This window comes from Dendrobates tinctorius, unplaced genomic scaffold (genome assembly GCF_039654945.1).
Source record: "Dendrobates tinctorius isolate UK_male_01 unplaced genomic scaffold, ASM3965494v1 ptg000223l, whole genome shotgun sequence".
In the NCBI taxonomy this organism is placed as follows: domain Eukaryota; kingdom Metazoa; phylum Chordata; class Amphibia; order Anura; family Dendrobatidae; genus Dendrobates; species Dendrobates tinctorius.
In genome coordinates this window covers 8,911,868-8,983,956 of record NW_027361890.1, presented here as the reverse complement: position 1 = coordinate 8,983,956, position 72,089 = coordinate 8,911,868, and the positions used below count along the sequence as shown (strand labels likewise).

The window sequence follows — 72,089 nt, the reverse complement described above, 5'->3', positions numbered from 1 at the left end:
AGCAGGCCCCAGGGTTCGGGTACCACGATAGCCGGGACTAAGAGGGGCAGCTCTTTAGGGAAGCAGAGAAGGCACAGGACAGACAGGACACCGAGCACCAGGATGGAGCGGGATAGGAAGGAACTGGAGCAGGGCTACAGAAGGACCACGTGACAGCAGGACGGAGCAGGAACACGGGGACAAGACAGAAGCAGGACTGCAGGTTGAAGGCACGGGTAGCAGGACGGAGCCAGGACACAGGAGACGGATCCGGAGAGGGGCTGCAGGAACACAAGCCAGAAAGTGTGTAAGGGCAGGAGACTATGGAGAGAGGGCCTAACGTGACATGATACACGAGGATCAGGCGCCTCCATAACAGGAGGGTGGCCTGATATACCCGGGTAACGCCTCCCATTGGTCCTGCGGTGTTTCCGGGTCAGGGCACCGCTGGAGCTCAAGGCGGGAGAGGATGTGGCCGCAGCCTACGGCGCATGTGCACAGCCGTTGGCCGCAGACCCGTCAGGACAGGAGCAGGAAGTCGCGGCCGTCTGCCGGAGAGATGCCGCATTGCTGGAGCAGGGAGGTGAGTATGTGGAGGGAGAACGGCGGCCGTGGCAGTAGCCCCTCTCTTAAGCCACCCCCCTTGAGGTTGGCAAAAAATCTCTTGAGAATGCAGGGAGCATTGACATTCTCCTGGGGTTCCCAGGATCCCTCCTCAGGCCCAAAGCCCTTCCAGTCAATAAGGTAAAAGGTCTTCCCTCTGACCCTCTTCATGGCAAGAATATCTCTTACCTCGAAGATATTGTCGGTACCAACCGGATGAGAAACGGAGTCGGGTGCGGAGTGGAAATGGTTTAGTACCACTGGTTTCAGGAGAGAGACATGGAAGGTGTTCGGGACTCGGAGCGAGGCAGGCAACCTCAATTTGTAGGCGACATCATTGACTCGTCCAAGGATTTCGAAAGGACCAATGTACCGCGGGCCCAACTAGTATGATGGCATCTTCAGCCGGATATACTTAGCCGAGAGCCAAACCTTCTCTCCTGTATGGTACGGTGGAGGATCCTTGGCGTAATTCTTCATCAGATCACCGGCTCTCTTGAGTGCCGTGTTAGTCTCAGTCCAGATCTTAGAAAACTGTGGACAAGGAGTTGGCTGCAGGTACCTCCAAAGCGGGGATAACAGGAAGAGGAACACCAGGATGTCTGCCAAACACCACAAAAAATGGATACTTGCTTGAGGACTCACAAGTATGGTTGTTGTAGGCGAACTCAGCCCAGGGAAGTAGGTCAACCCAGTCGTTTTGGTGGGCGTTGGAAAAATGAGGCAGGTATCCAGTCAATACCTGGCTAGTTCGCTCCACCTGCCCGTTAGACTGTGGATGGTAAGCGGAGGAGAAATCTAGTGATGCATCCATGAGCTTGCAGAGTGCCCGCCAAAACCGGGAAGTGAACTGAACTCCTCTGTCAGACACTATACGTCGAGGTAGTCCATGGGGTCTGAAGATCTGATGGATGAAGAACTTTGCTAGCTCAGGAGCTGGGGGGAGTCTGATAAGAGGGATAAATTGTGCCATCTTGGACAAGCGGTCTACCACCACCAGGATCACTGTAGCGATGTGTTCCCAGGGTACCGCAGGAACAGGCAATGGAAACAACAAGCCAGAAGGAGGCTGTCATGGTACTTTGTTTTTTGCACAGGAAGGACAAGAGGCAACAAAGTCAACTCTTGACTCAGACGGTCTCAGGCCCAGTATGGATTAGACGTGATTGGACAAAGGTGAGAAAGGGTACCGTATCACTGGATAACAGGTATGTATAGCATAGTTTACACATTAAAACCGTAGGTCTATATAACAGGAGGCAGGCTCAGACGGTCTCAGACCCGGTATGGATTAGACGTGATTGGACAAAGGTGAAAAAGGATACCGTATCACTGGATAACAGGTATGTAGAGCATAGTTTACACATTAAAAACCTATGTCTATAGATCAGGAGGCAGGCTCAGACAGTCTCAGGCCCAGTATGGATTTGAACAGCTTGTACAAAGTTGAGAAAGGGTACATTATCACTGGATAGCAGGTATATATAGCATAGCTTAAATATTTAAAATCTCCATGTTCTCAGTATGGATTAGACAACAATCTAAAAAGTAGAAAAAAGGAAATGTATTTGAAGCGTACACCAGTATATACTTTTGGTGGTATTTTTAAATCTTCATATATATTTCTGTCTCAGTAAGACAGTCCAGACTCTCCGCAATAGGAAATGAGATGCATACAATTACTGACATAAATTCTAGTGATTGCAGAAATTTAGGAATTCCTATTCACGGGATAAACTTCCGTCACAATTCTCAGAGGCGATGCAGACCCTCAATTAATTAGTGTGTGGAGACAGCTAAAACCTTTCTTTGTGAAGAAAGTGTTGCTGTATCGCAGTACCGTTGATCCCATCACCATTATTCATATCCATATAATTTTGATCACAGGGAGAGATGTAAACATGGTGCTCACTGCCTATCATGCTCTGTCACGTAACTTTGGAGTGCAAAAGACAGAAGCCACAGGCCGTAGGCGATTCATTTGGATTGGCATGAGAGGGCTCATTTAAAAATGTGCGCTGGAATGTCACACGTCTGTGGGTAGGAAAACTGTGAAAGCTGATGAGAAACCACCACTGCATCTTATTGTGAGTCGACGTCCATAAGAAATGGAAGCTATTGATCATCTGAAGCTAGATCCCGGCCAGCGGGACAGGGCATAGCTACGTCTTAACCATCATCTTCTATCAGTTCACCAAATTTGTAGTGGCAGTCCCTAGCGAAGGATTTGACAGCCCACACTACACAGCGGAGGAGCAGGGAGAGGTAAACATTGCAAATGCTGGGGCCCTGCACAAGCAAGGGGTGCCCACTCGTGGGCATCGGTACTGGCACTAGGCCCCTCATAGTACGGCGGTGTGTCTGACGGCGGGTGTGCACCCCCACCGTCAGAGACACTTGATGGCACTATGAAGGACCCTGTGCCAGTGCCAGTGCCCGCGCCCAAGAGTCGGCCCACCCACCTGTCCAGGGCAACGGTACTCGCACGGTTGCGTGCGCTAGGTGGTGACCCCGGCCATGGGGGGAGGAGGCAGCCCAGTTAGGGGGGTTTACAAAATGGCATATGTTGATGTGGGACATTCACCTGCTGCTAAAGGTGAAATTGGTCAAGTCCCAGGGAGAGGCGGACCAAAGAAAGCCATTTTCTGTCAACCTATGTGTCATCAGGGTAAGGTGTGACAAGGTTAGATCATCCACATTTTGGGTTGACAGACGGGTCCTTTTTTCTGTCAGGATTGATCCAGCAGCACTGAAGACTCTTTCCGATAGCACACTTGCAGCTGGGCAAGCGAGCTCCTGTAAGGCATATTGTGCCAATTCAGGCCAGGTGTCCAGTTTAGCTGCCCAATAGTCAAATGGGAATGACCTGTGAGGGAGAACATCGATATGGGAGGAAAAGTAGTTTGTAACCATAGTTGACAAGTGCTGTCTCCTGTCACTTTCAATTGATGCAGTATTACCAGTCGTGTGAGCGGGACTTGAAAAATCAGTCCACAACATGGTCATGAAACCCCTGTCTCCAACGCCACTTCTGATGTGTGTACCACCAACACCTCTTCCAAGTTGCCCCTGGCCCCTACGGCTCGTGTGAGAACCATCACCGCTGCTGTGTGCTGGGAATGCCTCAACCAACCGGTTTACCAGAGTTGCTTGTTTGTTAGCCAATATTAGGTCAAGGTTCTCCTGTGGCATGATGTTTTGGAATTTGCCTTTATAGCGTGGATCCAGGATGCTGGCCAACCAGTAGCCATCATCGTTCACCATTTTGGCAATGCGGGGGTCCCTTTTTAGGATCTGCAAGGTATAATCTGACATGTAGGCCAATGTTCCCGGTGTCAATGATGCACTGCGAGTGCTGGGTGGAGGAGCACTTTCAGGCAAATCCACATCCCTCCAGTCACGCACAAACCCAGTACCAGACCTTGCCACGTCAACATTTTCTCTTGCCCCACGAGAAGCATCCTCCTTCCCTAAGTAATCATCCCCATCATCATCCTCGTCCTCGTCTTCTTCCTCCACCTCGTCCACGACAGTTCCCTGAACAGACAATGGCTGACTGTCATCAAGGCTTCCCTCCTCCTCTTCCTCATCATCCTCAGCTGCAGACGCCTGCTCCTTGATGTGCGTCAAAGTTTGCATGAACAGAAGCATAAGTGGGATGCTCATGCATATGATGGCGTCATCTGCGCTTACCAGCCGTGTGCATTCCTCAAAACATTGAAGGACTTTACAGAGGTCTTTCAGCTTCGACCACTGCACACTTGTCATCTCCATGTCTGCCCTCAAAGTGCCTGCCCGTGTATCCTCCCACAAATGCATTACGGCCTGCCTCTGTTCGCACAGCCGCTCAACCATGTGCAGGGTGGAGTTCCACCTTGTTGCAACGTCGATAATTAGGCAGTGCTTGGGAAGGTGGAGCAATCGCTGCAGCTTCTGCATACGACTGGAGTGTACCGGCGACCGGCGGATGTGCGAGCACAGTCTTCGAACCTTATGGAGCAGGCCTGTTAACTCCGGATAATTAGTGAGGAAGCACTGCACCACCAGGTTCAAGGTGTGAGCCAAGCAAGGTATGTGTCTGAGTTTTGAAAGGGCTATGGCTGCCACAAAATTCCGGCCGTTATCACTAACTACCTTGCCTGCCTCAAGATGTAGACTGCCCAGCCATGACTCCGTTTGTCGCTGAAAGTAGTTGGCCAGTACCTCCGCCGTGTGTCTGTCGCCCAAACATATCATCTGCAACACAGCCTGCTGACGCTTTCCACTAGCTGATCGATAGTGGGACACATCGTGTGCACCACTGTCAGCTGCGGATGCAGTGCTCGTGCGACTGCGCTCTGTGGACGAGCTTTCGCTTCTGGAGGAGGAGGAGGAGGGTTGAACGCCTACAGCCAACTGTTTCCTATACCGTGGGCTAGGCAGCACTGTGCCATCACAGCTGTCCCCTGCATCCACCACATTCAACCAGTGCGCAGTGATGGACACGTAACGGCCCTGGCCATGCCTACTGGACCACGCATCAGTTGTGAGGTGCACCTTTCCACTCACTGATTCCTTTAGTGCATGGACAATGCGGTCTTTCACATGAAGGTGAAGGGCTGGGATGGCTTTGCGAAAAAAGGAGTGCCGACTGGGTAGGTCATAGCGTGGTACTGCGTAGGCCATGAGTTCGCGGAAAGCTGCGCTTTCAACTAACCGATAGGGCATCATCTCTAACAAGATTAATTTGGCAATGTGGGCGTTCAAACCCAGTGTACGCGGATGAGAGGATGAGTCCTTTCTTGTCCTACTCATAGTCTCTGGTAGGGTGAGCTGGACTTGAGAGCTGCATATGGTGAAACTAGCGGTGGACATGGTGGACTGAGAGAGGGATGATGATGGTGATGGAGTTGGTGTTCTTTCTGATGGCCTAGATTCAGTCTTTCGTTGCAATAACAGTGTGATTCCCTGACTGATTTGCCCTTGCGACGACAACTCAACATTTTCTGCTGGTGGTGTGCTAACCGGTGGACTTACAGTGGGGGAAACAATGTAGCATTGCTGACTACCTTCTTTGGGAGCAGTAGCACATGTGGTACGTGAGTTTTGGTAGTCCGTCCATGCTTGCAAGTGCATAGTGGTTAAATGTCTTAGCATGCAACTGGTATTCAAATTTTTCAGATTTTTCCCTCGGCTAAAGGTCTTTGCGCACTTCTTACAGATAACCTTTGCCTGATCATTAGGATTTTGTTCAAAAAAAGTGCCACACTGCACTCTTCCTACTATGGAAGACATTTTGAGGCCTTGCACGCTGTGCTATTTTGACCGTCTGGCCAAGCTGTCCTGCAACTCCTTTGGTTTTTGTAACCCGTTTTGGACTGCTCCGGGCCTGCCATATAACAGCTGTTGCGATGTCAATGCCCGCTGCGGATGCTCCTCCTCCTCTTCTGAGCTATTGGCAGCGGCACCCTCTACCCCCAATGGATGCCAATCTGGGTCAACAACTGGGTCATCCATCACCTCCTCTTCAATGTCATGTGCACCTTCCTCTGTGTCACCGTGTATGGTGGTATAGTATGCGGGAAGGGGCACCTGAGTTTCATCTGGGTCAGATTCTGGCTCAGTACACTGCGAGGACAATGTAGTGCTCTGAGTGAATGTACCAGCAGAATCATCTATCAGTGGCTGTGCATCAGTACACTCCATGTCAGATTCATCTTTGCCTGGGTAATTCAGGATTTGACTTGACAACCCAGGCATGGTATGTGAAAACAGCTCCATGGAGTAATCTGTAGTGTGGCCTGCCGCATCCTTCAATTTTGGTTGGGGTGAAGGACACAAGGAAAGGTGTGGTTCATGAACATGAGACTCCAATGATGACTCAGTGCTTTTATTTTTTAAAACTTCAGAAGAGGAGGCGATAGAGCTGGAGGCTGAGTCAGCAATCTAAGCTCTTGAAGCTCTGGCTTTAAAAGCGGTTTACCTACTCCCAGAAAAGGTAGCCTTAGAGGCCTTGTGGAGCCAGACGATAACGCAGGCTCAACACCTCCTGCATTAGGTGCTATTTTGCTTTTGCCACTACCAGCAGATCCACCACCAACACCATCATTACCAGCTGCCAACGCCCGCCCACTTCCACCACACTTCCTCATTTTTGGGGAAAATGTACCCAAAAACCACCAACTATATGGTACTGTAAAACAAGGTACAAGGTGTATATAGTAGTGGGGAGAATTGGAATCTCTGTAGACTTCAGGACACAGTTGGATTCTGCCCTGTTTATTTTACACCGCAATGTGACAGGCAGATTCTGGATGGTGTAATAAAGGTGGATAGAGGACTGTGGAGAATTGGAATCTCTGTAGACTTCAGGACACAGTTGGATTCTGTCAGGCCCTGTTTATTTTACACCGCAATGTGACAGGCAGATTCTGGATGTTGTAAGAAAGGTGGATAGAGGACTGTGGAGAATTGGAAACTCTCTACCCTTCAGGACACACTTGGATTCTGTCAGGCCCTTTGTCTATAACACCGCAATGTGACAGGCAGATTCTGGATGGTGTAATAAAGGTGGATAGAGGACTGTGGAGAATTGGAATCTCTGTAGACTTCAGGACACAGTTGGATTCTGTCAGGCCCTGTTTATTTTACACCGCAATGTGACAGGCAGATTCTGGATGTTGTAAGAAAGGTGGATAGAGGACTGTGGAGAATTGGAAACTCTCTACCCTTCAGGACACACTTGGATTCTGTCAGGCCCTTTGTCTATAACACCGCAATGTGACTGGTAGAAATTGCCTAGTGTATGACAAACTACAAGGTGTATATAGAATTGGGCAGAATTGGAATCTCAGTTATGATTGAGTCACCGTAGGAGGCAAAAACAGAAATGCTATCTAAGTACAGAAAACCAGAGAAGTTGGCAGCTATCGGATTGCAGACCCCTGAACCTATCAACACAACTAGCAGTAGCCGTGGGGGGTTCCTACGATGCCCTAGACCCCTCGATCACAGCCGGAGAATTAAATAGGCCTAAAGAAAGAAAGGGGAAATCTAAACTGCCCCAGAGCAGACCCCAAAGCAATAGGCAGCCCCCAACATATAATGACGGTGAAGCAAGATAAAAATACCAACACAGACAGAAAGATAGACTGAGCAAAGAGGGGCCCAAGCTAACTAAATAGAAAAGGACAGAAAGGCTGCTGTCTGCAATCCGTGAAAAACCCTATGAAAATAAGAGACAACAGACTGACAGTGAAAAAGGCCCTGAAGATGCTAGGCTTCAAAAAAGCTATGTCAGCACTCAGGAATATACTGAAGACAGAGCTACAGGCAAAAGGAGATTCAGCTCACCCCAGCAGGGAATGGCAGAACACTGAAAAGCAAGGAAAACAAAAAAACAAAACAAAAAGCTAACAGGCAAAACAGAAACTTAGCTTTAGAGGAGCAGGAATCAGACTGGTGTCCTAGAAGTCCACAGAGAAATCACCCGCAGGGCAGAAGGGCGTCGGCAGCCTTATATCCAGTCCGTGACTCCACTCAGCCAGTCATCCTCATTAGACTCAGGTGCCTGATAATCAGGCTCATTACCTTCCTTTACCAGAATAGGGAGTTCACCAGACCCCAGTGACGAATGGGAAAATGAACTCACAACAAATCTCCCTAGAGTGTAGGTCTGTAAGAACGGGCAAACTCCTCGGCTTTTCCTTACAGAGTCACACACGTAGATAGCTTCAATTTGGCCGTGATAACAGCTGTTACACGGTACTGAGAGGAGCGTGCACGTACACCGCTGTACGGTGTATGTAAAATGGTCAAGCTCTGTGTTTTTGTATACGGACTGACACACGCTGTCTCTCTCTAGTTTTGAATGTAATCAAACAGCAAATATACTAAACTGTTTGAAAAACGGACAAAACTATAAGGTGTAGGTCTGTAAGAACGGAAAAACTCCTCGACTTTTCCTTACAGAGTCACACACGTAGATAGCTTCAATTTGGCCGTGATAACAGCTGTTACACGGTATTGTGCGAGGAGCGTACACCGCTGTACGGTGTGTGAAAAAATGAACGCTCACTACCTCACCAGGGCAAAACAATACAATTTGGATTGCTTTTAAAGTCGTAGTTACTCACCGGTTAACGGTATTTTTCGGAGTCCATGACAGCACCACCTGAGAGAGGGGATCTGCCCTTTAGGAACAGGAAACCTACAGATACAAAAAGGCGGCACCTCTCCCACGCATCAGTTGGATTACAGAGCACAAGAGGACCACAACGGTTAATAGCATAATTTATATACAATACTTTACACGACTATTTAAATTACCCATGTACCTATAAGGGGAAGAAGTGCACAACCAAAATTTTAAACTAAAGGGAGGGAATATACGGGTGCTGTCATGGACTCCGAAAAATACCGTTAACCGGTGAGTAACTACGACTTTCTTCGGTCGTCCATGACAGCACCACCTGAGAGAATTACAGAGAGTAATAACTATTTAGGGAGGGACTACAGCCTGCAGTACCATTAAACCAAAAGAGAGGTCTGTGGAAGCACCCAAGTCTAGCCTATAATGACTATAAAAGGTGCTCGGAGAGGACCAAGTAGCCGCCTTACATATCTGGTCGATGGAGACTTCTGATCCCTCGGCCCACGAGGTCGCCATGGCTCTGGTGGAATGCGCCCTCAGCTTTCCGGGTGGCGACCTGCCTTTTGAGGTGTATGCTATTGAGATCGCCTCTCTAATCCACCTAGCTAATGTGCTTTTTGACACTCTACAACCTTTCCTAGGGCCTTGATGGGAGACAAACAGGGCATTATCTTTTCTCCAGGGATCGGTAACTGCCAGATATTCTTTGAGGCATCTCCTAACATCTAGGGTGTGTAGTTTCTCTTCCTTCTCATTAGCTGGATTAGGGAGGAAGGATGGAAGGACTATCTCCTGTGTCCTGTGAAAGCTAGAAACTACCTTAGGTAAGTACACCGGATCAGGTCTGAGTGTTACTCTATCGTCCTTAAACTGTATATAAGGAGGACGCCTAGATAATGCCTGGATGTCGCTCACCCTACGAGCTGAGGTTAGAGCTACCAGGAAGGCTACTTTAAGGGACAGGTTTTTTATGGAAGTCGATGAAATAGGTTCAAATGGAGCCTCTGTCATAGCCGTGAGGACTAGGTTTAAGTCCCACGGCATGAACCTATCTTTCACTATTGGCCTGGATCTACCTGCTGCTTTAATGAATCTACTGATCCAGTAATTACCCGCTATGTTGCAGCTAAAGAGGGCCCCCAAGGCTGATACCTGTACTTTAAGGGTACTAGTGGAAAGCCCCATATCCAGACCTTTCTGAAGAAACTCTAAGATCTGGTTTATAGGTGCTGAACCCCCAGCGACTATTCCGGAGTTCTGAAGGAATCTCTTCCAAATCCTGACATAGATTTTGGTAGTGATGATTTTTCTACTTTTAAGTAGAGTGTTAATCAGGTCTGGGGAGAAGCCTTTATCTCTTAGCAATGTCCGTGCAAACTCCACGCTGTCAGATGTAGGCCAGCCACCTGAGGATGGAAGACTGGGCCCTGGGATAGGAGATCCGGGATGTCTGGAAGATCCCAAGGCTCGGACACTGACATGGTCCTAAGGCATGAGAACCATGCCCTCCTGGGCCAAAATGGAGCGATAACTATAACCCTCGCTCTGTCCCTCCTGATTTTTCTCAACACCAGGGTTAGTAGTGATAGGGGAGGGAAGGCGTATGCTAGCCTGAAGTCCCACTTTATCAGAAAGGCATCTACCGCCAGGGGGTTCTCTCTGGGATTTAGGGAGCAGAACTGCCTTACTTTCCTGTTTTCCATGGTAGCGAAGAGATCTATCTCTGGTTGACCCCATTTTTGTACAATCAGGTCGAAGATGGAAGTTTTTAGGGACCATTCTCCTTGTCTTAGTAGATTGCTGCTTAAGAAATCTGCTGTAATATTTTCTTTCCCTTTTATATGTAGCGCTGTTAAAGATAGAAAATGCCGCTCTGCTAGCTGGAACAACCGTTCTGCCACATTCATCAGGGGTTTGGAACGAGTCCCACCTTGGTGGTTGATATAAGCCACGGTGACCTGATTGTCGGAGAACACCCGCACATGATGGCCCTGTAGATACACAAGTAGTCTCTTAGCTGCCTGTTCTCCTGCTGTCAAGGTTAGATGACATCTCTATCTGATGATGCTCCCATAGGCCCTGTACCATAATCTCACCCATATGGGCCCCCCAACCGGAAGGGCTAGCATCCGTGATGATTATTCGGGATATGTCATACTCCCAGGGAACCCTTCTGGATAAATTATCCTTGTCTAGCCACCACTCTAGGGACTCCCTTGTGTTCCGGGACAAGGTTAGCTGGCCCTCTAAGTAACCTCCGAGCACTCTTTGATGTACTAAAACTTCGCCCTGTAGTGTTCTTGAATGGAATTGGGCCCACTGGACAGCCGGGATACAGGAAGAAAGAGAACCCAGAAGGGACATGGCTCTCCTGAGGGACATGGTGGGGTTATTGGAAGCATTCAGGACCTGATAGTGTAGGCGAACAAGCTTCCCCGGAGGCAGACGGCATTCCTGTTTCTCAAAATCTAGGATCAAGCCCAAGAATTGTTGGACTCTCATCGGTTGCAACCGAGATTTTTTAATGTTAAGCAGCCAACCTAACCGCTCTAAGGCAGACATTGCCCTTTGTAGCTGTTCCATACAATGTTTCACCGTTTTCCCTACAATCAGGACGTTATCTAAGTAGGGAACTACTAGAATGTCTGATTCACGTAGATGGGCCATAACCTCCACTACCACTTTAGTAAATACTCGGGGAGCGACTGCCACCCCAAAAGGGAGGGCCGCATATTGGAAATGCTGAACTGACCCATCTAACTGAACCGCCACTCTGAGGAAGCGCTGATGAGCTTCTTGCGGCAAAGATCATGAACCTCGGCCTCCGGGGCAGCTTGTTCTGATGTGGAAGTCCTGAGTGGGGTGACCTTAAAACGATCTTGGGGGACCCGGGTGAACTCTAGTCATAGACCCGCAGCTATCACCCCCAGTATCCAGCTGCTACTAGAAATCATAGACCAGGCTGGGTAGAAGGCTAGTCTCCCCCCTACCGGAGCAGCTAGTCATTGGGGCGGCTTTTTAGTGTCACGGGCTGGACCTTCCTGGCGCCCCCCACCTCCGAACATGAAACCTGTGCCTCTCCTTTTCTTGTCATCCCATCTGCCCTGGTCCCTGGACGGCCTTCTACGGAAATATCCTTTCCTAGTAAAGGGACGTCTATAAGAAGGGTTCGGCAGACTGGGGAACTTCTTTTTATCATCCCCGGCCTTCTCTAAAAGTTCATCCAAAACGGGGCCAAACAGATATTCCCCCTCGCATGGAATGGAGCAGAGTCGTGACCTGGCCTGGATATCTCCTGGCGAGCATTTTAACCAGAGAGCCCTTCGTGCTGCGTTAGATAAACTCGCGGTCCTCGCCGCCATTCTCGCACAGTCTGCTGAGGCATCAGCCAAAAAAAGCGGCAGCACTTTGGATGATTGGTAGGGTTTTCCGAATGGATGCTCTTGAGGCTCCGTCCTTCAGTTGGGAATCTAGTTAATCTAGCCAGACCATCATGGATCTGGCCGTACATGTGGCAGCTATCGCTGGTCTTATAGCGCCTGCTGACATCTCCCATGTTCCCTTTAGAAAGGAATCCGCTTTTTTATCCAGCGGGTCTTTTAAGGAGGCCATGTCATCGAATGGTATGGAGGATTTTTTGGAGGCTTTGGCTACTGCTGCGTCCAGCTTAGGGGCCTTATCCCATCTGTTTACCACTGGATCATTTAACGGGTACCTCCGCTTGAAGGCAGGTGGCAAGGAGCCCCTTTTTTCAGGTCTTTTCCATTCCCTATCTATCAGGCTCTGGACTTTGTCATTTAATGGAAAGGCCCTGCGCTTTCTGGGATCTAGACCCCCGAACATCACGTCCTGTGCGTAAAGTTCTGGTTTTGCGTCTGCTACCCCCATGGTGGACCTTATTGCTTTAACCAGCCTATCCATTTGATCTAAGGGGAAGCAGAATTTTACATTTGCAGAGCCCCTGGTGTGCCTGAACTGTGGAACCCCCCCACAAGTGACCCCATTTTGGATACTAGACCCCCCCAAGGGACTTATCTAGATGTGTGGTGAGCACTTTGAACCCCCAAGTGCTTCACAGAAGTTTATAACGCAAAGCTGTGACAATAAAATCATTTTTTTTCCTCAAAAAATGATTTTTTAGATCGCAAATTTTTATTTTCACAAGGGTAACAGGAGAAATTGGACTCCAAAAGTTGTTGTCCAGTTTGTCCTGAGTACGCTGATACCCCATATGTGGGGGGAACCATTGTTTGGGCGCATGTAAGGGCTCAGAATGGAAGTAGTGACATTATGAAATGCAGACTTTGATGGAAAGGTCTGCGGTCGTCGTTACATTTGCAGAGCCCCTGATGTGCTAAACAGTAGAAACCCCCCCACAAGTGACCCCATTTTGGAAACTAGACCTTCCAAGGAACGTATCTAGATGTCTGGTGAGCACTTTGAACCCCCAAGTGCTTCACAGAAGTTTATAACGCAGAGACGTGAAAATAAAAAAATCATTTTTTTTCCACAAAAATAATTTTTTAGCCCCCAATTTTTTTATTTTCCCAAGGGTAACAGGAGAAATTAGACCACCAAAGTTGTTGTGCAATTTTTCCTGAGTACGCTGATACCCCATATGTTGGGGTAAACCACTGTTTGGACACACGTCGGGGCTTGGGAGGGAGCACCGGTTGACTTTTTGAACGCAAAATTGGCTGGAATCAATGGTTGCACCATGTCGCGTTTGGAGACCCCCTGATGTGCCTAAACAGTGCAAACCCCTCAATTCTAACTCCAACCCTAACCCCAACACACCCCTAACCCCAACACATCCCTAACCCTAACAAACCCCTAACCCTAATTCCAACCCTAACCCTAATTCCAACCTAACCCTAGTTCCAACCCTAATTCCAACCCTAACCCTAATTCCACTCTAACCCTAATTCCAACCCTAACCCTAATTCCAACCCTAACCTTAATTCCAACCCTAACCCTAATTCCAACCCTAACCCTATTTCCAACCCCAACCCTATTTCCAACCCTAACCCTAATGGAAAAATAAAAATAATTTCTTTATTTTATTAGTTGTTCCTGCCTATGGGGGTGATAAACGGGGGGTTTACTTACTTTTCATTCTATTTTGATCACTGTGAGAGTTTATCACAGTGATCAAAATGAATGAATGAATCTGCAGCCGGCGGGCGCACTGCGCATGCGCCCGCCATTTTCCAAGATGGCGGCATCCATGATGCAGGACCGCGGGACACCGGGAGCCGGAGAGGGACATCGGAGGTACCGGGGGGGTGAGGGGGGGTCGGAAGGTGGGGGGAGCCTATAGGAGGGGAGCAGATGATGACGGCGGCGGGGGGGGTCGTCGGATCACGGTCTCCAGCCATGGCCGATGCTGCTGCAGCATCGGCCATGGCTGGATTGTAATATTTCATCAATTTTCATGGATGAAATATTACTATCGCTCTGATTGGCTGTTTCACTTTTAACAGCCAATCAGAGCGATCATAGCCACGTGGGGGCGAAGCCACGCCCCCTGTGAAGAACAAAGCCTCCTGTATCTGCGGGTCGGGTGACCTTTTAGTGACCCCGGTCACTCAACCCGCAGGGGGGCTTTAAACTCGTGATGCCACATAGGTGTCACTGGTCAGATTGGCACCAGTTTTCATGACGCCTATGTGGTGTCATTGGTCGGGAAGGGGTTAATTTGCCCAATTCCAACCTTACTGAAGCATCCCCAGATCATCATCGATCTTCCACTAAATTTCACAGTGGGTGCAAGACACTGTGGCTTTTACGCCTCTCCAGATCTCCATCTAACCATTAGACAAACAGATGATGAGCAAAGCTGAAAACTAGACTCATCAGAGATTGGGGTAGAATCATAGAATCGTAGAGTTGGAAGGGACCTCCTGGGCCATCTGGTCCAACCCCCTGCTCAAAGCAGGATTCGTTAAATCATCCCAGTCAGATGTCTGTCCGGCCTCTGTTTGAAGACTTCCATTGAAGGAGAACTCACCACTTCTCGTGGCAGCTTGTTCCACTCATTGATCACTCTGTCAAAAAGTTTTTTCTAATATCTAATCTGTGTCTCCTCCCATTCAGTTTAATCCCATTGCTTCTAGTTTTTCCTTGTGCAAATGAGAATAAAGTTGATCCTTCTACAATGTGACAGCCCTTTAGATATTTGTAGATAGCTATTAAGTCTCCTCTCAGTCTTCTCTTTTGCAAACTAAACATTCCTAAATCCTGCAACCTTTCCTCATAAGACAGGGTTTGCAGACCAGTCACCATTCTGGTCGCTCTTTTCTGAACTTGCTCGTTTGTTGATGTCTTTTTTAAAATGTGGTGCCCAAAACGACACAATATTCCAGATGAGGTCTGACCAAAGAGGAGTAGAGGGAAAAAATGACTTCACGTGATCTAGACTGTATGCTTCTGTTAATACATCCTAGAATTGCATTTGCCTTTTTTGCTGCTGCATCACACTGTTGACTCATATTCAGTCTGTGATCTATTAGTATACCCAAGTCTTTTTCACATGTGCTGTTGCTTAGCCCTATTCCTCCCATTCTGTATATGCTTTTTTCATTTTTATTGCCCAGATGTAGTACTTTGCATTTTTCCCTGTTAAAAACCATTCTGTTAGTTGCTGCCCACTTCTCCAGTTTATTTATATCTTTTTGAATCCTCTCTCTCTCTTCTCTAGTATTAGCTATCCCTCCTAGCTTTGTGTCATCAGCAAATTTAATCAGTTTACCCTCCTAGTACACGTGCAGACCCCCCTGGGACTCCTTCACTACCGCCCTTGCTGGTAAGAAATTACCGCTTTGTTCACTGTATGCGTCTTTGGGTCAGAGAGTAGCAACTACTGAACAGCGGCTATAAGATGATGGATGCTTTGGGATTTTTCCCTATTTTGCCTTGTATGGTGAGACGCTAGTTCCATGATCTGTTGTTTTCCCTATTTTGCCTTGTATGGTGAGACGCTAGTTCCATGATCTGTTGTCACTCTATTGCCTCTTTGGGCCAGATAAGGTCCTTTATATAGAAATAACAGTTTTAATGAGGCAATTGTATAACCATCTTGGTGGTGTATGTTAACAGTGATACCCTCTATCTACCGTTAGAGCTGCTCTCTGATAGTAACCACTAGACATACAGTGGGGAAAAAAGTATTTAGTCAGTCAGCAATAGTGCAAGTTCCACCACTTAAAAAGATGAGAGGCGTCTGTAATTTACATCATAGGTAGACCTCAACTATGGGAGACAAACTGAGAAAAAAAAATCCAGAAAATCACATTGTCTGTTTTTTTTCATTTTATTTGCATATTATGGTGGAAAATAAGTATTTGGTCAGAAACAAGCAATCAAGATTTCTGGCTCTCACAGACCTGTAACTTCTTTAAGAGTCTCCTCTTTCCTCCACTCATTACCTGTAGTAATGGCACCTGTTTAAACTTGTTATCAGTATAAAAAGACACCTGTGCACACCCTCAAACAGTCTGACTCCAAACTCCACTATGGTGAAGACCAAAGAGCTGTCAAAGGACACCAGAAACAAAATTGTAGCCCTGCACCAGGCTGGGAAGACTGAATCTGCAATAGCCAACCAGCTTGGAGTGAAGAAATCAACTGTGGGAGCAATAATTAGAAAATGGAAGACATACAAGACCACTGATAATCTCCCTCGATCTGGTGCTCCATGCAAAATCCCACCCCATGGGGTCAGAATGATCACAAGAACGGTGAGCAAAAATCCCAGAACCACGCGGGGGGACCTAGTGAATGAACTGCAGAGAGCTGGGACCAATGTAACAAGGCCTACCATAAGTAACACACTACGCCACCATGGACTCAGATCCTGCAGTGCCAGACGTGTCCCACTGCTTAAGCCTGTACATGTCCGGGCCCGTCTGAAGTTTGCTAGAGAGCATTTGGATGATCCAGAGGAGTTTTGGGAGAATGTCCTATGGTCTGATGAAACCAAACTGGAACTGTTTGGTAGAAACACAACTTGTCGTGTTTGGAGGAAAAAGAATACTGAGTTGCATCCATCAAACACCATACCTACTGTAAAGCATGGTGGTGGAAACATCATGCTTTGGGGCTGTTTCTCTGCAAAGGGGCCAGGACGACTGATCCGGGTACATGAAAGAATGAATGGGGCCATGTATCGTGAGATTTTGAGTGCAAACCTCCTTCCATCAGCAAGGGCATTGAAGATAAAACGTGGCTGGGTCTTTCAACATGACAATGATCCAAAGCACACCGCCAGGGCAACGAAGGAGTGGCTTCGTAAGAAGCATTTCAAGGTCCTGGAGTGGCCTAGCCAGTCTCCAGATCTCAACCCTATAGAAAACCTTTGGAGGGAGTTGAAAGTCCGTGTTGCCAAGCGAAAAGCCAAAAACATTACTGCTCTAGAGGAGATCTGCATGGAGGAATGGGCCAACATACCAACAACAGTGTGTGGCAACCTTGTGAAGACTTACAGAAAACGTTTGACCTCTGTCATTGCCAACAAAGGATATATCACAAAGTATTGAGATGAAATTTTGTTTCTGACCAAATACTTATTTTCCACCATAATATGCAAATAAAATGAAAAAAAAAAACAGACAATGTGATTTTCTGGATTTTTTTTTCTCAGTTTGTCTCCCATAGTTGAGGTCTACCTATGATGTAAATTACAGACGCCTCTCATCTTTTTAAGTGGTGGAACTTGCACTATTGCTGACTGACTAAATACTTTTTTTCCCCACTGTATATCATTAGGTTACACTATATATTCATACAGTGCCCTATATATATATATATATATATATATTTACTCACATATATCTATTGGCCATGTATAATTATGTAATATGTCATCAGGGCTGGGGTGTTAATAAGTAACATTGAAGATGTGTCATATAAGTGATGATATAGTGATAATACCGTACATCTATTAATGTGAGGAGATTGTGGTGTCCATTTGGACTATATTATTTGAGCTCTTTAGGGAGGTCTGCTATGTTTCCCATGGTGCGTGGGTTATTCTAATGCACTACTGAGCACTGTTTTGTCTAAATTCTGTATACTTGTCCTAATATATATATTTTTTATATCGGATCTGTGGTCGTTTATTAGTGGTTTTCCACTCTCCCCTTTTCCAGATTTGTCTTTAGCGACTGATCTATATTTAGGTCTTACACAACAAAGGAGGCATCTAGGTGTAATTTATTATGCCAGGAATATGTCCTCCTGGTCTGATTGTGTTTATGAGTATCTTGTTTTACTCATCAGAGATTACCTTACTCCAGTCCTCTATGGTCCAATCCTTATGGTCTTTGGCAAACTTCAACCTGGCTTCTCATTGATGAAAAGATTTTTTTTCTAGCTCTGGGAGCCTGTTACGAACTGTTCTTGCCGTGCACTTCACCCCAGCTGCCATTCCTTTTGTAGGACACTTGATGTCATCCTGTGGTTGCTGAGTGACATTCGAATAAGATGATGGCCATCCCGGTCAGTGGAGAGTTGTTTTTGCCCTCTGCCGGTCTGTAGCTTTGCTGTCCCTAATGTCTGCTGCTTGCCCTTGTCATAATGGACTGCTGTCTTAGAAATTTTAAGGATGGAGGCAACATGATGCTCACTGTATCCCTCTGCTAGTAAAGCCAGAATTGAGCCCTTCTTTTCCTCACTCAAGACTTTTCTTTTCAACTCCTTTGGCATGGTTATAAGTTGTTTTTTCATTCCTGTTTTTGGGATATTACTAGCACTTGTTTTGCCATCCAGCTTAAAGGGAAGGTGCCGCAATTTTATATAATTTGCAAAAAAAGAGTAAGTAACAAAACATGTTGTTTCAGCAAATGTTGTACTAACTAGGATTTATGGTTTGTTTGTAATAATGTTTTAATGTAGCCACTGGGCGCTGCCATCTTGATTTGCAGATCTGTGGAGGACTCATAGTCTGCAAATATGGCCGTCCCTGAACATAGGAGACTGCGGTCGGCTGTGGGCGCCATTCACTGCTGTAGGTGTGGCTGGGCGCCATTTTACTGTAGCCCAGTGCTATCTGCTGAGCTCCACTTTCTGCACCATGCTTCCTGCTCTAGCTCCACTGTCCTCCTGCTCTGTCTCTGCCTCCTCACTCACACACAGCCCCAGTGATCTCCGGTAATCTGACACCTTTGCTTTTATGAGAGCTTTTATGGCTGTCTGAGGACAGTGACATATACAGCCCATAGTCTAGTGTATAATTGGGGGGGGCTGGAAGTTTCACCAGTGTGGGCATATCTGTAATACTGTCTCCTGTGATACTGCCTGCTGAGCCATGTGTGATACTGCCTGCTGAGCCGTGTATCTAATCCTCTCCTGTGTGATACTGCCTGCTGAACCGTGTATCTAATCCTCTCCTGTATGATACTGTCTGCTGAGCCGTGTATCTAATCCTCCTGTGTGATACTGACTGCTGAACCGTGTATCTAATCCTCTCCTGTGATACTGACTGCTGAGCCGTGTATCTAATCCTCTCCTGTGTGATACTGACTGCTGAACCATGTATCTAATCCTCTCCTGTGTGATACTGACTGCTGAGCCGTGTATCTAATCCTCTCCTCTGTGATACTGTCTGCTGAGCCGTGTATCTAATCCTCTCCTGTGTGATACTTACTGCTGAACCGTGTATCTAATCCTCCTGTGTGATACTGTCTGCTGAACCGTGTATCTAATCCTCTCCTGTGTGATACTGACTGCTGGACCGTGTATCTAATCCTCTCCTGTGTGATACTGACTGCTGAACCGTGTATCTAATCCTCTTCTGTGTGATACTGTCTGCTGAGCCGTGTATCTAATTCTCTGCCGTGTGATACTGCTCTCCTGAAATACTCTGTGCTGCTGTCACCCTGCTGGTTTTATGTGTGATCTACATGGTGGTATTGTGTATGATGTATATGGCGGCATTGTGTGTGAAGTATATGGCGGTATTATTTGTGATCTGCTAAAAGGGGACCCATTCTGGGGTGGTTCTGGCTGAGCACCTGCACACGGGTCGGGGTAATAGGTGCAGTCAGGGGAGGGCTGGGGAGGCAGCTGAAGAGAGGGGTCTCATTTTTATCATTACTGTATGGCTCCATTCCCCCCAGCCTGCTTCCCAGCGTCACCCCGGACTGCGCCTGTCGCCTCGCTTTCACACATCGCCAGGACAGAATCTGAGGAGGGGAATGGGGTCTTTGCATGCAAAGTCTGGATCAGAACAGGCCATCAATCAGCAGAAATGTTTCCTGGATTTCTGTGCTGCTGTCTCCCTGCTCCTCCCCCATATATCTACCTTTGTGCCCCCCATAGACCAGCGCACTGCTCTCATGAAATACTCTGTGCTGCTGTCACCCTGCTCCTCCCCCATACATCTCCCTCTGTGCCCCCCATAGACCAGCGCACTGCTCTCCTGAAATACTCTGTGCTGCTGTCACCCTGCTCCTCCACCATATATCTCCCTGTGCCCCCCATAGACCAGCACACTGCTCTCCTGAAATACTCTGTGCTGCTGTCACCCTGCTCCCAGAATCCTTGCTGCCTTCCATCCTCGGTGACCGAAGACCCCATTCCTCTCCTCAGATCCTGTCCTGGCGATGTGTGAAAGCGAGGCGACAGAGGCCTGATATATCGAGGAAGGAGCAGGGTGACAGCAGCGCAGAGTATTTCAGGAGAGCAGTGTGCTGGTCTGTGGGGGGCATCCTGTTCGGTGCCAGGGATTGTACATAGAGCGCTGTTTTATACACATGGATGGACCGTCTGCTTGTCTACTCCACAGAAATCCAGGACACATTTCTGCTGATTGGTGACCTGTTCTGATCCAGACTTTACATGCAAAGACAGTCAGTAACTTTGCAGGCCCCATCAAAATGGCTGCTCACTGTGTTCCTAGATGTCATCCTCTCTTTTCCCTTAGCAAACACCCAGAAGGGGAGGAGTGACACCACACCCATGTCAGCAGATTCCGCCCATACAGTGTCCATTTTAGGGCATGATCATATATCGAAATCAAACATCATGGACACTGTATGCCCATAATTACTGCAGGACAGTAATGTGAGCTAGTTGTACACTAGGTTTTTGTGCCAAATTTCAGTATCTGCTCCCCCTAGTGTTAACAAGTGGAAATGCCAAACTTTTTAAAATTATTTTTCATATTTTACAAAATTAAAAACAAATGATATTTTTTAAGAAAATGTAAACATTAATTCTTTACATTTTTTCAATTGCTGAAAATTTTTTTTTGGGATGGCACCTTCCCTTTAAGATGATTGTGAACACCACAGCAGGGTTTTTATACTTTCCTTCATTAAATAATATTTGGTTCAGGTGATCACTTAATCAGAAGCACATTAAGTAGAATGAGGTGTACTCTGGTTGGAATTCAACTGGCACTGGAATGGCTGTCAGACATGTAGAGAAGCTGATTTTTATAAAACTGTGCAGTGGTCTCTTAATTTTTGCCAGAGGTGTATATATTGTAGTGTAGCTAATGGTCACATAGTCTATGGGAGGTATGTGTCACAGAGATGGCTTGTCTCTGATGTAACCCGGAGTATTTTCTCTCCTGCATGAAAGCACTAAGATGTTTGTTTGTTGCTCCTGGGACTAGGTTGCAGGTAGCTATGAGATGGGCAGGTCTGGCTACCCACATACCTCACTTCTGAGTGTGGTTACAGCCTATTTAATGAAGGCTGTTGTTTGTCATATGGTCTGTGTGTTGGGAGGGAGATGGCCTCCTGTGGGTGTGGCTCCAGACTGAGCCTAAGTAGTGAACACTACCCCAGCCTGTGTGCCCCCAGGCCTGGCGGAGCAAATCCCTGCTCTGGACATTTGTATTTTCCTTGCCTGATCTAAAGGCTGCTTGTTTTCGGATTTTGCTTCTGGGGGTTTATGAAGGAATAAACCAACATGAACTTTCAAAGGAAGGAGCCTCCTGTTTTCCCCTTGTCACACCCAAGTAAGTAAAAAATCTACAATACTTAGCCATATCCACCAATCCTTACCATAGCCATATGACACCAATGTACTTGTCAATTGCCATTGTGGTTGTCAGAACACCCAAAATAGTTCAAGCAATTTCTGTAAATATAATTTTAACACATGGATGAAATGCAATTCTTATTTTGATTACTTGATAAAACAGTTATCTACACATGGTGTCTGTGCATAATAAAGGATTACTTTTACATCCATATTGAAAATGAAAAATTAAAATTGTGTGGGTTACCACAGCAACAGTTAAGTCTTACAGCATGCATAAATTATCTACTGCAATTAATTCATCTCCAGAGCATATGCATATAAATGTGACTTAGCAGATGATAGCACAACACTCAGGAACACAAACAACTTTATTTCCTATGAAGAGACACAATCAATGACAGTGGAATAAAAAAGCTGCCTGAAGTATGAGCTGGGGATCTTAGTTACAAGACCTATGGGAACATGTAGTATAAGCCGAGTAGTGTTTTATACATGAAGTATAGATTTTAGCATGTGTAATGTGATCACTAGTATTCATTAAACAGCTAAGAAGGAATCAAGACATCAGCAGTTTGGCTAAGTAAATAACATCCAGGTCATTGTCCTCACCTAGCATTATGCTGCCATTACTAGTGGTAATCATGGTGGGTTGTGTGTATGGTTTGCCATCTTCTAGTAAGCAGGCAATACTGCAAACTGACGGATTTGGTCTCAGAAAGTTCACAGGGCAGATTACACATTTGCTGAATAGAAAAAGTGTACATACTGTAGTGCAGTGGGGTTAGTGCAGTGTGACAAACAGGCAGTGACCACAGGAAAGTTCACAGCAAAACGTGTTTAATGTCCAAACACACAGTGCACAGCACGCGGTATCCTCCGGATCGCAGCCGGGAACCATATCCTCTGGTTGCAGCCAATAAACAAGGACAGTTCGTGACCGGATGCCATGGGCAACTGCACCGCCATGTACGCAGAGAGTGCCAGGCCTTTTGGCTCCACTTGACCCTGTGTTGTCTCACACAGGTTGAGCTCTGCAAATCCTTCTGCTCTGCCTGCTCGCAAGACCAAAATTGACACACCCCACCCCTTTACTGCAGGGTTTTTACAATAGAACCTGTGGCTGTAGACCACATGGAAAACCTGAGGCCGGGAAAGGAAATGGACAACCCCACTATCATCCTGTAGTCCATTTCAAAAATACAAGCACATGGCAAGTATTCTTAAATCTGCCTTGGACAAATAGCTTGCCCAAGATCAACACTTCTCTTCTGCCTTGCAATCACAGCTATGCATGTGACTGCAATGCACTCCCCCAGCCTCCATGATTCTTTACACATCCTGGGGGACACATAGCGACCCTTGCATATGACACCGATCACTGCCTCACATGCCCCCCTCTGTTTAAACTTGTGGGGTTGAACATTTGTCACCATACAGGGGGGGGGCCCGTGACAAGGGATCTGCATTTCTCTGTGACTTCCCCACCCAATGTTCCACTGAGAAACTAAAGTTTTGTAGGGACAGAAACCATCTGGTGACTCAAGCATGCCTCTCTTTTGTGCTTCTCATCCAGACGAGGGGTGAATGGTCCATTACTAAACGAAACTGACGCCCAAGCAAATAGCGTAGGGACTCCAAGGCCCACTTACCAGCCAAGCACTCCTCCACTACATTGTAATTTTTCTCCGCCGGTGTTTCTTGCTCAAATAGGTGACTGGATGCTCCTCCCCTTTCACCTCGTCACAGCACCGCTCCTAGGCCTACCTCTGAGGCATCTGTTTGCACGATAAGGCTGCTTTCACACGTCGCGGCTTTTTCGAGTTTTCACAGCGGTTTTTACCGCGCAATTTTGCCGCGAAAACACGAAAAGTCTTAGTTACTCACCGGTTAACGGTATTTTTCGGAGTCCATGACAGCACCACCTGAGAGAGGGGATCCGCCCTTTAGGAACAGGAAACCTACAGATACAAAAGGGTGGCACCTCTCCCACGCATCAGTTGGATTACAGAGCACAAGAGGACTTCCAAGGTTAATGCATGATTTATGTACAGTATTCTTTACAATTATAAACTTTTATCACCAGTGAGCATATACAAGAAATAGACGTGCACACCCCAATTAAACTAAAGGGAGGGAATATACGGGTGCTGTCATGGACTCCGAAAAATACCGTTAACCGGTGAGTAACTAAGACTTTATTCGGTCGTCCATGACAGCACCACCTGAGAGATTTACAGAGAGTAATATCAGCTTTAGGGAGGGACTACAGCCTGCAGCACTCATACCAAAAGAGAGGTCTGTGGAAGCACCCAGGTCTAGCCTATAATGACTAAAAAAGGTGCTCGGAGAGGACCAAGTAGCCGCCTTACATATCTGGTCAATGGAGACTTCTGATCTTTCGGCCCATGAGGTCGCCATGGCCCTGGTGGAATGCGCCCTCAGCTTCCCGGGTGGCGACCTGCCCTTTGAGGTGTATGCTATTGAAATCGCCTCTCTAATCCATCTGGCTAGTGTATTTTTTGATGCTCTACAACCTTTTCTGGGGCCTTGATGAGAGATAAATAGGGCATTATCTTTCTTCCAGGGATCGGTGACTGTCAGATATTCTATGAGGCCTCTCCTGACATCCAGGGTGTGTAGTTTCTTTTCCTTCTCGTTAGTTGGATTAGGGAGGAAGGATGGAAGAACTATTTCCTGTGTCCTATGGAAACTAGAAACTACCTTCGGCAAGTACGCTGGATCAGGTCTAAGTATTACCCTATCCTCTTTGAACTGTAAATAAGGACACCTAGATAAAGCCTGGATATCGCTTATTCTGCGGGCTGATGTTAGAGCTACCAGGAAGGCTACCTTGAGGGACAGGTTTTTTAGGGAAGCCGACGAGATAGGTTCGAATGGGGTCTCTGTCATAGCAGTGAGGACTAGGTTCAAGTCCCACGGCATGAACCTATCCTTCATTATTGGCCTGGATCTACCTGCTGCCTTAATGAACCTGCTTACCCAATAATTACCAGCGATGTTACAGCTAAACAGGGCCCCCAAGGCTGACACTTGTACTTTAAGGGTACTGGTAGAGAGCCCCATGTCCAGACCTTTTTGTAGAAACTCTAATATCTGCATTATAGGCGCTGAATCCCCAGCGACTACTCCTGAGTTTTGAAGGAATTTTTTCCAAATTCTGACATAAATTTTTGTGGTAATGATTTTTCTACTCTTAAGTAGGGTGTTAATTAGGTCTGCGGAGAAGCCCTTCTCTTCTAATAATGTCCGTTCAAACTCCACGCCGTCAGATGAAGGCCAGCCACCTGAGGATGGAAGACTGGGCCCTGGGACAGGAGATCTGGGATGTCCGGCAGAACCCAAGGATCGGACACCGACATGGTCCTGAGGCATGAGAACCATGCTCTCCTGGGCCAAAATGGAGCGATGACTATAACCCTCGCTCTGTCTTTCCTGATTTTCCTCATCACCAGGGGTAGAAGAGATAGGGGAGGGAAGGCGTAGGCTAGTTTGAAGTCCCACTTTATCAGGAAGGCATCTACCGCCAGAGGATTCTCTCTGGGATTTAGGGAGCAGAATTGTTTCAATTGCCTGTTGTCTCTGGTGGCGAAGAGGTCTACCTCTGGATATCCCCACTTTTGAACAATCAGATTGAATATGGAGGTGTTTAGGGACCATTCCCCTTGCTTTAGCTGATTGCGGCTTAAAAAGTCTGCCGTGATGTTGTCTCTTCCTTTTATATGCAACGCTGTTAAAGATAGAAAGTATTGTTCTGCTAGATGGAACAACCGCTCTGCTACAATCATCAGGGGTCTGGAACGGGTCCCGCCTTGGTGATAAAATAAATAAAAAATCTTTATTTTTATATAGCGCTAACATTTTCCGCAGCGCTTCACATTTTGCACACATTATCATCACTGTCCCCGATGGGGCTCACAATCTAAAATCCTATTAGTATGTCTTTAGAATGTGGGAGGAAACCGGAGTGCCCGGAGGAAACCCACGCAAACACGGGGAGAACATACAAACTCCTTGCAGATGTTGTCCTTGGTGGGATTCGAACCCAGGACCCCAGCGCAAGGCTGCAGCGCTAACCACTGAGCCACCGTGCCGCCCATGGTGATTGATATATGCCACGGTGACCTGATTGTCGGAGAACACTCGCACGTGATGGCCCTGTAGATACACAAGGAGCTTTTTAGCCGCCTGTTCTACTGCTGTCAATTCTTTTAGGTTAGATGACATTCCTAACTGATCATGTTGCCATTGGTCCTGGACTAATATTTCACCCATATGAGCTCCCCAACCGTAAGGACTAGCATCCGTGGTGACTATGTGGGTTACGTTATACTCCCAGGGCACCCCTTTAGACAAGTTATCCTTGTCTAACTACCACTCTAGGGACTCCCTTGTGTTACGGGACAAGGTTAGCTGACCCTCCAAGTAACCCCCAAAGACTTTTTGATGTAATAAGACCTCGCTCTGTAGTTTCCTTGCATGAAACTGGGCCCACTGGACTGCCGGGATACAGGCCGAAAGAGAGCCTAGAAGGGACATGGCTTTCCTGAGGGACATGGTGGGGTTATTGGAGACGTTCAGGATCTGATAATGGAGGCGAACAAGCTTCTCCGGAGGCAGACGGCATTCCTGTTTTTCAGAATCCAGGGTTAGGCCCAAGAATTGTTGGACTTTCATTGGTTGCAACCGAGACTTTTTGACATTCAGCAACCATCCTAACCGTTCTAGGGCAGACATTGCCTTTTGTAGCTGTTGTAAACAATGATTCGCCGTTTTACCTACAATAAGAAAATCATCCAGGTAGGGGATCACCAGAATGTTCGATTCACGTAGATGGGCCATGACCTCCGCTATTACTTTAGTAAACACTCGGGGAGCAACTGCCACTCCAAAGGGGAGGGCTGCATATTGGAAATGTCGAATTGACCCATCCAACTGAACCGCCACTCTGAGAAACCGCTGATGGCCTGCATGGATGGGTATATGGTAGTATGCGTCTTTTAGATCTAACACCACCATAAAGCAGTTTTGGAACAGCAATTTTATTGCAGATTTAATTGTTTCCATTTTAAAAGGACGTATGACCAAAAACTTGTTGAGGGCCTTAAGGTTTATTATTGTCCTAAAGGAGCTGTCTGGTTTGCGGACCAGGAACAGAGGGGAGTAGAATCCCTTCCCCCATTCTCCCTCTGGAACCTCTATCAGGACTTTCTTGGTGCACAGGTCATGAACCTCGGCCTCCAGGGCAGCTTGTTCTGAAGCAGACGACCTGAGTGGGGTGATTTTAAATTGATCAAGGGGAACCCTAGAAAACTCTAGTCGTAGTCCCACAGCTATTATCCCCAATATCCAGCTGCTATTAGAGATCAGAGACCAAGATGGGTAGAAGGCAGCTAGTCTCCCTCCTACCGGGGCAACTAGTCATTGGGGCGGCTTTTTCGTATCCCGAGCTGGACCTTCCTGGCGCCCCCCTCCAAACATGAATCCTGTACCTTTCCTTTTTTTCTCATCCCATCTGCCCTGATCTCTGGACGGCCTTCTCCGGAAAAAACATTTCCTGGTAAAGGGACGTCTGTAAGAGGGGTTCGGGAGACTGGGAAATTTCTTTTTTTTCTTTTTGTCATCTCCAGCTTTCTCTAACAATTCGTCCAAGACGGGGCCGAATAAGTACTCCCCCTCGCAGGGAATGGAACAGAGACGGGACCGGGCTTGAATATCTCCTGGCCAGCATTTTAACCAGAGCGCTCTTCGCGCTGCATTAGATAGACCCGCGGCTTTAGCCGCCATTCTTGCAGTCTGCAGAAGCATCGGCTAAAAACGCCACGGCATTCTGAATGATCGGCAAACTTTTCCGAATAGATGATCTTGAAGCTCCGTCTTTTAGCTCGGAATCCAGCTGATCTAGCCAGATCATCATGGATCTGGCTGTACAGGTGGCAGCTACCGCTGGTCTTAACGCGCCTGCTGACATCTCCCATGTCCCTTTAAGAAAAGAATCCGCTTTTTTATCTAGCGGATCTTTCAAGGAGGCCATATCGTCAAATGGTATGGCGGATTTTTTAGATGCTTTGGCTACTGCTGCGTCTAGTTTCGAGGCTTTGGAGGGGGCACTTGGAGCTGAACCAAGGACCTCTTGATCTGCAGTTAAATGCTCTACCACTGAGCTATACCCCCTGGCCATCTGGTAGGGGGGAACTACAGAGGGCACATTCCCTGTGCTTGTTTTCCCGTAGCCTTCTTCCCCTGAAAAAAAACATAAGGGAACACTGCATCAGGGTACATTCACGGAGATCTCTTACCCATGCAGATGAAGCAGGTACCGGATCACGGAGGGAGGCAGGGGGGTCCTTTCTGGAGGAACTTTCGCGGCTCTGGTCGCTAGTTCGTCTGTTTCTTCTGCTGGCCACTCGCATGCGGTTTTGTCGTGGCCTGTTTTTGCGGGCGCTCCTGCGCCTCGTCCTGCTGGTCTAAGGGGGCTTCCGTTGCCATCTGCCTTATATGGCCTCCTGGTGTCCGGGTCAGCAGGTATCCTGCCATAGCACCACCCACCCGGCCTTTCGCGCTCCCTCCCCCATGCTCCGGCTCCCCTCGCCTTACCCGGGTCGCCGCGCGACCCCCGGACGGGCATGCACCCGCGGCGCTCGCCGGAGGCCGGCCGGCACCCGACTTCCGGTATTGGCGCTATCGCTCCGCCCCTTCCGCCGCGTCACTTCCACCGCTCTTCAGAGCCCTGCGGGAGCGCGCGTGAAGGAGCCGCGCAGCGCCTCCTGCCCGGAATGCCCCCCAGCCCTCCTGCGCACGCCGCCATGAGCCCGCCAGGGGCCAGCACTGACCGGGAGGACCGGGCCTGGGGAAGCGCAGCAGGATCGGGGCATACATACCAGGTGCTGGCGTTTTGGAGATGGCATCCTCCGGACCCCTGCTCCGTCCACTGCCGTGGTGACCTACCCGGCCCCACCGTGGCGCTTCCAGGGACCCCGCACTGACCGAGGTAGGAGACCCCCTCGCTACCTGGGTCGGTCAGCCGGCCTGGGTACTCAACGACGACTCCATGACGGACGTATCTGTAGAGAGTCCTGTCCTCTAGGAACAGGAAACCAACTGATGCGTGGGAGAGGTGCCACCCTTTTGTATCTGTAGGTTTCCTGTTCCTAAAGGGCGGATCCCCTCTCTCAGGTGGTGCTGTCATGGACGACCGAATAAAAACAGCATCCCATGCAATCCTATGGGATTCCGCAATACTGTGCTAATGCTGCGGATTTTCCCGCGGCAGAATACGCAGCATGCTCATTATTTTGCGGAATCGCGGCAATTCCGCCCACATACGATTGCATTGTTCTGCTTACTTTCCGCATGTGGCTGTGTTGTAATGCATCACAGGGAATCGGACCTGCCAGAGCATCGTGGAGGCCTGGGGACGCTTGCGCAGGACGTCGGAAGGTGAAGATAACCCGATTTTTTTATTTTTTTTTAACATTAGGTCTTTTTACTACTGATGCTGCATAGGCAGCCTCAATAGTAAAAAGTTGGTTACACTCGTCAAACACTATGTTTGACGAGTGTGACCAACCTGTCCATCAGTTATCCAAGCGATGCTACAGATCGCTTGGAAAACGCTAGCATTCTGCAAGCTAATTACGCTTGCAAATCGCTATTTTTTCCGCAGGAAAATTGCAGGAATTTAAAATGCGATTTTCCCATGGAATGGAATTCCAGAATTCTCGTGGTAACTTCCGCAGGAATTTCGCTACGTGTGAACCCAGCCTTAAGGTTTCCTTGAAGTTGGGGCTGATGAGGACTCGCTGTCCACACAACACTGACTTCAGGGACTGAAATGCTTCCTCCACTTGAGGCTTCCACCGGACCATCACGTCTTCTAACCTTTTAACAGGTCCGTTAGGGGTGCTGATTTCCCAGCAAAATTGGGTTTAAACTGGTGGTAGTGCCCAATGATGCCAAGGAATGCCCTAACCTGTTTGGTACTTAATAGCTTGGGCCAGTTTTGAACAGCCTCAATCTTTTACTTGGGCCTCGATAATCCCGCAGCCGATCACGTAGCCTAAGTACTGGGCTTCCATGAGTCCTATCGCGCATTTCTTTGGGTTTGCTGTTAACCCTACAATTCTGAGAGACTCCAGCACTGCTTGTACCTGGGATATGTGGGTATCCCAGTTGGTAATAAAGATGACAATGTCATCCAAATAGGCCGAGTAATTCCGATGAGGCTCTAACACAATGTCCATCAGCCTTTGGAATGTGGCCGGAGCCCTATGTAACCCAAAAGGCAAGACAACATACTGAGAGACCCTCTGTTGTGATAAAAGCAGTCTTTTTGGCGACGCCGTTAACGGGACCTGCCAGTAACCTTTGGTGAGAGCAAGCGTGGTGAAGTACTGGGCCTCCCCCAGTCTTTCAATTAGCTTGTCCACCCAGGGCCTTGGATAGAGGTCAAACTTAAGATACCTCATTCAATTTCCTGAAGTCATTACAAAAATGTAAAGACTCATCTGGTTTGGGATCAGCACAATGGGGCTAGCCCACTCACCCCAGGACTCCTCAATGACTCCCAACTGAAGCATTTGCTTCACTTCGGCCACGATGGCTTGCCTTCGGGCTTCTGGCGCTTGGTATGGTTTCATCTGTACCCTTACCCAGGGCTCGGTGACAATGTCATGTTGTATCAGAGTTCTGTCCACGGCAGCTAAGAATACGTCTGTATTCTGCTGCACCAGAGCTCGAGCCACCCGCCGCTGCTGTTTGATGAGAGCATCATTTATTTTAACCTGACCCCCTGCTTTGTCCTTGGTCGGTGCCAGCGGGATCCCCCGTTGGTACGACCGGAGTCGCCTCCATGACCAAACATTCCTGGTCCTTCCAGGCTTTTAGACCGTTGATGTGGTATAGTTCGGGTTGCTACACTCCATAATTTACCTCTCCTACCTTCCCCCCGTATCTCATATGACCTTTGTCACTTGGCCATGAGCTTACTCTTTGGGGTGGGCACTAGTACCAACACCCGGTTCCCTTTCTTAAAGGTCCTGACCACAGCTCTCTTACTGTATGTGCAGCTCTGTGTGGCCTGGGCATCCAGTAGATGCTTTTACCATGGGCCGTACTGCCGCAATCTGGTCCTGCATGCTCGCCACATGCTCAATTACGCTCCGATGCGGAGTTGGTTCCTGTTCCCACATCTCCTTAGCTACATCAAGTAGTCCCCTCAGATGCCTGCTGTACAACAGCTCAAACGGGAAAAACCTATGAACGCTTGTGGTACCTCACAGACAGTGAACATCAGATGGGACATGTTATTGTCCTAATCCCTCTCATCCTTGGCTACCACCTTTTTAAGCAGGGCTTTGAGGGTCTTATTAAACATCTACACCAACCCGTGGGTTTGTGGGTGGTACACCGACATACGTAGTTTTTAATCTGGAGCAACTTACATAGCTCCCTGGTCACCTTGGACATAAAGAGTCCCCCAATCTATAAAGATCTCCTTTGGTATCACAAGGCAACAAAACACGGCAAACAGCTTGCGGGCTATTAGCTTGGCCGGTGTGTGGTGGAGAGGTATCGCCTCTGGGTACCGGGTGGTGTAGTCCACTATGACCACTGTGGGCAGCATGGAGTCCTGGGTTCGAATCCCACTAAGGACATCTGCAAGGAGTTTGTATGTTCTCCCCGTGTTTGCGTGGGTTTCTTCCGGGTACTCTGGTTTCCTCCCACATTCCAAAGACATACTGATAGGGAATTTAGATTGTGAGCCCCATAGCATATGGGTGTGAGCCATGTCGTGCACCACCCACCGGTAGGATTGGGGCATCACCAGCTGTTCCATCACCTCATTCCAGACTTTATCTACCAGGTACAACTCTTGGTGGCTAACCATACGAGGAAAAACAGTCTCAGCACCTGGTTGCTGAGCTATTCCATTAATTTCAACCACCCTTTCTCGTGTACAGGCCAGGGTGGTATCCTGGAGCTGAGCTGTCCCGAACTTACCAGGGAACACCCTCCAGCTCAGGGATCAGTGGGGGTCTCCTCGACCTCTCCTGACAATACCTCTAGAGGAAGCCTATCGCAGTTACACTCTGTCCCTATGTTGGTAACCCCTGCAGCATGTATCTCTACCTCTGGATCTTTGGATTCTGCACCCGGAATAACATTTACCTTGGGAGGGGTCTTCATGACTCCGTTTGATTTCTCCACAGTGTGGAAAAAGTAACCTGCGCGGTCGGGTGCTCTCTGAGTTTTCCATGGATACATAACCCCTCTTTACGTCCATTGGGGTTGAACCATGCAACAAAGGACCCATGAATCAGTCACTAAGCTCCCCGAGTCCAAGAGAGCCTCCATTTGGTATCCGTTGACGAGTACCTGGCACAGTTGAGGTTCGTTGCCGGCAGTACGACTGGCTGGGCATACATAGATACCTGGTGAGTATACACAGTCCATGGGCTTAGTTGCTAGAGGGCAGTTGGCAGCCATATGTCCAGGCCCGACACCGCCAACGCGACATGTGGGAACCTTGGGGCTCCATCCAGATTGGCCCCAGAGGTTCGTGGACTTTTCCCAGGCTCCTGAGCTGGCGGGGTCTTACGTGACAGCCGAAGTGGAGCGGTGTCCCGTATAAAGTCCTAAGTGGCTGTATACCGCTCAATCAGTCCTACCACCTAGTCCAGAGTGCCCAGGTCCCTTTGTCCCACTTAAAGCTGAATGGCTGCTGGAAGACCCCTCACGAGCCTGTCAACCACTACCCTCTCTACCATCTGGAAAGGATTTATGGTCTAAGGCTGAAGCAATTTTTTTTTTAACTAGCTGTAGCAAGTCATATGCCTGAGACCTGGTGGGATGAGACTCCACAAAAGACCACTAGAATACCCGTTGAGCAAGCACATGTGTTAACCCCCAGTCGGGTTATGATCTCGCCTTTCAGCTTCTCATAGTCGAGGGAATCGTCCCGACTGAGGTCCAGGTAGGCGCTATGGGCATCTCCTGTCTGGAAGGGGGCCAAAACTTCAGCCCACTGGGTCACCGACAAGCTCTCCCACTCTGCTGTGCATTTAAACACTGTGAGGAAGGCCTCCATGTTGTACTCAGGACCAATCTTCCTCAGCGCTGACCAAACTTTATACCAAGCCTCTGAACAGATTGAGGTTGCTGGTGGGGCCGCCTCTCGCATAGCCATGATCTGCTGCATGAACAGGTAATTTGTCTTCTGCTGATTACACTGGGGAACACAATTTTTTACGAGTTAGGTCAGACAACTGTTCTTAATTAATTTTTGGATGCTGAATCCAGAAATGATGTTTTTCTCTATCACGTCAAGTTTTTGAACTTTAGGATTTTTGTCTTCTCAAAAATATGTAAACTACTGTACCTAAAGTTTTTTTTTTTTATTTTTAAACAGTACAAATATGAACAAAAAATGAAATATATAAGAAATAGGCATGACAAATGTTTTTTAACACTATCATGTTTTTTACAAAGGATATATATATATGCAAGTATTTAAGGTAAAAATGTACATTTATAGCTTTTTCTGGAGTGTTTAACTTGAGGACAATCACGTTTGATGCTCCAGCAATAGTCAGCCATCATATGTACATCCCATCTACCCTGGTAACGGTCTTCCATAACCTTCAAATCTTGGTGAAATCGTTCACCTTGCTCATCGCTAACAGGACCAAGATTTTCCGGAAAGTTGGCAAGATGGCAATGCAGAAAATGTAATTTAATACTCATGTTGCAACCAAGCGCTTTGTAGCTCTCCAATAGTTTCTGAACAATTTCTTTGTAATTACTTGCACGTGTATTTCCAAGAAAGTTCTTGACAACGTCTTTGAATGATAACCAAGCATTCTTCTCAAGATCTGACATAGTCCCGGTGAAATGTTCATCTTTGATGAGCTGTCGAATTTGTGGACCATCAAACACACCAGCCTTGATTTTTTTCAATGGACAGTCCAGGAAGTGCCAACATGATGTACTTAAAACAGTCGCCGTCAGTTGGCAATGCTTTTACAAATTGTTTCATGAGACCTAGTTTTATGTGCAGAGGTGGGAATAATATATTCTTCCTGTCAACAAGTGGCTGATGTAGACTGTTAGGATCTCCAGGTTTAAGACCAGATCTTGGAGGCCAATTCGACTCAACCCAATGCTTTTCTCGAGCTCTGCTATCCCACATACAGAGAAAGCAGGGATACTTTGTGTACCCACGTTGCTGACCAAGAAGGAAGCAAACCATTTTAAGGTCAACACAGATGATCCAATTGAGTCATATTTCAATAACTCAATAACTCTCTTTACATCTCCATGTTCTTCACGGAGACAGAATGCCCAATAGGGACTGCACCAAATAAATTGCCATTGTGTAGAAGGACACACTTAAGACTCCGCTTTGAGCTATCAATAAAGTCGCCATTCATTTGGATTGTACATTGAAAGCCCTAATTCTTGTAGTAAACCAGGAATATTATGGCAAAACACAAAACCGCTGTCACACCGAAAGTACTGCAAAAATGTACTTTCTCTAGTATGAAAGTATGATACCTTCGCTCCTTGTTCAAGTAACTGTTTCTCATTCAGCCTTGATGCTAGTAATTCTGAAGCTTTTTTTTGATAAGCCCAATTCACGTGCTAAATCATTTAACTCGTGCTGATCAAATCCCTTACGAACTGAATCCTTGTGACTTTCAAATTCTGCATCATTGCTGTCACTGTGTTCGTCAACATCACTCAGAACTTCTAGAGATGGTAGCTGTTCGAAAACTGGCACTGGAATTTCAGCTGAATGAGGCATTGGTCTGATAGCTGACGGTAGATTTGGATATTCTATTTTACTTTTATTTTTCCTGTTAAATCCTGATGTTTTCACTAAACAGAAGTAACAGTCTGTGGAATGACTTACTTGCTCTCTCCACACCATGGGGATACCAAATGCCAACTTTTCACGTGTTCCTTTGGTCCACATCGGTAAACTCTCGACACACTACTTGCACACTATGTGAGGGGCCCATGGCTTATCTTGATCACCGAGTTTTACTTTAAAATATGCAAAATATGCTTGTTTGACAAATGCACTGATGTTTGCCCTTTGAACTGGAATGGTGAAAACACCACAAATATAGCAGAAGGAGTCAGGGATGTTTAGGCATTTACGACGAGAGGAAAAAGGAGCAGACATGATCTGAAACAAAGGAAATATGTACATAAGTAAATAAAACACAGAAGGAAAGTTACAAGCTTTGAAAACTAACAAAGAAAAAAATCATAAAAGATATAAATTACAACTAAGCGCCCAATGTAAAGAGAAAAGCTATCACAAATCCTATTTATTCCTACTATGATACATTTTTTGTGTAAAGATATTGATAATTATGACGTATTGGGAGCTGTACACACCTCTCACCACACTGACTCAGTTGTGACTACTCTTACAAGTTGCCACGTAGCTCTATATGAGTCGAATTGTACTCAGATAACAAGTCTTATTACAGAAATCAGTGCAATTGTGCTTCTATGGCAGGTAAGTTGAGGAAAAACTTGACGTGACAGAAAAAAACTGACTACATTTTTGGAATCAGCATGCCAATTTTAGTATAAATCAGCTCAAAAACCTAACTCAACAGAAAATTTTTTTCAAATTGTCCCCCAGTGTTATATATCGTCTGATACCGTTGCTGACACTGCAGCTATTGCTGAGCGAGGATAAACTGCTACAAAAGCTCCTCCACCTCTCCGCATTGCCAGCTTAATTACGAACATGCAGCACACTTTGGGGTATACCTCAGTTCACACTGCCTGCATTCTCCAACCATATGTAGTGCAGATGGGTTGTGCAGTGTGACAAACAGGCAAGTTCACAAAACGTATTTCATGTCCAAACACAGTGCACAGCACGCAGTATCCTCTGGATCGCAGCCGGGAACCATATCATCTGGATTGCACTTAATAAACAAGAACAGTCCGTGACCTGATGCCGTGGGCGTCTGCACCACCGTGTACGCTGAGGGTGCCAGGCCTTTTAGCTCCGCTTGGCCCTGTGTTGTCTCACACAGGTTGAGCTCTGCAAAGCCTTCTGCTCTGCCTGCAAGACCAAAACTGACATCCCACCCTTTGACTGCAGGGTTTTTACAACAGAACCTGTGGCCGGGGAAGGAAATGAACCACCCAACTACCATAATGTAGTCCATTTCAAAAATACAAGCCCAAGGGCAGGTTTTCTTAAATTTGCCTTGGGCAAACCGCTTGCCCAAGATCAGCACTTCTATTCTGCCTTGCAATCGCAGCTATGCCTGTGACTGTAATGCACTCCCCCAGCCTCCATATGCTTCTTTACATATCCTGGGGGACACATAGCGACCCTTGCATATAACACTGGTCACTGCCTCACAGTACCTTTAACTAAAGGTGACACAAAATTTACCTAAGGCAACTAGACATCCCTATTAAAGTTCCTAAAGTAAAGCAAAACTTAATTAAATTGCAAAGGAAACCTTTAAAATTACAAAACGTGTGTGTGTGTGTGTGTGTGTGTGTGTGTGTGTGTGTGTGTGTACTACAAAAGGGATTTAGTGACAAAAGTGCGAGGTCATATGAGACCAATTTTTATTATTTCTTGCACTACCCTTATTGGCTCTAAGCAGCAGAGGGAATTTCAATATTACCATTCAAGGTGAACTTCACCCAAAAGCATCCCTTCACTCCGAGCTATAATGTCACTATCCTATACTACGAGCACTTCAATAGATCACTATCAATTATTTTGTTTTAATAAAGCTTAGGGTCCACTGTTTTAATATGTCCTGAAATATAGCATATTACTATTTTAGTGAACTCTATATTAAATTGCATTAAACCTCACTGGCGTTAGTGATATACAGATTGTGAGATTGCACTGCGTAATAGATTATTTTATTATAATCAGATCACTGCTGGAGAGTCACATTCACATTCTCCACTAATCTAAACATGTAGGCATATAGGATCAAATCTGCAATGGTCACAATGTTGCATACTGATCCAACCAGTAGTGCCATGTTATTTTCACACAGCTCAATTCACAGCCAGGAGACTATATACAGGCCTTGTTGCCAGGTCATATCAGATACATGTAATTTAAAATCTATAGAGCATATGTGATTCCATATGTCTGATGCAGTCATTTTTAACCTCTTCCTGACCTTTGACGCCACATAGGAGTCATGAAAAGCTGTGCCAATACGACCCATGATGCCCATGTGGCGTCATGAATTGATTGCTCCCCTGCGGGTCGGGTGACTGGGGTCACTGAATGGTCACCCGACCCGCAGGTACAGGGGCCTTTGTACTTCACCACAGGGGGGGTGGCTTAGCCCCCAGGTGGCTACGATCGCTCTGATTGGCTGTTAAAAGTGAAACAGTCAATCAGAGCGATTGTAATATTTCACCAATGAAATATTACAATCCAGCCATGGCCGATGCTGAAATAGCATTGGCCATGGCTGGAGACACCGATCAGACCCCCCCACGACTGACGGCGCCAATTGGCTGCCGCTGTCATGATCTGCTCCCCCCGCCTTCCAATCACCCCCCCCTCACCCTGCATGGTGCCTCCAAAGTCCCTCTGGCAGTCCCGGATCATGGGCTCCGCCATCTTGGAAAATGGCGGGCGCATGCGCAGGGCGCTCACCGGAATCTGCAGATTCATTCATTTATTTTGATCACTATGATAAACTCTCACAGTGATCAAAATAGAAAAAAAATAGATCACCGCCCCCTCTTATCACCCCATAGGTAGGGACAAATAATAAAATAAAGAAAATATTTTTATTTTTCCATTAGGGTTAGAATTAGGGTTGGGGTTAGGCTTGTGGTTAGGATTAGAGTTGGGATTAAGGGTGTGTTGGGGTTAGGGTTATGGTTAGGGGTGTGAACATGACGCCCGCAAACCATTCCATCAAGTCGGCATTTCAAAATGTCACTACTTCCCTTCCGAGTCCCAACGTGTGCTCAAACAGTGGTCCCCCCACATATGGGGTACCAGCGTACTCAGGCGAAATTAGACCCCTAAAGTTGTCCAGTTTTTCCTGTTACCATTGTGAAAATAAAAAATAGCGGGCTATTATTTTTATTTTCACGGCTCTTCTGTTAAGCATCTGGTGGTTCAAAGTGCTCACTATGCATCTAGATAAGTTCCTTATGGGGTCTAGTTTCCAAAATGGGGTCACTTGTGGGGGAGCTTCAAAGTTTAGGCACACAGGGGCTCTCCAAACACGACATGGCAACCGCTAAATATTCCAGCATATTTTCCTTTCAAAAAGTCAAATGGCGCTCCATCCCTTCTGAGCCCTGCCGTGCGCCCAAACAGTGGTTTTTGACCACATGAGTATCGGTGTATTCAGGAGAAATTGCCCAACAAATTTTAGGATCCATTTTATCCTCTTACCCATATGAAAATGAAAAAATTGATGCTAAAAGAAAATTTTTGTTGGAAAAATTAAAAAGTCCATTTTTTCCATCCACGTCGCTTTAGTTCCTGTGAAGCACCTGAAGGGTTAATCTTCTTGAATGTAGTTTTGAGTAGCTTGAGGGGTGCAGTTTTTAGAATGGTGTCACTTTTGGGTATTTTCTGCCATATAGACCCCTCAAAGTGACTTCAAATGTCAGGTGGTCCCTAAAAAAATGGCTTTGTAAATTTTGTTGTATAAATGAGAAATCGCTGGTCAACTTTTAACCCTTATAACTTCCTAACAAAGAAAAAAAATTTTGTTTCCAAAATTCTGCTGATGTAAAGTAGACATGTGGGAAATGTTTTTTATTAACTATTTTGTGTCACATAACTCTGGTTTCCAAAATTTCCGCATATTTCCGTTTTTTTCACAAATAAACGCAAAAATTATCGACCTAAATTTACCACTAACATGAAGCCCAGTATGTCACGAAAAAACAGTCTCAGAATCGCTACGATGCATTGACGCGTTCCTGAGTTATTACCTCATAAAGGGACACTGGTCAGAATTGCAAAAAATGGCCTGGTCATTAAGGTCAAAATAGGCTGGGTCATGAAGGGGTTAAATCACCAACTGGTAGTCATCTACTCTTATAAGGATCATATGTTCTGATCCATTAGGTCTGATATCACTAACCTACTATATTCCAGTTCAAGACTATTGATTGTGTTTTAATTCACACATTGTTATGCTGGTTTAAAATTATGCAGCCATTAGTCTCACCAACATGTTTCGCCTTCTGGCATCATCAGGGGTTGGGTTTGCATCAAAGAGACATGTGGAATCACATATGCTCTATAGATTTTAAATTACATAGTAGTTGCGGATCTGATTTGGCAACAATGTAGCTGCCTGTATATAGTCTCCTGGCTGTGAATTGACCTGTGCGATTTAATATAGATCCGAGTTCGCTAAAATAATAATCTGCTATATTTCAGGACATATTAAAATAGTGGACCCTAGGCTCTAATAAAACAAAGTAATTGATAGTGATCTATTGACGTGTTCTATATTAGTATAGCATAGTGACATTATAGCTCAGAGTAAAGGGATGCTTTTGGGTGTTTTACTGGCATTTAGCCGGATAATACATAGGGAACATGTGGATAACATCTGATGGGCACTAGTCCACTTAGTGTGGTGATCATTGGACAGCCATGCGCAGCGGTACATTTTAGCTTATACTTGACACTGCCTAACCATTTGTCTGTGTTTGGAGTACATTAGGGTACAGTATATACCTCTTTAAATTGATCTGAATATCCTAATCTATGATAATAGCCTTTGACTGTGGCTAGTCCTGTGTGTTATTGCACAGTTCCCCCATTTGTCTATTTTCTAATAAAGATGATATTTAATCTAACGATATGGATCTTTAGTCGCAATATTTTGTGGTTTCCACATCTTTGTCTTATGTATTACAGCGATTGATCCTTGACTGTCCAACACTAGTAGCACCTGTGTGTTAATTTATGACATACAGGATGCTCTTGTATACCATTGCTATTGTGTTTTGTGGTACACACAAACATTTGTTTTGTAATGTTAAACATGTATTTCCCTTGCAAAATAATTGTTTTATTTTAGGATCTTTAATAGGGATCTCTAGTTGTCTTAGGCAAATTGTGTGTTAAATTAAACCCTATACTGAATCCAGACAGTACTGTATTTGGTTTTTAATTAAAGGTGTACTCCACTTTACAAAAACAATTCTACATGCCCTTTCAGGTCATTCTGAGTCATTTTTTTTTTTTTTTTTTTTTTACAAGACAGCTGCATCTTTAGAACTCTGCATGTCCGTACTGTGTACAGAGACAGAAAATTGATTTTCATATCCACCATGTAATGCTTCAGTTTGCCTGTAGTGGTGCTGATGGCAGGCTCTCTTGAATATAACAACTGTTATCCTATAACACTCCTGTGTTTTTTTTCTGGTGTGCCATTTTAGCAAAATACATTGATTGAAGTAGACAAACATCTTTCAGTAGTCCTCAAAAGAAGAGTCTTCAGTCTAGGTTACTGCAGACTTACTGTTGCGACTTGTATGCCTATCGAACAGTGTCACAATTCCCCTGTATGCCTCATGGGGTTATGGCGAGATGCGCATTTGTGGTCACATACAGACTAGTCTCATTTGACTTCTAAGTGCTGCTCTATTGAAAGAAGCCGGGTAAGGCCACAAGCACACATCCAGTATTTGGACAGTATTTTACCCCAGTATTTGTAAGCCAAAACCAGAAGTCTGTGAAAAAAAACGTAGAAGTGTTGAAAAGGTTTCTATTAGGCTTTCCCTCTGATTCTTCCACTACTGGTTTTGGCTTACAAATACTGGGGTAAAAAAACCCTCAAATACTCAATGTGTGCACATGGCCTTAGACTAATCAATACGTGACTATAAGTGTGGAGATCAAATAGATGTGATCATGTGTATTCCCACCCACATGGCACATGCAGGGGAATAGTGAGTGTGCTCTCCAATCACTGTCAGGACTCAGCAGTTTTCAGTCAGATGCAGTGTCTGCAGACTTCTAAGACCAGGCAATCTTTTAACCATTGTAATAAAATTGTGTCAGAAATACAGATAGGTGCTCATTCTGTTTTGTCTTATTTTCTTGCTTTAAAATGTAGAATTGTTTTAGAACCCAATTAAAGAAGTCTTCCAGGGTTGGCAAATCCCTGCGCCCCAGCTGCAGTTTGCGAAAAAAAAATTAAAAAAAAAATTTGTTTTACTCAACCTTCCCCAGGTCCATCTGAGACTCTGCCGCTGATCCCGGTATTTGCTACTGTCTGCAGCGCTGTCAATGTAACATGAGAGCTGCAGACATTAACAGCCTAGGAGCAGTAGTGGGTACTCTGCGCCTATCCCAAGATGATCAAGTAAAACCATTTACAAAACAAAAGAAAAACAGACTACAGGTGTTTTCTAAAACTGGAAAACCTCCTAAAGAACCATGATTCATCGGTTTGAACTTACTTTGTACATTAACTCCAGATATGCTCTATCACTTAATCTGCCAACTAGCATTTACGCAAAGAGAAGTAATGCCAGAGGTTAGAGAGTTAGTGTTTATGTCATGCACAAATTTCTTGGGCTTCACACATATATACTGCACATCAAAGGTCATGAAGGGGTTAAAATATTTGATTTTTTGTATGGCTCCTTCCCTTTAACAAAAACATTTACAAAATGCTTGCAAAGCTGAAACAAAGCTATTTGCTCTAAAATGAACTTACAGAAATATTCTACAAAGTGAAAAATTTAACAAATAAAAAAAAAAAAAAAAAAAAAAGGAAAGCCCCACATACACAGTACAAACCTTTATTTACAATGTCAGCGGCTACATTGAGATGGGATCAACATTAAACTCCCATCAAGCACTGTAGTTTAACACTTTATACAATCAAAAAAAAAATGCAATGCATTTCATATTATGTGTACATAGTATTGTGAAAATTTGAAAGCACTGTCTACTAGATTAACCCACTGTACTAAACTGGAGTAAATACCTTTAGTGCCAAGATCTTAGAACTAAGAAAGTTTCATGCAAAAGTTATTGCCATTATATATTTACACATCTGACATCCTTCCATTGGCAGGGTACCACAAAGTGAGGACATGCCTACACTGAAACATTTAACAAGGTGATTATCTATAGGAATCAAACTGTGGGGGGCTCAGTCCTAACGCTGGGCAAGTAAACCTACTTACCTACTCTGGGGAACTGGAACGAGATCTGGAGCTGGCAGCAGAGGCTGGGCGTGGAGAAGGTGACCCTTCATTGCTACCAGAAGGTGGGATAGGAGATTTAGACTGGGATCGGGCATCACCATTTTCCCTTGGAGAAGGAGATCTGGAACGACTATGAGAAGATCTCTCCCGTTTAGGGTTTGATCGACTTCTGGAACGATTCCTACTGCTTCTTGATCGACTACGAGACCGGTCACGTTCTCCCATGGACTGACTTCTGGACCTCGCTCTAGAATCTTCCCTATTTTCTTTTGAGAGACTAGGAGACCTTTCTCTAGATCTCTCCCTATTACCTTTAGACTGACTGCATGATCTCTCACGAGAGCTGTCCCTCCTTCCCTTGGACTGACTACGTGATCGCTCCCTAGATTGATCTCTTCTACCTTTAGATTCTTGTTTGCCTTTGGAATGACTTCGCGAACGCTCACGCTTGCTCTTAGAACGACTACTAGATCTATCACGTTTGGATTTACTGCGGCTGCTAGACCTCTCACGTTTGGATCTGGGATGGCTGCCAGAACGATCACGTGTTCCTTTAGAAGGACTACGAGACCTCTTCCGTTTTCCCTTTGAGCGGCTGCGGGATCGAGATCCATGTTCTGATTTGGGTTTGCTTCTTGAACGGGACTTTCTCTGCTTTGATGGAGATAGAGAGGTTTCCTTACTTCTAGATCGAGATTTGGACCTAAAACAATAGAATGACATGAAATGGCAACATAAACTCAAGATAGAACTGAAAATTTAAACCCATTTCCAGCAGCATAAATCTGTGTAATTAAATACAATGAATATTAAAAGCTATTTTTATTAAAAACAGAAAAAAATTATTTACCTTGACTGACTCTTAGCAGGTGAATGTGAAGGGCTCCGTTTTACTGGAGACCGAGAGCGGCTTTCCTTTGCTGGAGACCGAGACTGACTTTTCTTAGCAGGGGAATGGGAAGGACTCTCTTTTGCTGGTGAACGAGACCTTTTGACAGGAGAACGAGAACGGCTTCTGGATCTGCTATGGCTGCTATGCCTGCTCCTGCTGCGAGATCTTCTGCTTCTTGATCGTGACCTTCCCCACAAAGGAAGAAGAAAAAAAAAAAAAAGTGTTAACACAATTTACAGACTAGGGGGTATATTCTGTTACACTTTGGACAAAATGTCTACATATTTACCTTGACCGGCTTCCAGAATAAGACCTCCTGTGGCGCATTTTACTCTCAACCAGGTGAATTCTTCTGCCATTTATCTCAGTGCCATCCAGTTTTTCCAGAGCTCTCTTCATATCAGAATATGATCGAAATTCTATTACACCCTCATTGCTACGCTCTTTGTGCGCATCTGCATAGGTAACCTCACCTGCTTGCCTCATAAAATCCTGCAGAGAAATGTAAAGGAAAAGTTAGAAAACTAGAGACTAACTGCCCATCCTTTACTCCTTCAAAAAATGGCTATTTTCAGATTTTTTTGCTCCCCCCCCCCCCTTTAATTTACAGTATTCAATTTACTGGATACCAAACAGTTTATTTGGTGTGTCACCAATAATTCTGTGTGAATGCTTTGTTTTGTACACCCTGAAATAGACTTTATTGAAACCATTTTGGGATACAAGAAATGTTGATTGACTCATTGCTTTTTGTGGCATTGCACAGCCCAAAAACTTCCAGAATTGTGTTTTTTGTTACGAAGAGTTTATAGATCTGGTTAATTTCATATTTTGATAGATTGGACTATTACAGACACAACTAACTTATTTGTAATGAGGGAAAAGTGGGCAATTTGAACTGCTAATCATTTTTCTTTATTTTTCACTGTATTGTTTAAAGCGAATCTGTCACTACAGATAACCTATCTAAACTTTTAGGCTATGTGCACACGCTGCAGATTTGGCCACTGTGGATCCGCAGCAGTTCTGCAGACAGTGTACAGTACAATGCAAGTCTATGTGATTTACAATCCGCTGTGCACATGCTGCGGTTTTTCAACTGTGGAAAAGCTGTGGTTTTGAATCCGCAGAAAGAATTGACATATCAATTCTTTCTGCGGATTCTGCTGTGGTTTCCCACATATTCCATTGTCCATGTATCAAACCGCAGGTCATTTTACCTGCGGATCCACAGATACAAATCCGCGGGTGAATCCGCAGCGTGTGCACATAGCCTTAGTATGGGCATTCAGGCTATAGAATGCTGAAAACAGCCCTCCCTGTATGTCTCATATTAGCTGCCTTGTTGCTGAGAAATTATCTTTTATCTCTTATATAAGGGACCTCTTCCAGGCTCTGGGGAGGATGCAGCCAGGAAGAAAGCTCCGACTCCAGAACTTATTTTACATAAAGGAGTTACCGGTGAGGGACAACTAACAAAAGTAGAAATTAATCGGGTCTTTTTTCTGCTTCTCCCTCAGCTCTTCTGTATTGTAACAATATTGCAGACTTGTCTGCCTGCGACATGGAAGCTGAATGATGTGTCAGTTATAACTGCACAAGCTCTGCAGTGATTTTAGGAGAGCAGAGAGCATTAGGGCCAATTGTCAGGCAGTGGGGGGGGGGGGGGAATGGTTACAGCAGCAGTTCTATACACATGGTGGTGACTGAAAACTGGATGCTGCTGGGAAGAATAAAGTTAATTTCCTCCAGGCAGCAGGGGTGCAAGTGCTGGCACCAGGCAGCTTCACAACACCATTAACTTTGATTAACCCCATCACATCTGCAGGTTAATAGCGTTTTATTTGCAGGAGACAGGATCCCTTTAAAACAGCCGCAATGTTGAAGTTTCATGAATGCTGTGGTCACATTTAACAAAGGCTTTAAAGGGTAAAACTGAGGCGATCATAGCTAGCTGAGATTGCAGTTACTGTATGAAGCCATCTATGCAACAGAGCCAGCACCTGTGCTGCAAAGGGCAGGCTCTGCACATGAGGCCCCTACATACAGATAGATTTTGAAGCGCAAGAATGCTGTACATGTTTAACAGCCTTTAAGGCATTAAAGTCCTGTAAACCAAGTAATTTTCATAGTCTCGGTAGACCCAATTTACTATACTCACCTTGAGGTCCTGCCAACTACACCGACTAGAGAGATTTTCCACAATAAGTCTGAACTCTGTACGGACAGGTGGACCATATTTGTCTCTGCCAGATCTTTGGCTCCTGTAGCCACCACCACCTTTACACAGAAAAAAAGTGTCAGGGTTGCATATCAACTGCACAACGTATTATCTAATGGTTTGTGTTTTGGGAGGGCTTTAAAACTAGAGAATGAGATTCTTTACATAAACCTCCTTTTGAAGCAGTGATTCTGGCAAGTGATTAGCAGCAGGGATGTTGAGTTACTCCGCTCTGCTGTGTTAAGAATGGGCATGTTTAAAGAGTGCACTCCGTCAACCTTCGCACCAAAATCTTACAGGAATTAATGATATTACAAGGTTTAACTTATTACATGCATTTCTACAAAGTATTTACAAGAGATGCCAGTCACTTTGTTATTTAAGGCAGGAGGTATAAGTGGCACTTGAAAGCACACGCAAGGGGGAGGGCACCTTGTCCAGATTAAAGACGGTTTTGTCTAACCCTTTTAATCCTCACCATCACCCTGCGTCTAATGGCAATAGGCTGCTGTCGTCATGGCTTCCGGTAAGGTCAGCCAAAGGGTCATAGGGCAAGGGTCACACAATGTTTGGAAAGGCCAACCAGGAAAGGCAGTCATCTTAAGCCTCAATGGTCTCAGCCCCCACTGGTCTCTTTCAAATTGAAACATCAAGGACGGTTAAAAAGGATTTTGGAATTCAACATGCAAAAAGGTTAAGAATATACAAGTTAAAAAAAAAATACATTCATAATACCATATTTGCTTCCTACACAAGAATTTATGTACTACCCCCAAATTATATGTTGTAACATTACCATCTGTGATGTCAGTGGGTTTAAAGTTACCAGTGATACCACAGGAGTCAGAAAAATAACTTGACCCATTTGTAACCCAACAGCCCATGTTGTTCCTCCATGACCATTCATACATTTTTGAAGGGTTCAGAACTGGAGAGTGGGCTAGAAACCATCTAGAAAAATAGCTGCTGATTAGGTTTGTCTGGGAAAAATGCATTAATAAAATTCATAAATACCTCTTCTTACAAACTGAAAAATCATTTTTAAAATGTGACTAGAATGAGTTGTATGCCACTTGAGACCTGATGGCCCTGTATATTATCCCTGGCAGGCCGACTAGTGGAAAACCATTCCACAAACAAGCATAAGCAGCTCTTGACCCACCTCTTAGGTCCCCAATACACATTAGAAAATGTCACCCAAACACGCAGATGTTCGACCAACAGCACACTGTGTATGGGGTCGCCTGCCGACTTATGGTCGGTAGAGATGTTGGTCATGCATATCTGGTTTTGGATTACAAATCACATCATTCTCCCAGAGAAGCCATCGGCCAACGTGTCAGCCGGGATCTTTCTCAGAGAACACAAAACACTTGGCCAAACAAACGCTCGAGTACGGAAGCGTTGGAAGTGATGGCTGTTGAACAATATGCCGAAGGAAAATTCAGCCGACAGCAATCTAACGTGCAAGACCAGCTTTACTTTCTGCTATGCGATGGATTGACCACCAGTCGTATGGTTACCACCAGTATATGGTTACACAATTACATCACAGTAAACAGACATCAGCATATTGTATCTAGCAGTTGAAAAAGGGCTGGTCTGCAAGCTGAAACATTGCTAATTTTCAGTATAATGTGTTACTAAATAAGGAATACACTAATGGATGGAATATGATGAAGTTTGTTGAAGTTTACTACGGTAGTGGTCAACCTGGGCATGTATGGTCTCCTCAGGCAGTTTTAAGAGGCTCAAACCCAGGCTGCAGCATCAGCAGCCGATCATGGAAAAGCAGATTTCTACAACAGTGGTCTGTGATCCCCAGTATTTTTCCTTGCCCGTGTAGGTTTTTAGCAGCACACAAACTGCCCCATTTACATTCTAGCACACAATTCTCACAGCAGACATTCTACTTTACATTTGTGGATAAGGTAAGGTTCACATTTGCATTCTTGCTGGAAGAAAGTGCAACATGCTGTACCTTTTTTCCAAAATATTGGTCTCCAAAATGAAACTAAACAGATCCCGTTATAGTGAATTGGGCCCATCTGGTACAGTTTATAATCAGAGGATGAATATCTTTGCCATACGCAGCAAAAACAATACTCTAGTGTGAACCTAGCCTTGTCACTAGACAAAGCAAGCATGTGTTGCTAAATAAAGTTATTTATGAATTTATTAATGCTTTTTTTTATACTTTTCCTGTACAAAGCCCTTAAGCATTTTTTAATTAAGTGCAGCAAGACCCCTCAAGTCAGTCAATCAACAGAAAACATGATTTTCCTGTAACATTAAGAGGTAGTGTACAGGAAAGCTATGACTTGTAAATTATTGTTCGATTAGGTCTATTCTAGCTATCAAATGCAAGAATCTCAAAGCAACTGCTCAAAATTGCCTGATAGCTGTGAAAGAGCAGCTGCTTCCAGATTAAAGAATGGGACCAGCCTACTGGAATAATCAAGTCTAAAAAACTTCTTACTCCATCACTCATGTTCATTAACATGCGTTTCCCAGATGCTACCAATTATATTCCACTGTCTTGTTTGAAGAGATAAAAATGCCATACATTTCATAGGACAATTACAGACAGAATCTGGGCTTTGCCTGTAGTTTATGTCCTGCATTTACCAACCACCAGTTAATTTTCAAATCTGCCACTGCTTTTATTTGGACTCCAACAAGGCAGCACTCCGGTAGGCTACAGATCACTATTGTAAAAAACTAAATACACTGTACAATATGTATTAGTGATACAACGACCTACAGCCTAATGGAGTGGACATCAATTAGATACTTCATTGGAGGAAAAGCAGAGATTTCTATATTGCAAACAGGTTGGTAAATCGGAAGAGGAGCAAAGGTCCAGAATGTGCCTTACAGATCTGTTGCTTTTTAAGCACATGTCTAATGAAAAAAAAAATAAATAAATCAACTTTAGACCTGAACTTGAGCTACATTATACAGCAAAGACTGCCAATAAGCTTTCCCTAAGACTCTCCCTCAAAAGAGCTGCTATCAAAAAATGCAATGCTTACTGCGACTTCCAAAGCCGAATCCATCTCTGTCCCGGCGTGGACCTCGAGCATGCTCTACTATCACACGCTCTCCACAAAGGTCTTTCCCATTCAGTTCATATACAGCATCATCAGCATCACGCGAATCTTCAAACTCTACAAAGCCATATCTGAAATGACAAAATATATTACACAGCCTGCACAGTCCATATTCTGCAAATACACAAAAGAAAACGAGAACTAAATCAGCACTTCAGGATCTAGATGCTCAGACTAGTATCCATGTTGAGCCAGTGATATGCATCTTTCAGACAAAATTGTTCTGATCCAATGATATACATCACATTAACTCAAAGCAAGCAAGACTACTTATAATCTAATCTGCAAAACAATAGGTCTCAAATCTGATCTTTAAAACACCACAACAGCGATTTTTACTGCACTCCTAGAGTGGTGCATTAAGGCCCCGTTACATTTAGCGATGCACCAGCGATCCCAACATGACCCGTTCAGGATCGCTGGTGCATCGCTAAATGGTTGCTAATGAGCTGCCAAACAGGCAGATCTCACTAGCGATGCAGCAGTCGATACTTACCCGTCAGACGCAGTGATAATGACAGTCTTCCACCCGCATCGATGGAGTCGCTAGTCGGCGCCAGCAGGAAGCAGACAACGAGAAATGGACCAGGCCGATCTCGCACGATCAGCGATATCCAGCGGGGAGCCGGGTCGGAGGTGAGTGTCACATGTAACGAGATCGCTACCAATATCGCTGTTGCGTCACAAAATCGGTGACGCTTTAGTGATCTCGCTATGTGTGAAGGGGGCTTTACTGTAAGTGCCCTGTCTCATTACTCACCTGACGTGTCCTTCATTTTCCAGCGTCGCTCTGATAAGTCTCAGGCGAAAATGACCTGCTGGCACATGTCAGAGGTCACTTTTCAATACAAGCCTATGAGAGCTTTGTTCATTTGCAAAACCCTGACAAACAGGTTTTAACAAAGAATGTCGCTGTATTTCACAACATCCATCTGCCCCTCAACTAGACAATTTTCCTGGTCCCTGCTGCTGAAGAACATCCCCACAGCATGATGCTACCACCACCTTTCACTGTGGGGATGATATTCTTGGAGTAATGAGCTGTGTTGGTATGGCACCAGACAGTGTTTTCCTTGATGGCCAAAACTTTCAATTTTGGTCTTCTGACCACAGGATCTTCCTCCATACATTTGAGGAGTCTCCCACATCATAGAATAAGTAATAGCAAACTCAAAATGAGCCTTACGATAGTTTTGTGTAAGTAAAGGCTTTTTTTCTGCCTACTCTGGAGTGTACAGCTTATTGTGATTATATGGATATATACTCCAGATTCTGCTTGGGAACTCTGCAGGTCCTTCAGTTACCTTTGGTCTCTGTGCTGCTTCTTCAATTATTTCCATTTCAGGATAATAGATTTGATGGTTCTGACAGATCAGATCAGTTGTGTTTATAACTCAACCTTGACTTTCACTTAACTTTGTCCCTGACTTGTTTACAGATCTCTTTGGTCTTTATGTTTGGTTAGTGGTGCCTCTTGCTTGAAGGTGTTTCAGCCTCTGTGGCCACAGATCATGTGACAATAGGCCACATTTACCAAGAGCAGAGAAAGACCAGACAACTAATAGTATGCACATCCACATAGTAGTAAATGCAAAAAAAAAAACCCTTTATTTCACCTTAAACAATGAGCATAAAATCATTTAAAACACTAAACCAGTAACCAACACCCCCAATTGTAAAGCCCTATAGGCTTATATGCATGAGAATACACAGTGAATATGAGCTGGCTGATAAACACATGCAACAAAGGTAGTTGATCATACCTCCCTCTCTGTACCAAGATCTCAGGAGATGAGATCGCAGCATCTCCAGAGATATTGGTGCACAGATCTCCATCTGTGCATGTGCCGCCCCCAGCAGCCATTTTCCCGGAGTCCACCACATATGAAACCATGGAACTGCAGGGGCTCTGGCCTTTCACAAAATGTCAGCAAAGCCCTCGCAGCAGCATCGGATATCCGCACGCCTCACATGCGAACACCCCCACATCCCAGCCTGCAGCAATGCTCCACTCTGGCCTCCTCCAGTAGCGACCCTGCATTATAAGATGCACCCCCATTTTCCTCCCAAATTTGGAGGAAAAAGTGCATCTCATAATCCGAAAAATAGGGTGTGTATATATATATTTTTTTTCGCTAATGCGCTGCCAAACAGGCACATCTCACTAGCGATGCAGCAGCGGTCGATACTTACCTGTCAGACACAGGCTTTGCGGCTTAGACCGCTGATGACGTCTCATGAGAGTGATGTCATCTCTGGTCTAAGGCGCAAAGCATTACTGGGACCGCGAGGCCGGGCGCGTGGAAAGGAGATCAGAGGCCGTCAGAAGGCGAGTATAACCTATTTATTTTAATTCTCTTTACAGATTAAGCCCTGCGCCCGATTGAGCGCTACGCCCGACTGCGCCTGTCGCTGATTTTGCGGAATTTCGATTACAGACAGACATAAGACGAATACACAGACTGCTAAAAAAAAAAAAGAACTGCCATTAGGTACTGAGATGAGATCCTCAGACCCCTTATGAGACCATATGCTGGTACGGTTGGCCCTGGGTTCCTCCTAATGCAGGATAGTGCGAGACCTCATGTGACTGGAGTGTCAGCAGTTCTTGCAAGATGAAGGCATTGAAGCTATGGACTGGCCTGCCTGTTCCCCTTACCCGAATCCGATTGAGCACATCTGGGACATAATGTCTCACTCCATCCACCAACGTCACGTTGCACCACAGACTGTCCAGGAGTTGGCGGATGCTTTAGTCCAGGTCTGGGAGGAGATCCCTCAGGAGACCATCCGCTGCCTCATCAGGAGCATACCCAGGTGTTGTAGGGAGGTCATACAGGCAGGTGGAGGCTACACACACTACTGAGCATTATTTCCTTGCCTTGGGGCATTTCCACTGAAGTTGGATCAGCCTGTAATTTGATTTTCCACTTTGATTTGTGAGTATCATTCTAATTCCAGACCTCCACGAGATATTAATTTTGATTTAGTGATCATTTTTATGTTTTATTGTTCTCAATGCATTCCACTATGTAATGAATAAAGATTTTCAACTTAAATATTTCATTCCATGATACCTAGGATGTGGTATTTTAGTGTTGCCTTTATTTTTTTTTTTTTAGATCGATACATGGATATATATATCCTTTTGGGCTTATTGAATACCTTTTTTTCACTACAAAAGGTGTTCTGCCCGCTGTTTGGTAAGGACCATAATAAAATGGTACATGAGTCAAATAAAGACACACGCAAGCTGCGTGAAGAGCAATCTGTTTGATAAAACAAACAAAAAAAAAAAAAAAAAAAAATATTGCATGGGCTCCCACGTAGTTTTCTTAACCAGCAGAGGGAAAGCCAGTGACTGGCAGCAAATGTTTCTAGCCTGGGAAGGGGGTAATACCCATGGATCTTTTCACAGACTATTAATACCAGATTAAAGCTGTATACTTAGCCTTTACTGGCTATTAAAATAGGTGAGCCCCCCCCCCCCCCCCCCCCAAAAAAAAAAATGTGGGTTCCCCTATAATTAATAACCAGCCAAGGCTATGCAGACAGCTGCGGGTTGATAATAGCCAAGAAGAGGTCATGGATATTGCCCTCCCCAGCTACAAAGATCAGCTCTCAGCCACCCCAGAAAAGGTGCATCTCTAAAATGCGCCAATTCTGGCACTTAGCTTTGCTCAACCCACAGTAGCAGTGGCAAGTGGAGTAATAGTTGGGGGGGGGGGGGGGTTGATGTCACCTTTATTGTTTGGTGACATCAACCCCACAGCTTAGGCTATCTGAGGTCATCTGACAGCATGGGAAAAAGGTTCAGAAACCTTCCCACGTTTATTAGTTCATCTCCAGTCAGCCAGTGCACCTGCGCAGAGATGTATTCATTCATTCTGCAGTGGTTTACAGCGGGGCCGGTAGCATTAGCACAGGTCCCTGTGTAAGCTAGTTAACCCCTTGTGATGGATTGCAGCGGGGGACTTGACAGAATGGCAGAGAGGTACGTATTTTGTTTGTTTTTTTTATTTAATTTTTTATTTACGGAACAAGGGCCTTTTTTTGGATTGGCAGAATAATAAATTGTCAAAAACTTTGTATTTATTTCATAAAAATATTTTTTAATTAATGTATGTCTTTAACCCTTTACTATTCTAGGGTTAATAATGGATAGGTGTCTTATTGACACCTCAATTAACCCGGCTTAATGTCACCTTTCAACAGCAAGGTGACATTAATACTTTATTATGAGCCCATGAGCCACCGCTAAAGGTCATGGGAATAGAGAGGCTAAGTGCTAGAAAAGGCACATCTTAGGCTGTGTGCACACGGTGCGGTTTCTGCTGCGTTTCCGCAGCGGTTTTGCCGCTGCGGAAACGCAGCAATTCCGCTGACCAAGTACAGTACAATGAAACCCTATGGGGTTTCAAAGACGCTGTGCTGACGGTGCGGTTTTTTCCACGCGGTTTTGCTGCTGTTTACAAACCGCAGCATGTCAATTGTTTGTGCGGTTTCCGCAGCGGTTTCATACCTCTACCATAGTAGAGGTGTGAAACCGCAGGGCAAAACCGCAGACCAAAACGCAGGAAAACCGCAGGTCACTTTACCTGCGTTTCCGCTCGGAAAAAAACGCAGCGGAATCCGCAACATGTGCACATAGCCTTATAGAGGTGCCTTTTCTGGGGTGGCTGAAGGCAGATTTTTTTTAGTAGGGTGGCAAAAATAATTATCCCTTTCGAGGCTATTAATATCTGCCCTCACTCACTGGCTTTCCCTCTGGCGGAGGAAATTTGCGCTGGAGACCACGCAATTTTCCCCCCCACAATTATAGCCTTAAATTTAACCCCTAGAGTTCCAAATTTTTCTTAAACTACTAAATTGATTAAACACTGACATACATAAATCATTTTGATATGACATTGTTTACTATATGTAAACCATGTGTCATATGTCGGGTTCAGGAATGGTTTTTCTGAAGCCGGCAATTGATTTAGCGGCTATTATGCTATCTATTCTTTTGATTCATGTCAGTGTTTCACAATCTGCGACAGATCCATCGAATTGTGACTGACGGTAAAAAAAAAAAAAAAAAAAAAAAAGAGAAAAAGAAAAAGAAAAAAACTGGTGTGAAACTAGCCCAAGACTGTTCTACACGGGAGATCGCTGTGGGACACTCATTAAATGGATTACATCGGAACAAGGAGTATTTGTGTTGGTTTGGCTTATTTTATTTTTGAAGGAGATCAAGAGTGTTGGGGGATTAGCTGTTTGGTGAGTATTTTTTTTTTTTTTTTTTTTACTACTACTTAACACAGCCAGATGATGGGACAACTATCCCATCAACAGCTAATGCTGTCACTGTTATATGTGACAGCAGACCTAGCCAGATGGACTAGTAGTTCCATCAGACAATGCCTACAGTGTCACACACACTTCCTTCCTGCAGTGTTTTTCACTCGCACATCCGCAGCAAGTCCAAAAGTCTTTTTACAACTGCGGTTTTGCTGCGGATTTGACTGACTTAATGGAAGTCAATGGGTGCAGAAGAGCTGTAGATCCACGCTCATTTTTCTGCAGCATGTGCACACCAATTCTGAATTGCCATTAACACTGGTTGTGCACTACACTGTGAATTTGGTGCAATTCTGCACGTCCAAAACTGCTGCAGATCTGCAACATGCGCATATAGCTTTAGTATCTCATTATCTCAGCACAGTGACAATTTACTTGATTGAATATGTCCTATTGTTGATATTCCCATATCTATTAACCACCGCCGAGAAACCTTTTAACGGTGGCAGTTAAAGGAACTTGCTCCTCAGCACAGCTATTTAAATACGTGGAGAAATAAGTATATAGCTTTCCCCCACATACGGAGTATCGGCATACTCAGGAGAAATTGCACAACAAATTTTCTGGTCCATTTTCTCCTGATGCCCTTGTGATAAAAAAAATTGGTTCCAAAGTAAACTGTTGCTGTTGTGAAAAAGTATAATGTTCATTTTTTCTTTCCACATTGCTTTAGTTCTCGTGAAGCACCTGAAGGGTTACCAAACTTTCTTGAATGTGGTTTTGCGCATGTTGAGGAGTGCAGGTTTTAGAATGGTGTCACTTATGTATTTTGTGTTACCGTATATACTCGAATATAAGCTGAGATTTTCAGCCCATTTTTTGGGGCTGAAAGGCCACCTCTCTGCTTATATTCAAGTCATACACCAGGGGTTGGAGGGGGGGGGGGGGGGGGGGGAGTGAGTTTCAGGTCATACTTACACGTCCTGTTACGGTCTCTGCAGTCCCCAGCTTCTCAGTGATCTCCCTTCCTTCAGCGGTCACATGGTACCGCTCATTAAACTCATGAATATGCACATTCATGAGTTTAAGGAGCAGTACCACATGACCGCTGAAGACAGGAAGGGAGATTGCGGAGAAGCTGGGGGCTGCAGAGACCGTGCCAGGACGGGCAAGTATAGAGATACTCACCTGTCCGGGGTCCATCGCTGCTTGCTGCTGTCTGGCACGTCATCTGTCAGTGACGTTCAGACAGCAGAGGGTACGGTGACGTGGTAAGTGCGTGCCACGCCCCCTGCAGTTTGAACATCACTGTCAAATGACGTGCCAGACAGCAGCAAGCAGCGATGGTCCGGGGGACAGGCGAATCTCAGGTGCCAGCAGTGACACCAGCACCTGGCCCCAGCGACGGAGAGGCAAGCATGTCATTTTTATTTTTAAATGCAGCATCACATGGGGGCATAATGCATGGAGCATCTTATGGGGCATAATCTATGGAACATCTTATGGGGCCATAACCTTTATGGAGCCATTATTAACCTTTGTGCAGCATTATATGGGGCGTATTTTTTATTGAGCATCTTATGGGGCCCATCATGAACTGTATGGAGCATTATGTGGGGCTCCTGATTCAATATGGATAGTCAAAAACATTTAACCTTCTGATGTCTCAATTTTACTTTTATTGGTATCTATTTTTATTTTTTAAATTTACCAGTAGCTGCTGCATTTTCCACCCTAGGCTTATACTCGAGTCAATAAGTTTTCCCAGTTTTTTGTGGCAAAATTAGGGGGGGGGGGGGGTCTGCTTATACTCGAGTATATACGGTATATTTATCCCCCAAACTCACCTCAAAAGTGAGGCGGTCCCTAAAAAAATGGTTTTGTAAATTGTTGTAACAATGAGAAATTGCTGTTTAACTTAACCCTTAGAAAGTCCTAACAAACAAAATTTATGTTTCCAAACCTGTGCTGATGTAAAGTTAACATGAGGGAGAATGTTATTTATTAACCATTTTGTGTGACACCACTTTCTGATTTAAGGGCACAAAAATTAAGTTTGAAAATTGCAAAATTTCTGCCAAATTTCCATTTTTCTCAAATAAAGTCAAGTTATAGCGAAGAAAATTTTACTACCAACATGAAGTACAATGTCAAAAAAAAAAAATCTCAGAATCATTGGGATCTGTTGAAAAGTTCAGAGCTATAACCTCAAAGTGACAGTGGCCAGAATTGTAAAAATTGGTTGGTCATTAAGCACCAAATAAGCTGTCACTAAGGAGTTAAACCAATTTTTTGAGTGAAAACTCCTTTAACCCCCAGAGCTTTTTTCGGTTTTGCATTTTCATTCCCTTTCTTTCTAGAGCCCTAACTTTATTTTTCAACATTCTGTAATGCTGTAGATAAGCCCGATATAACCTTAAAGATAGGAAAAGAGATTATACTCACCCTGGCGTTTCGTCCGGTCCGATAGGTGTCGCCGTCCCGTCCAGGGCCTACATCTTCATACGATGTCCTCCTCCTTGCTTCTCCCTCAGCTCCTGCACAGGAGTCCTTTCTCTGCCCTGTTGAGACCTCTCTAGCCTTTCCCAGCGCCTGAATGCTTATCTACAGAATGCTGAAGATAAGACCCTGATGGTGGTGGCCGCAACTTAAGGGCCTTTTACACAAGGCGATATCGCTAAAGCATCACCGATTGTGACATAACAGCGATATCGCTAGCGATCTCACTACATGTGACACTTACCTCCGACCGGCCTCCCCGCAGGATACCGCTGATTGTGCGAGAACATCCTGGTCCATTTTCTCAACGCCGACTTCCTGCTGACGAGCGATGCTTGGACACGGGCGGAAGACGTCATCAGAGCTGCGTGTGACAGGTAAGTAACGACCGCTGTTGCATTGCTGGTGAGATCTGCCCGTTTGGCAGCTCACTAGCAACCATTTAGCGATGCACCAGCTATCCTGACTGGGTCGTATAGTTGTCGGGATCACTGGTGCATCGCTAAATATAACGGGACCTTTAGAAGGCTAAAATGGGGGTGACAGATTCCCTTTAATCTTTTTATTTGATAGAGCGGACGATTCTGAACATGGCGATACCAAATTTTTAAACACTTTTTTTTACTTTCGCCATGCTTCAATAGTCTCCAGTATAGGAGACTAGAAACTGGCACAACTCAATCAGCTCAGCTACATAGAGGCGATGAGCAGATCACCTCTATGTAGCTGAGCTACTGACTTACCATGAGCACCGACCACCGGGTGGTGCTCATAGCAGTTCCGCACTGAAAACAATAGAGGTCTCCAGGAGACCTCCAGTTGTCATGCCGAACCACCAGTGACCAGCAATCACATAACAGGTCACCGGTGTGCATATTTCCGGCACGCTTGCCAGAAGCGCCATTTAAATGCCGATGTCGGTAAGGGGTTAAACTCAGAGGTGGCGATTTTAGCTTTTCAGTCATGGATCAATTGCCCCAGCTTAATATCAGGTGTGTGCATGCTCCAGGGCACAGAGTGGCGGAGACAAAGCAGCGCACATAGCGTGCACGCTCACGAATCATATAGCCAGTCTAGTGATGGGCAGTCCGGCTCTTTTTGGATCCTAAATGGATCCCTATTAAAGGGAATCTGTCACTTATTTTTTGCAAGTATCAGCTGCAGGCACCACCATCAGGGGCTTATCTACAGCATGCTGTTGTAACCTGAAAGAAAAACAAGTTATATTATTCTCACCCAGGGGGGCGGTCCAGGTCTGGTCTGATGCGTCCTATCTTCTAACGGTGACTACCTCTTCTTTGCTTCCCATCGCGACTTCGGTGCAGGCATACTGCTCTGCCCTGTTGAGGGCAAAGCAGAGTACTGCAGTGTGTAGGCGCCAGGAGAGATTCAGCACCTGCGCGCTGCAGGACTCTGCTTTGCCTCAACAGGGCAGATTAGTATGCCTGCGCCGAAGCGGGAAGCAAAGAGGACATCTAGAAGATGGAAGGTACCGGACCACAACACCCATCGGACCCAGGCTGGACCCCCCCCCCCCCAAAGAGTATAATATAACTTATTTTTCAGGTTACATCGGGGGCTTATCGCCCCTGATGGCGGTGGCCGAATCTCATAGGGCAAAAGTGAGGTGACAGGTTCCCTTTAAATACAATTGTGACAAATTATTTTTGCCATCTGGTTTCATTACAAACATTGCTCCATTTGCCTTTACAGCCAGATTCCCTGTACTCTATTTTGATATGGTCTGCAGCCATAAATGAGAGCTCAGAAAAGCAGTTCCAGCTCCCCATGAGACCTTCCTGGTAGCTCACTGAGGGATTCTCTGTTGAGTCATTCTGCAGCCAGCAATACACAGTACAGCACAGGGGACATAGGAGGCAAGTTAGTGGATGGCTTTCAATAAAACGCAACTACAAAAAAAAAAAAAAATCATTTTAGCCCTAATTAGTGTAAAAAAAAAAAAAACACAAAACTGTGGACACTGATAAAAGCGTACATTTAGTGGTAACCTGATCTTCCCGCCTCCCGTGACGCTGTAATGGAGGCCGATTGCCGGCATTGTGTCAGCATGGGGATCGCACATTCTGACCTCATGTTCCCGCCTATGACGTCGCAGCCCCACAGACCCGTTACACACAGCCCCGCACACGTCGCGCCTCCACCTCCCCACCGCTAGAAAACGGCGCCCGTGGACTTTGTCCTCCGGTAAGTGAACCCCCGCGGCGGGCAGCACAATCGCATTTCATCACACAGGCCCAAAGCCTTGCTGCAAACACTGGGCTTGTGCGGCAGCTCTCCCATCCTTACCCGTTCTTCAAGTCCACCTCCAGGAGTTTTCCGTAGCCTCCGAAAAACCTCTGTATGTCTTTCTCCCGGACATGATAACCGAGTCTTCCGATGTAAACACGCGGCATGGCGGTAGCGTAAAAGATGGCGGCCGCAGCTCAACAGCAGAGTGACGCGACAAAGACAAGAGGGAGTCCTTTATAAACTATATGGGCGTGGTGAGAGCGCGAACAGTTTAGCGCATGCGCCGTTTAGCCGCACAGTGAGGCGGAGTGATTCTCTCAGTCTGGGGAGCACGTGACGAGTGTGTGCGCGCGTGCCGTGGCGTGCAGCGTGGGGAGCGAGGCAGGTCATTCTAGGTATAAGGCTGGAGTCGCACTAACCTGCGCAAAATACTGTCAGTATTTTACATGCGTAATACGGATGACAGATCCCTAAACAGTGCTCCATATGTCATCCGTAATCAAGGTGTGGTCGCGTATTTTGCGCATGTCAGCATCCGTATGTAATCCGTATGGTGAGATTTTCTCGCAGGCTTGCAAAATGGACACATAATGGAGCCCTATGACAGGGTTTCAAGACACCTGGTGCGTATTTCTCGCAAGTCACGTGTGGTCCGTGTGTAATCCGTATTTTTTGCGCACCCATAGACTTGCATTAGCGTATCACGGGCGTAGTACGCTGACAATCGCAGCATGCTGCGAGTGGCACGGAGCGGAGGAGAAATATACGGCTGGTGCGAGTGACCCCATAGAGAATCATTGGTCCGTGTCTAATGCGTGCTTTTAGCGCCTCTCACTCTCCCGTATTCCTCGCCAGTGTGACTCCGGCCTAACCCAGCATTAGGCAGCTCTCGTTATACATATTTGGTGCAGTCAGACTTGAGTAGCTGCGGGTTCTCTACCACATGAGGCTAAGTGCACACGTTGCAGAAAATTTCTGCTCAAAAACCTGAATCCCTGCCCAGAAACCGCACCTATTTTTCCGCAGCGGTTTCAAACCGCAAGGAAGAAGCTAAAACCGCGGAAAAATCCGCAAAATTAATTAGCATGCTGCGGTTTTTAAAACACATCAATGTGCACAAAAAGTGCAAAATGCATAGAAATGACTGGGAAGCTTATTTTTAGCGGTTTTATAGTGAAAAACGCTGTGTGTGAACACAGCCTAATGCTCACATAGGTGCTGATTGTGCTGCAGGTTTCCACCTTATCGCTGAATTCCCGACAGGAATGTGACCAACTGCACATTTTAAAATCCTCACTTCAGCGCCATTTCTGTGCAGCAAAACATAAAAGCAGACAGCAACCCAGACCTGTGATGCATGGCTGCCATCCACATCTACAGAGGCACGTATGTGCCACACAAAATCCCACAGTCGTTTTGGTCACTGTGACATCAGGATATTGCCTAATGGGTGTTGTGATAAATTGTGCAAACTAGGGCCACTAATCAAACTAAGGCCACATTCACACGTTCAGTATTTGAAACCTAAAACCAGGAGTGGGTGATAAATACAGAAGTGGTGACGTGTTTCTATTAGGCCATGTGCACACTGTTCAGTATTTGGTCAGTATTTTACCTCAGTATCTGGAAGCCAAAACCAGGAGTGGGTGATAAATACAGAAGTGGTGACGTGTTTCTATTAGGCCATGTGCACACATTCAGTATTTGGTCAGTATTTTACCTCAGTATCTGTAAGCCAAAACCAGGAGTGGGTGATAAATACAGAAGTGGTGACGTGTTTCTATTAGGCCATGTGCACACGTTCAGTATTTGGTCAGTATTTTACCTCAGTATCTGTAAGCCAAAACCAGGAGTGGGTGATAAATCCAGAAGTGGTGACGTGTTTCTATTAGGCCATGTGCACACATTCAGCATTCAGTATTTGGTCAGTATTTTACCTCAGTATCTGTAAGCCAAAACCAGGAGTGGGTGATAAATACAGAAGTGGTGACGTGTTTCTATTAGGCCATGTGCACACGTTCAGTATTTGGTCAGTATTTTACCTCAGTATCTGTAAGCCAAAACCAGGAGTGGGTGATAAATACAGAAGTGGTGACGTGTTTCTATTAGGCCATGTGCACACATTCAGCATTCAGTATTTCGTCAGTATTTTACCTCAGTATCTGTAAGCAAAAACCAGGAGTGGGTGATAAATACAGAAGTAGTGACGTGTTTCTATTAGGCCATGTGCACACGTTCAGTATTTGGTCAGTATTTTACCTCAGTGTCTGTAAGCCAAAACCAGGAGTGGGTGATAAATACAGAAGTGGTGACGTGTTTCTATTAGGCCATGTGCACACATTCAGTATTTGGTCAGTATTTTACCTCAGTATCTGTAAGCCAAAACCAGGAGTGGGTGATAAATACAGAAGTGGTGACGTGTTTCTATTAAGCCATGGGCACACGTTCAGTATTTGGTCAGTATTTTACCTCAGTATCTGGAAGCCAAAACCAGGAGTGGGTGATAAATACAGAAGTGGTGGCGTGTTTCTATTAGGCAATGTGCACACATTCAGTATTTGGTCAGTATTTTACCTCAGTATTTGTAAGCCAAAACCAGGAGTGCGTTCCTCTGATTGTCCCACTCCTGGTTTTGGCTTACAATACAAATACTGAGGTAAAAAACTCACCAAATACTAATTGTGGCCTTACCTGTCACTCAAATATAAGGCAGTCCACAGATCCCTCCCCTCCATCTGCCACCCTACTGTGCTCACCATTCTGTCAGTGATCTAAGGGTGCTTTCACATTGTGCTCTTGTGTTCCCCCGTCAGGACATACCTCCAAAATTTCTCTCAAAACGGGGTGCGGTCACATGCTCCGACGGGGCCATAGACTGTAATGGTGACAGCAGAGCTCAGTTACGCTCTCCTGTGCATAATTTTCAGAAGGGTACATAGTAGACTATGTGTGAGAGTCCGCATCCGGTAGGTGTACACTTCTGAAAAAATTGCACAGCAGAGCGCAGGTTCTCACTGCCGTTACCATTACAGTCTATAACCCCATCGACCCATGTGTCCGGATCCCGTTTTGCGGAAAGACAGAAAGCAGTATGAAAGCACTTTAAGCCATAAAATGACACTTTTACCCCTGCCCCTCTCCCATATGTAGATTCGATGCATGGAAACTTGCAGTGCTGCAAGAAAAGCAATTGGACGAAAAGGAGGTTCCAGTGTCAAGATCATAAATAAAATAACACTTTATTAAATAAGTATTAAGTCGCAACCCCAGTACCAAGCGTAACTAGAAAGCGGGTTTCAGACTGCTGTCTTGATCCAATGGTAAAAGCGCATTGTGGGAATGTAGCCTAAACATGCCTTTACTGTGACCTCACCTATACTTATCGAGAAAGCTCTTAGTCTTCACAAGCATCCCAAACAGTTTGAGAACCCCCTTATCAGGATCCTGACAGCGCCGGTGTACAGCCTCCGCTGAGCAGGGACTCACCCGCACTGTAGGGACCCCTGGGGACCAGAATAGCCAGAAAGTATAGGTGCACAGGACCTTAGTGATGAAGTTTAGCAAGCCAGCACGGGACCTACGGTCATGTGACTGCAAGGGGGCGGGGCTTAGCGTCCTGCTTTCACAGAAGACAGCAAACTCAGAGTCAGGCAAAACGGAGGTCGTTCACAGTACGGACAGCGAGGTACAGAAGGGGTAAACAGACGGGAGGTCAGACAAAGCCAAAGGTCATACACAAGAGGGCGACGCGGTACCAAGGGGATGAGCAGAGAGAATTCGGGTCACAAGCAGAGAGTCATACACGAGAGGTAGCGCAGTACAAGAGGGACAGGCAGAACTCGTAACAGGGACAGAACCGAATCAAAAACCAAACAAGCAAGCAAGATATCAGGCACAAGGCACACGTACGCACAAGGTCAACTAACTCAGCCGAGGGCAGGAGTATAACTGACACCGGACCTAGGTCCAGTGAGCATTAAATAGCCGCCCTCTGCCAGGGAGAGGCGGAATAATTAACCCCCAATCAGACCAGGACGGGCCAAAGCGAAACCCCGTCCTGGATCATGACACCCCTCTCCTACAAGCCTCAGGGCATCTTCACGCATTGTGTACTTCCACATAGATGTGTACACAGGGAACTCGAAGATTATTACTGTACCAGCTAAATAGATGAGATTTCAACAAATCTCACCTACATATTTAAAAAATGTCTTTGTGGAAAATCCACAGCAGATTTCACCAGTAAGGCTATGTGCGCACGTTGCGTATTTGCTTGCAGAAATTTCTGCGCAAGGTTTCTGCTTCTCTTGGCAGAAAAACGCCGTGGAAAATAAGCTCATTTTTAATGCATTTTTGCATGCGTTTTTGTAAATCCATAGAGCTAAGTAAATATATGTTATTAAAAAAAAAGAATTGTGATGTCATTTCCTTGTATTTAATTTTAATTTTTTAATTTTAATTTTAATCGCAGAGTTGGAAGGGACCTCCTGGGCCATCTGGTCCAACCCCCTGCTCAAAGCAGGATTCGCTAAATCATCCCAGTCAGATGTCTGTCTAGCCTCTGTTTGAAGACTTCCATTGAAGGAGAACTCACCACTTCTCGTGGCAGCTTGTTCCACTCATTGATCACTCTAACTGTCAAAAAGTTTTTTCTAATATCTAATCTGTGTCTCCTCCCATTCAATTTCATCCCATTGCTTCTAGTCTTTCCTTGTGCAAATGAGAATAAAGTTGATCCTTCTACAATGTGACAGCCCTTTAGATATTTGTAGACAGCTATTAAGTCTCCTCTCAGTCTTCTCTTTTGCAAACTAAACATTCCCAAATCCTGCAACCGTTCCTCATAAGACAGGGTTTGCAGACCGGTCACCATTCTGGTCGCTCTTTTCTGAACTTGCTCCAGTTTGTTGATGTCTTTTTTAAAATGTGGTGCCCAAAACTGGACACAATATTCCAGATGAGGTCTGACCAAAGAGGAGTAGTGGGAAATAATGACTTCACGTGATCTAGACTGTATGCTTCTGTTAATACATCCTAGAATTGCATTTGCCTTTTTTGCTGCTGCATCACACTGTTGACTCATATTCAGTTTTTGATCTATTAGTATACCCAAGTCTTTTTCACATGTGCTGTTGCTTAGCCCTATTCCTCCCATTCTGTATATGCTTTTTTCATTTTTATTGCCCAGATGTAGTACTTTGCATTTTTCCCTGTTAAAAACCATTCTGTTAGTTGCTGCCCACTTCTCCAGTTTATTTATATCTTTTTGAATCCTCTCTCTCTCTCTTCTCTAGTATTAGCTATCCCTCCTAGCTTTGTGTCATCAGCAAATTTAATCAGTTTACCCTCAATTCCTTCATCTAAATCGTTGAGATTTTTCATTCTCCATTGAAGACCATAATATCATTACATACCATGTTCACATTTATAATGTTTGCACAAGAAAATCGCATGATGAATAACATGATCAGTGATAACAAAAATTCTCCATTAAATGTCACCTGCTTATTCCAGCAGGAAGTACAGCAGCATCTAAAAATCACTAAAATTGACAAATCCCCGGGCCCGGATGGGATACACCCCCGAGTACTGCAGGAATTAAGTACAGTCATTGATAGACCATTATCTTTAATATTTAAAGATTCCTTAATAATAGGGTCTGTACCACAGGACTGGCGTATAGCAAATGTGCCAATATTCAAAAAGGGGACAAAAACTGACTTGGAAATTATAGGCCAGTAAGCTTAACCTCAACTGTGGGTAAAATCCTGGAGGGTTTTCTAAGAGATACTATACTGGAGTATCTGAAGAAGAATGACCTCATGACCCAATATCAATATGGGTTTACAAGGGACCGTTCCTGTCAGACTAATCTGCTAAGCTTCTATGAAGAGGTAAGTTCTGGACTGGACCAAGGGAACGCAGTGGACGTGGTGTATATCGACTTTTCAAAAGCTTTTGATACGGTGCCACTCAAAAGGTTGATACTTAAAATGAGAACAATGGGGATAGGGGAAAATATGTGTAAGTGGGTTAAGAGCTGGCTCAGGGATAGGAAAGAAAGGGTGGTTATTTATGGAGCACACTCTGACTGGGTCACGGATAGCAGTGGGGTACCGCACAGTCGGTGTTGGGCTCGCTTCTTTTTGAAATATATTTAATAATGACCTTGTATGGGGCAGGCAGAGTAGAATTTCAATATTTGCAGATGACCTAAACTCTGCAGGGTAGTCAATGCAGAGGAGGACAATTTAACATTACAGGAAGATTTATGTAAACTAGAAGCTTGGGTTGATAAATGGCAAATGGGCTTTAATGGGGATAAATGTTAGGTCATGCACTTGGGTAGAGCAAACGATGTATAATTATTAGTGATGAGCGAGTATACTCATTGCTCGGGTTTTCCTGAGCATGCTCAGATGTCCTCTGAGTATTTTGGCGTGCTTGGAGATTTAGCTTTCTTCATCTTACAGTGCCTTGCGAAAGTATTCGGCCCCCTGGAACATTTAAACCTTTTCCCACATATGCTTCAAACATAAAGATACCAAATGTAAATTTTTGATGAAGAATCAACAACAGTTGGGACACAATTGTGAAGTTGAACAAAATTTATTGGTTATTTTAAATTTTTGTGGAAATTCAAAAACTGAAAAGTGGGGCGTGCAATATTATTCGGCCTCTTTACTTTCAGTGCAGCAAACTCACTCCAGAAGTTCATTGTGGATCTCTGAATTATCCAATATTGTCCTAAAAGACTAATGATGATAAATATAATCCACCTGTGTGTAATCAAGTATCCGTATAAATGCACCTGCTCTGTGATAGTCTCAGGGTTCTGTTTGATGCACAGAGAGCATCATGAAGATCAAGGAACACAACAGGCTGGTCCATGATTCTGTTGTGGAGAAGTTTAAAGCCAGATGCTCATTAATTTTGCAGAAAAGTCCGCTTTTTTAACTATTTTCTATGAGTCAGAAGATGCTTGGAAAAAAACGCTTGAAAAACGTGCGGTTTTTGCACAAACAAAGCGCGGAAATCAAAAGCGCGTTTTTTGGGAAGGAGTCCGGTTTTGAAGCAGAAATTTTCTGCATACGTGGGCACATAGCCTTAAAGTAAAATTCATATTAATTGCTCCCCACGTCCGTAGTCCATTCCACCTCTCGACGACAGCTTCAGTGTATAGAAGTGGGAGGGATTATGGGCATGGCGAGCAGTGAATATTCATTTCTCTTTAGCAATGGGCAAAGGCTTTTACCGCAGCAGCCAGCTCCTGCCTCCTGTCACCCGTTGCTCCGTCGCTGGCGCTGGGCGGCCCCCTGACTTACGGGCCCCAGAGTGGCTGAATGGTGTGTGGCCCTAGGCAACTGCCTCGTCTGCTTGAACCTAACGCCTGCCCTGTATGCAAGACACGTGCCACATATGTCAGTTACATACTAGGTGTCAGGTTCACCGCACTGCACTTGCTCACTGAGCCAGTGTGCATGTCCTGAGTACAAAAGATACCTGTGGTGAAGATGCATGCTTTAGACTAACAGAGCCTGAAGCACGTGACTGCTGAAAGGTAACTACGGGACAAGTTACCAAGGGGCATAGGCAGAGATGTAAACCAGATTAAGCCGGGGTCAAAGCACGAGATAGCACAACAATACCAAAAGGTTAGACAGAGCGGATAATCAGGACGTAGCAATAGATCAGAAAACCAGAACGGGCAACACACGGTACAATAGGGAAAAACTGTAACGGAGTAACGATAGCCTAGCCAGGAGGTCAGAACCGGAGAAGACGATAGTACCAAAACGTGAGACAGAGAACAGAGTGAGGAGACAGACCGGGTCATACACGAGAAGCAAACAAGCAACGCAGTATACATGCACACCAGGGGTCAGACACAGCCAGAATAACAGTATAGCTGACAGGGAATCCTAGTCTGGAGTGAGTATAAATACCCCTCCCAGATCCAAAGTGAGGCTGGCAAAAGTTAACCCTGCGAGAACAGGACATTAACCATGTCCTAACCATGACAGTACCCACCTCTTAATGGGGGGCCACTGGACCCCCAGGATTCTCAGGGTATCTGGCATGAAAAGCCCGCACCAGTCGATCAGCGTGCACCGAACTGGCCGGAACCCATGACCGATCCTCAATGGAATATCCCTTCCAATGAATAAGGTACTAAAGTCTCTGGCGCACCCACCGTGAATCAATGATGCGCCCTACCTCGTACTCCAGTTGACCCTCTACCAACACTGGTGGAGCCACAGATGAGGGATCTTCTCTAACTGTCCCCACAGGTTTTAGTAGGGACCTGTGGAAGACGTTAGATATTTTGAAGGAGGTGGGCAACTGTAATCTGTATGCCACCGGGTTAATCACCTCTACAATCTTGCATGGACCAATAAGTTTGGGCCCAACTTCATAGTGGGTATTTTAAGTTTGATGTTACGGGTGGACAACCAGACTTTTTCCCCCTCTGTTAACGCAGGACCCAACCTCCTCCTCCTGTCCGCAAAATGTTTGTACTTCTGGGCTTTTGGAGATGTTCCCCTGCACCTCCCTCCAGAGGGTTTTTAACTGTTGTACCATCCCCTTGGCACCAGGGCAATCCGAATCCATACGGGAAAATTCCCCAAACTGCGGAACAAACCCATAATTGACCTGAAAGGGAGACTTTCCGGTAGACTGATTAATACGACAGTTGAATGCAAATTCTGCCATGGGCAATACCTCACACCAGTCTTCCTGTTAGGCGTCAGGTTTCTGCGTCTGCTCTGCAGGAATCCAGAGCCTCACATTCCGCGGTCTCCTGCTGTCTACTGCAGAGAAGAATGCTTTGCAGCAGACCGCTCCAGAGACTAAGTTCCTCTGTGCTCCTACTGGGCATCCTCACGAGACGATCTCCCATTGGAGATCGGGAGTCATGTACCCAGGTCCTGCTCCAGATCTCATTGGTCCATCTCGGAGATCTGGAAGGTCCCGCACGGCTATAAAAAGTGCGCATGACCGTTCGGCCATGCGCTAGTATAGACTATACTTGCTATGTGTGAATGGTGACGGATGTATGTTTCTGGTGACTGACTCATTATAAAACCCCTTCCCTCTGATATTACGCATGTTGATAGGGAATTAGTTTAGCAGTCAGCGCCAGTCAGTGGCAAGCCTTAAGCCACTATGCACACAGCACCGCTACGCTAGCATTTGACATTGCGCTTGCTTTCTGGCTTTGTCGTCGAGCGGCAGTGTCCTACGCCGCGCTGCAGTTGCAGTCCTTCTTGGCGCTCGCAGAAGCGACGCCGCACCCACGGTAGGTCTAGAGGGACCCAGCTCCTCTGTCTTGGGTCCTGCTCCTGTTACCAGATACCATGTGTACATTTACCTGAGGCCTGTGTCACTAACAGGTTCAGCATTTTGTATGTTTTTGTTGCGGCACCTCTGTGTGTGAACAAGGCCCACTCTGCGCACTCCGGGTGAAGATGAACCCGTGCGCATCATACCGCCATATTGCTCCTCTGTCATTACCTAGCAGCGGTGTAACACCTACTGCATGGTGGACCCGGAGCGGCGATCACACTTTATTATTTATTTTTATTTAGTGCTTTCCGCCGTTCCTAACATTATATTAGCACCAGGGTCTGTCTAGTAATGGCAGATCAGCAGCAACTTCTTCAGTGCATTCGCCAGCTAGAGGGCCGGTTGGCTACTCTTGAGAGTGTTATCGCAGCAGCGAAGTCTTCGGAGGCTGCTGTACAGGCGATCGCAGAGGCGGTTTCATGTATGTCCACGTCCTCCCACGCGCCGACAGTTACCCGCCTCCCATTGCCCGATAAATATTTTGGCGATGGCGCCTCCTGTAGAGGTTTCGTCAGCCAGTGCTCTATCCAGCTGGAGTTACTGGCTGCGTGATTCCCTATGGAACAGGCGAAGGTGGGGTTTATTGTTTCCCTTCTGTTGGGCAAGGCGTTGGAGTGGGCTACGCCACTATGGGAGCGTGGTGACCCAGAGGTTCGGACCGCTGCTCAGTTTCTAACAGCTATTAAGCAGGTGTTCCTGGGACCACGGGTCACGCACGACAACTCTCTTCAGCTACTCGCTTTGACTCAGGGATCCCTCTCGGTCAGTCAGTATGCCGTTCGTTTTCGGACACTGGCTTACGAGCTGGAGTGGTCTGATAAAACCCTCATCCCTGTGTTTTGGAGAGGTTTGGCAGAGCATGTTAAGGATGCTCTCTCTACCAGAGAGGTTCCTGCAAGTTTGGAAGAGCTGAATGCCATTTCCACCCTCATTGATCTCCGTTTTTTGGAGCGCGGTCTGGAGCGTGCTCAATCCAAATGGAAGGTTACCTCGGCTCCCAACTTTTTGGAGCTTCTGGAACCACCCGAGCCAGAGACTCCACTCCCAGAGCCCATGGAGGTGTCTCGCGCCGTTCTCGCTGTGCGTCTGGCGCAAAACTCCATTTGCGGTTACCATTGTCAGCGCGCTGTTTCTCAGGACAACAGTGTCCCGCAATGCCCAAACTCTGTGCCACCGGGCAAGACCTTAGTCCCTCCAACCTACGGCCGAAGGTCCTCGCGTGGGCACACTTGTCCAGGGCGGGTGGTCACTGTGGCTGCGTGCAGACCACAAAACTCCTGGCGGGGTCGTATTGGTGGCCGCACAGGGCTCGGGACATTAAAAAATATATTCAGGCATGCGCCTCATGGGCTCGGGTTAGCCTCCTTAAGCAGAGAGTGGAGATGTCCGCCGTCAAACCGCGGCGTTCCATTTCAACTTATGCTCCGGGCGGTTTTGCCGCGCCTGTTGTCTCCCACGTGTCCCTTCTTAAACCTGGCGATCTTGCCACCTCTGATACCTTGCACGTATCCCGGTTTTCCGTGTCACCTACTGGGACATCAGGCTTGCCTCTGGACGAGTCTGAGGCCTATACCTCTGATAGGCACAGGGTGGTGGATTGAAAGGCTCAGAGAGGAGGGGGCCCTAGGAGGGGGGGTAATGTTAGGCGTCAGGTTTCTGCGTCTGCTCTGCAGGAATCCAGAGCCTCACATTCCGCGGTCTCCTGCTGTCTATCTACTGCAGAGAAGATTACTTTGCAGCAGACCGCTCCAGAGACTAAGTTCCTCTGTGCTCCTACTGGGCATGCTCACGAGACGATCTCCCATTGGAGATCGGGAGTCATGTGCCCAGGTCCTGCTCCAGATCTCATTGGTCCATCTCGGAGATCTGGAAGGTCCCGCACGGCTATAAAAAGTGCGCATGACCGTTCGGCCATGCGCTAGTATAGACTATACTTGCTATGTGTGAATGGTGACGGATGTATGTTTCTGGTGACTGACTCATTATAAAACCCCTTCCCTCTGATATTACGCAAGTGGATAGGGAATTAGTTTAGCAGTCAGCGCCAGTCAGTGGCAAGCCTTAAGCCACTGTGCACACCGCACCGCTACGCTAGCGTCCGACATTGCGCTTGCTTTCTGGCTTTGTTGTCGAGCGGCAGTGTCCTACGTCGCGCTGCAGTTGCAGCCCTTCTTGGCGCTCGCAGAAGCGACACTGCACACACGGTAGGTCTAGAGGGACGCAGCTCCTCTGTCTTGGGTCCTGTTCCTGTGACCAGATACCGTGTGTGCATTTACCTGAGGCCTGTGTCACTAACAGGTTCAGCATTTTGTATGTTTTTTTGCCGCACCTCTGTGTGTGAACAGAACCCGCTCTGCGCACTCCGGGTGAAGTTAAACCCATGCGCATCATACCACCATATTGCTCCTCTGTCATTACCTAGCAGCAGTGTAACACCTACTGCACGGTGGACCCCGAGCGGCCAACGCACTTTATTATTTATTTTTATTTAGTGCTTTCCGCCGTTCCTAACATTTTCTGTCTTGAGGAGGCCAGGCATCTCAGAATCTGCTCCAATGACTGGTTGGTGCGTTCAGTCTGTCCGTTGGATTCCAGGTGATAGGCAGAGCAGAATGACAACGTGACCCCCAACTTCATACAAAACGCTTGCTTAGAAAATCTATCAACCACTACCCATACCACTGAATTGCCCTTGGAAGATTGAAGATTAGTGATAAAGTCCATGGACAGGTGTGTCCATGGTTTATCCGGAATTGGCAAAGGCACCAATTCCCCGGCCGGCCGGACCTGAGAGCTTTTAGAGTGAGCGCACACCCCACAAGTATTTACAAACCTTTTTATATCAGTACCCATAAGAGGGCCACCAAAAACCCCTAGCTACTGCCCCCCCGGGTAGCTGCAATACCAGGGTGTGCACTTAACACAGAATCATGAAATTCTTGAAGGATTGTGAGACGGAATTTTTCAGGTACAAACAATTTACCTGGGGGTTTATTCCTGGGAGCTTGAGCTTGTGCTTCCATAATCTCTCTCTGTAACTCAGAGGAGATTTCGGCTACAACCACTCCCGGTTGAAGAATGGAGGAAGGAGGTTCTGGAGGGGACACAGAATCAAAACTTCGGGATAAGGCATCCGCCTTTACATTTTTAGACCCTGGTCAGAACGTGATAGTAAAATGAAATCGAGAAAAAAAAAGCGCCCACCGAGCCTGTCTGGGAGTCATCCTCTTAGCAGACTCGATATAGGCCAGGTTTTTATGATCAGTGATGACCGTAATGGGATGAGCGCCCCCCTCCAAAAAATGCCTCCATTCTTCGAAGGCCAATTTAACTGCTAACAATTCCCTGTTGCCGACATCATAGTTTCTCTCGGCCGAAAAGAATTTCTTAGAGAAAAAGGCACAGGGTTTGCAGTTAGTCAGGGTAGAGGGGCCCTGTGACAATACTGCCCCCACCCCCACCTCCGAAGCGTCGACCTCGACGATAAAAGGTCTTGCCGAATCGGATTGTACCAACACAGGGGCTGTAGTAAAACACTTCTTTAATGTAAGGAAGGAATTTTTTGCGGCCACGGACCAATTTTTTGCATCTGCCCCTTTAAGAGTGAGGTCCATCAAGGGTTTCACCACCTGCGAGAACCCTTTAATGAACTTCCTATAATTTGCGACGCCCAAAAATCGCTGCAACCCCTTCAGGTTATGAGGCTGCACCCAATCTGTAATGGCCTGAACCTTCCCTGGATCCATGCGGTATCCCTCCCCGGATACAATTACACCCAGAAAAGATAGTCTTGCATAAAAAATGAGCACTTCTCCAGCTTAACATACAAATGGTTCTCCCGAAGTGTCATAAGAACCGTACGTAGATGGTGTGTGACTGTCCTATATGTGATTGAGTATATCAAGATGTCATCCAGGTAAATGACTACATAACGTCCAATCAAGTCAGAAAAAACAACATTAATAAAGTTCTGAAAAACAGTAGGAGCGTTAGTGAGGCCGAAGGGCATAACCAGGTTTTCAAACAGCCCCTCAGTTGTCAGGAACACTGTTTTCCATTCGTCCCCCTCCCGGATCCTTATAAGGTTATAAGCCCCTCGTAGATCGAGCTTAGAAAACCATTTGGCCCCTGTGAGTTGATTGCAAAAATAAGGAATCAACGGGAGAGGGTACGTGTTCTTAACAGCAATTTTGTTCAGTTCCCGAAAGTCGAGGCACGGTCGCAACCCACCATCTTTTTTCTTTACAAAGAAAAACCCCACTGCCACAGGTGAGACCGAAGGCCGAATATGCACCTTGTGAAGGCTCTCTTTGATGTACTCTTTCATATCTTGGCACTCAGGCCCGGACAAATTAAACAAACAAGCCTTGGGTAATTTGGCTCCAGGTACTAAATCGATAGCACAATCATGTGGTCTATGTGGAGGGAGCGCCTCAGCCTTGCTTTCGGAAAACACTTCTTCAAAGTCTCTCAGGTACTCCGGAATACCCTCCAGACCGACAGACGACACAGATACAGATTTTATCGGATTGA

The 72,089-nt window shown here is 45.8% G+C and overlaps 1 protein-coding gene and 1 non-coding gene across 2 annotated transcripts; both read right to left on the bottom strand.

The window, feature by feature from the left end:
• Positions 1–27,826: 27,826 nt before the first annotated feature.
• Positions 27,827–27,898, bottom strand: TRNAC-GCA (transfer RNA cysteine (anticodon GCA)). The gene has a single exon. It is a non-coding gene; the product is annotated as a tRNA-Cys (tRNA).
• Positions 27,899–41,523: 13,625 nt separating this feature from the next.
• On the bottom strand, positions 41,524–58,423 carry SRSF6 (serine and arginine rich splicing factor 6). Its single transcript, XM_073555314.1, has 6 exons — positions 58,266–58,423; positions 48,099–48,247; positions 45,004–45,122; positions 43,132–43,334; positions 42,801–43,028; positions 41,524–42,653 (listed from the first exon to the last, which is right to left on the bottom strand). The coding sequence occupies exons 1-6, from the start codon at positions 58,370–58,372 to the stop codon at positions 41,930–41,932; spliced, it is 1,530 nt and encodes a 509-aa protein (XP_073411415.1). The 5' UTR covers positions 58,373–58,423; the 3' UTR covers positions 41,524–41,929.
• Positions 58,424–72,089: the final 13,666 nt, after the last annotated feature.

Excerpts from the sequence above, each read along its gene's own strand:
- SRSF6 (XM_073555314.1), bottom strand. The coding sequence starts at position 58,372 with ATGCCGCGTGTTTACATCGGAAGACTCGGTTATCATGTCCGGGAGAAA. Across the intron at positions 43,335-45,003 it reads GTAGTTGGCAGGACCTCAAG|GATTTTATGAGGCAAGCAGG; the intron begins GTGAGTATAGTA and ends ATTTCTCTGCAG. Across the intron at positions 42,654-42,800 it reads CCTGCTAAGAGTCAGTCAAG|GTCCAAATCTCGATCTAGAA; the intron begins GTAAATAATTTT and ends CTATTGTTTTAG.